The sequence below is a fragment of the Silene latifolia genome, chromosome 8, assembly GCF_048544455.1.
Source record: "Silene latifolia isolate original U9 population chromosome 8, ASM4854445v1, whole genome shotgun sequence".
Taxonomy (NCBI): domain Eukaryota; kingdom Viridiplantae; phylum Streptophyta; class Magnoliopsida; order Caryophyllales; family Caryophyllaceae; genus Silene; species Silene latifolia.
Window position 1 is genome coordinate 112,544,849 of NC_133533.1, and position 72,089 is coordinate 112,616,937.

The 72,089-nt window shown below is 37.4% G+C and overlaps 4 protein-coding genes across 9 annotated transcripts; 2 read left to right on the forward strand and 2 right to left on the reverse strand.

Moving 5' to 3' along the window:
- Positions 1-9,047: 9,047 nt before the first annotated feature.
- LOC141597410 (uncharacterized) lies at positions 9,048-12,451 on the reverse strand. Of its 2 annotated transcripts, none has more exons than XM_074417869.1 (2): positions 12,345-12,451; positions 9,048-11,238 (listed from the first exon to the last, which is right to left on the reverse strand). In XM_074417869.1, exon 2 carries the CDS (start codon positions 11,222-11,224, stop codon positions 9,368-9,370), a length of 1,857 nt encoding a protein of 618 aa, XP_074273970.1. In that variant the 5' UTR covers positions 11,225-11,238; positions 12,345-12,451; the 3' UTR covers positions 9,048-9,367. The 2 variants fall into 2 exon arrangements, with proteins under 2 accessions (XP_074273970.1, XP_074273969.1); XM_074417868.1 differs by lacking the exon at positions 12,345-12,451 and adding an exon at positions 11,591-11,816.
- Positions 12,452-15,302: 2,851 nt separating this feature from the next.
- LOC141597407 (uncharacterized) lies at positions 15,303-22,869 on the forward strand. Of its 5 annotated transcripts, XM_074417865.1 has the most exons (5): positions 15,313-15,457; positions 16,142-17,406; positions 17,552-17,660; positions 17,999-20,955; positions 21,565-22,869. In XM_074417865.1, the coding sequence occupies exons 4-5, from the start codon at positions 20,929-20,931 to the stop codon at positions 22,366-22,368; spliced, it is 831 nt and encodes a 276-aa protein (XP_074273966.1). In that variant the 5' UTR covers positions 15,313-15,457; positions 16,142-17,406; positions 17,552-17,660; positions 17,999-20,928; the 3' UTR covers positions 22,369-22,869. The 5 variants fall into 5 exon arrangements, 3 of the variants coding, with proteins under 3 accessions (XP_074273963.1, XP_074273964.1, XP_074273966.1); XM_074417862.1 differs by lacking the exon at positions 21,565-22,869 and having other exon boundaries at positions 15,303-15,457; positions 17,999-20,293; XM_074417863.1 differs by lacking the exon at positions 21,565-22,869 and having other exon boundaries at positions 15,303-15,457; positions 17,552-17,654; positions 17,999-20,293.
- A 1,704-nt stretch (positions 22,870-24,573) lies between these two features.
- On the reverse strand, positions 24,574-27,189 carry LOC141597408 (uncharacterized). The gene is made up of 2 exons (XM_074417866.1): positions 27,036-27,189; positions 24,574-26,673 (listed from the first exon to the last, which is right to left on the reverse strand). Exon 2 carries the CDS (start codon positions 26,657-26,659, stop codon positions 24,779-24,781), a length of 1,881 nt encoding a protein of 626 aa, XP_074273967.1. The 5' UTR covers positions 26,660-26,673; positions 27,036-27,189; the 3' UTR covers positions 24,574-24,778.
- Positions 27,190-45,665: 18,476 nt separating this feature from the next.
- On the forward strand, positions 45,666-47,430 carry LOC141597409 (uncharacterized). Its single transcript, XM_074417867.1, has 6 exons — positions 45,666-45,857; positions 45,965-46,034; positions 46,376-46,641; positions 46,728-46,818; positions 46,949-46,994; positions 47,089-47,430. Exons 2-6 carry the CDS (start codon positions 45,979-45,981, stop codon positions 47,140-47,142), a joined length of 513 nt encoding a protein of 170 aa, XP_074273968.1. The 5' UTR covers positions 45,666-45,857; positions 45,965-45,978; the 3' UTR covers positions 47,143-47,430.
- The last annotated feature ends 24,659 nt before the right edge of the window (positions 47,431-72,089 follow it).

Sequence of the window (72,089 nt, forward strand, 5' to 3'; positions counted from 1 at the left end):
TTTTTGGAATTACTGACGGCATTTCCGTCAGTATATCAATTATTGTGACAGCCTGTCATAAACACAGAATTCAAATATCTTGGCCCACCGACGGAAATTCCGTCAGTTTTTTCAAAATACTGACGGATATTCCGTCAGGTTTTCAAAATGATTTCCAGCTGTCCTCCATTGTTGCATGTGAATAGCAATGACGGAAATTCCGTCAGGTTTATGGAATTACTGACGGAAATTCCGTCACAGGTTTTTTGGCGCCTTTGACTTTGTCAACGCGCCAATAGTTACTGACGGAATGTCCGTCAGGAATCGTTACCGACGGAAATTCCGTCACAAATCCGTCAGTAACCCGTGTTTTCTGACGGCCTCTTTTTTCCGTCGGTAGGGCCGTCACTAACCCGCGTTTTTTTGGTAGTGAATTAAATATTTGACTTTTAATATTCGGAAATCCTACCATTCCGCTCTATCATTACGGCCACAAGAGTCCAATAAAGCAATAGTTTTTTCTGAGACTGTGGTTGCTTGAGAGACTCCAACTTTATTAAATCACTTATTTAATTTTTTGATATTAATATCTACAATTATATCTCAACAACTGTATATTTATTTATTTATCAAAACAAAACAATTTTTTATCAAAACAAAACAAATTTTATCTTATTGAGATGATAGAGTCCAAAAAGAATTCGGAGACTGCATGGAAACTGCACAAGAAGATTAGTATGAGACGATGTTTATTGGTATCCGAGCATCCGCAAAGGTGTAGAACTACCTCCCCATATGCACTTTTTCTCCTCATATGGGGAACCTCACTAATGCACCAACCTCCCCATAATTTGAGGCTCCGCCATTAATAGAGAGGGTTCCCAAAAAAAAGCAAGGGTAAATTATGTTCCTTTTGGGGAGGTTTCCAATTTTTTATAGGTAAATGGGGAACCCCATTGTTGTATAAATGTGGTTATAGATTGGGGAGGGTAGATGGAAAAATTAATGGAAAATGAGGTGGACGAATAAGAAAAAGACAGATAAAATATGGGGAACCCCATTGTTGCGGATGCTCTAATGCTACACTAGATTGCCAACTCTCCCTATCCTTACTACTACTCCGTATAAAATAACATGGTTCATATAATTATTGTCATCATATTGTGGTCTTTAAGACGGGACTCTCTCTAAATTCTAGAGAGATGAGAACCCCAAAAAAAAGAAAGAAAAAAGAAAAATTGAAAATTAATCGATTGAAACTTTTTCTGGAATTCATCTCTAGTCTCAATCTCCATCTTGTCCCTTCTAATAATCATCCTACCTTGTTCATTATTAGAACTGCCATTTTCGATAGACAAAGAAAAACCCATCTTCTAAGATCCGTTTTTCAAAGCAAATATGTGGCTAGAAAATCGTGTCGGATCCTTGTAGTTCTCTTACAACCAACCTGTGTAATCTTCTTTAATGAAGATGGTGGGTTGATTATACAGGTTTTGTGCAAGTGTGTATCCGACGGCGGTGTTAAAGATCGCCTGTTTTGGTTGATCTGTTCTTTTCTACCGCGTGTTCCTGTCTCTTGTTCGGCCGTTTGGAGGGTGTCACTGGTACGCGACGATGGCGATGTTAGGTGTCCTTTCATCTGCTTCGAGTCTGCCCTTGTGTATAGAAATAGCGCGGCGACGGTCCGTGGTTTCACTGGGGTCTGCTGCCCTCCGGAGTTTTCTTTTGGGGTAACTTTCCAGAGACTTTCTATGCCTTTTCGAGCCGGATTTTCTACAGCTCAAGTTCTTGGGGTCGTCTTTGTGGCAACTCTTGTTGCGACTGAGTTGCAGAAACCAAGTCTTTCGTTTGGGGTATATCAATTTTCTCCCTTGTTTGTGATTAATTTCATCTTTTTTTCAGTCCTTTGTTTTGATCTTTCCCTTTCGTTCTTAGTGGACACTTGGTTGCTCTCCTATTTAGCCAGGGAGAGCTATATCCAGCATTGTGTCTACTTTAATGAAAGGATCGATCATGACGTTTTTCCAGTCACAAGTTCTTCAGCTATCTTTTGGAGTATTTATTTTCAATACTTGTCCAGGCTAATTATAGAACCTTATTGTAATCCAGATTTGTTTTTGCTGTATAAAAAATCTGTATCAGGTTTATTTCTGATGCGTTGTATGATTTTTTGGGTTAGCTTCTCAAAGTGTTACCCCTTGCCTTTTACCACTCTACCAGTATCGTTTCTTATGGTTTCATTCCATCAGTTTTTTGCTAAGATATCTTTAGCAACTTTGAACATGTTTGTTGAGTTTTTATGTGACCATCAGATATACTTTGTTTGTTGGCTTAGTTTCTGCTTTCAAAAATTAAGCAGAGTTGAATTTCAATTCTATGGCTTTCTTAAGCTTGATTGGGACCTTGTCGTCTCTGTTAGAACCAAGTTTAAGCTCAGATCTTGTATGAATGTTCTTGCAATTCATTGTACTTGCAACATAGCACATCAACTATGCTGGTCATGGTTGTATTTAGCTTTTGCCAATGTCATTAAGCCACTTTTGCGGCATTTCGCCTTAAAGTTTTTTCCATGAATATTGCCTTTTGGAATGTTAGGGGTACGAAAAGAAAGAATTTTGTTGAAGAACTTAATTTCTTTTGCTCGTCAAATGGAATTAAAATCCTAGCAATATGCGACACTAAATCGAGTTCTAAGCCCGAACCTTTTCTTTTAGCTAACTTTGGGTTTAATAATTGCGATTTTATTCCTAGCGCTAAATTATCAGGTGGTATTTGGTTATTTTGGAAAGAGTCTATTTCCATGACTTTTTCAATAAATGTCATTTTTAAGTCGAAAAGATTCATTACTTGTGAAGTGTGCGACTTAACGAAGAATCTTGTTTTTTGCCTCATTTTTGTTTATGCTCCCGCTCAACCGTCTGAAAAGTCGGAATTTTGGAATGAATTGCAGAATTTTGTCCTTAATCTTGATTTACCTTTTTTATTACTAGGAGATCTTAACGAGATTAAGAGCCCTAGTGAAAAAGAGGGGGGTGCAACGGTAACGAATGCGCGTTGTGTGAGATTAACTAAGTTTTTAAGTAATACAAATTGTATAGATCTCCCTTTTTCCGGTAATTTTTTTACTTGGAGAAAAAAGAAAATCGGTTCTGAAAATGTCTTTGAAATTCTTGATAGAGCTTTAGCCTCTCCTAGTTGGATTAGTAGTTATCCAAACATGCAGTTTGTGCATCATGCTTTTACTAGCTCAGATCATTGTCTTATCTCTGTGAAGTTTCAGGACCAAAATCATAAGAAAGCCCCTCCTTTTCGTTTTGAACTCATGTGGACTCTTCGAAATGATTTCAGTAAAATGGTCAAAAGTTGTTGGCAATATCAGTTTCGAGGATCGTATATGTTTTGTCTTTCTCAAAAATGCAAACTTTTAAAACAAAAGGCTAAGAAATGGAATCAGTCTACATTTGGTAATATTTTTAGACAACTTTAAATTGCTGAAAAAAAGTTAGAAAATATTCAAAAACAACTAGGCTCTTCTCATATTGCCCATTTAGAAAATGCTCAATTGAGATGGCTAAAAATGCGTGATGCACTTCTTGACTATAAATGTGTTTATTGGCAACAAAAATCTCGTATAACCAAAGCGAATTTTGGAGATAACAATACCAAGTTTTTTCAAAGTTATGCTACGATTAGACGTAGTAGAAATGGTATTAAGCAGTTTATTAATAAGAATGGTGCTTGTATTACTGATCAAGAACTTATTAAACAAGAAATTTCTGACGAGTTTAAACTTAGGTTTACAAAAAATCAACTTTGTAATTTCGACAAAAATGAGGATTTTAAGTCTATTAGTGGCTTAATTATAGATGAAGATAACAATTTTCTTACTAGTAATATTAGTATGGAAGAGGTTAAACAAACTGTGTTTAGTTTAGCCGCAGATAAATGCCCAGGTCCCGATGGATTTCCTGCAGATTTTTTTCAAAAATACTGGGATATTGTAGGAAATTCTGTCACTAAAGCAGTTTTAGCATTTTTCCATTCTGAAAAATTATTAAAAGAAATGAATCATACTCTCATAACATTGATTCCTAAAATTGAAAATCCTCAAACAGCAAACCATTTTCGCCCGATTAGTCTTTGTTCAACAATTTATAAAATTATTGCAAAAATCTTGGCTAATCGTCTTCGAAGTGTCTTGCATAAGATTATTCACCCGTTTCAAGGTGCTTTTACACCTAATCGCTTCATTCAAGATAATATTCTTTTAGCACACGAGATTTTTAACTCGTTTAAACGTAAAAAAAGGCAAAGGAGGTTGGATTGCAATCAAACTTGATATGGAGAAAGCATACGACAGACTCTAATGGAATTTTATCGAGGAAACTTTTAAGCAAATGGGTTTTAATGCTAAGTGGATTTCATGGATTATGGCATGTATAAACACTGTTTCTTACTCAGTGTTAGTAAATGGAATACCGGGAGACGTTTTTAAACCCACTCGAGGTATTCGATAAGGAGACCCACTTTCGCCATATATATTTATTATGTGCGCCGAGATTTTAGCAAGATCTCTGCAAAAAAATAGTGATGTTAGCTCTAGTGATATTGGTGTTAGAATTGGATCCGGGGTGGAGAAAATTCCGTTTCTCACTTTTGCGGATGACACTATCATTTTCGCTAAAGCGTCTAACCAGAGTTGTAGAACTATTAAGTCTATTTTAGATAAATTTTGCACGATATCCGGACAATTTGTTAATTTTGACAAATCCACTTTTCAATGCACTAGAAATATTGAGCGTTCTCTTCGTGAATCTTTTAGAGGCATTCTTCATATGAACGAGGAAGCTCATTTGGGTAAGTATTTAGGATGTCCTATAATTGATAGCATAGTGACCAAAAATACTTTCGAGAACATTATTCAATCTTCTTGTACTCAATTATCGAAATGGAAAGCGAATTCTCTATCTCAAGCCGGTAGATTAGTTCTTGTCAATGCTAATTTAGCCGCGAAGGGAACTTTTCAGATGCAAAGCTTCCTCCTCCCTTCATCGATCCATAATAGATTAGATAAAATTAATAGAGACTTTCTTTGGAATAAGAATCCTACCCAGCGTTCTCCTAATTTGGTTGGTTGGCATAAAGTTTGTTTACCAAAGTCGGTTGGTGGTTTAGGAATTAAATCTTCTGAAGCAGCTAAAAAAGCTCTTCAAATGAAACTTTTGTGGAAAATTATTATGGATAAGGAAAGTATATGGGTCAAAGTGGTATCGAAAAAATACTTGAAAAATTGTTCACTCTTTGATCATAAGCCTAATTCAGCCTCTTCTTGGCAATGGCGTAAACTTATGAGTCTTCGGACTCTTTTTAGAAAAGGATTGAGATGGCAGGTAGGTAATGGTAACAACATTAAGTTTTGGTCTGATAATTGGGTTTTTTCACACCCACTTGCAAGCAGTATGGTTGATGATGATAGTAACCGTGATCTTAATCTTTTGGTGAAAGATTTCATAACCTCAGACAAACAATGGGATGTTTGTAAATTGTCCAATTTAGTGAATAACGATATTGTTAATCAGATTACTAACATTCCAGTGCCACATAATGATATTCCTGATACCCTCATTTGGGGGTTGTCCGTAGATGGAAATTTCTCTACCAAAACAGCAACTTGGTTAGCGCAAGGTTTATTCAATCAAGCTCTTGACAAATGTGAATTTCAGTGGATTTGGAAATTGAATATTCCTCCTAAATTGAATTTTTTTTTTTTTTGAAAAGCCTGTGTTTACGGCCTTCCAGCGAAAAGTAGACTTCTCAAGAGTCATATTGATGTCTCACCTCATTGTGTTCTGTGCAACAATCCTGTTGAAAATAAAGATCATTTCTTTTACGAATGTCCCTTGATTGGGTCTGTCATCCAAGACCTGAACATTATTAGTTTCAACGAGTTTTTGTTAAATTATGATAATATTACAAGTCAAAGTTTTCTAACGAAACTTAATTATCTCAAAGAATTAATTCCAAAAGATGATTTCATTAAGATTATTTTTATTTGGTGGAATGCATGGTTTCATAGAAATGATATTATATTTAATAATGTTAATTTAAGTATCAGCAAACTTATTACTTTATGTAATAATAGCATTAAGACCTGGAATGTGACTAGATTTAAGGATCTCAACAATCCTGACATAGAAGAGTCAGCTAGAAGCAATTCTAGTAAGGAAGAGATTTGGTGGGAAAAACCTGCAAACTGTTTCCTAAAGCTAAATTTTGACGGATCGAGAATAGAAGGTAATAAAGCTGCTTTAGGATATTCTATAAGAGATCACAATGGTAAAGTCGTTTTGTTGGGAGCAAAAAAGTGCGGATCCAATAGTATCCTTGTTACGGAAGCACTTGCTTTAAAAGAAGGTATTTTAGCAGCTAAATACTTAGGAATTTCAAAGTTAACTGTGGAGGGTGATAACTTATGTGTTATTAACTCGATTCGTGGTACTTGACAAATTACGTGGGAAATTTCTAATATTATCAAGGATGTGAAATTAGACCTTCATTTTTTCGATGAAGTGATAATTAAACATTGCTTTCGTGAAGCTAACAAGGTTGCTGACTTCATGGCTTCTGTTGGACATTCATGTCCAACTCTTTCGAGGTGGTTTGATAGCCGGTGGCTTCAACTTACCTTCCTCATTCGAAAGGATGAGATAGGTTGGTCCTGCCCTAGAGGATCAACCTAGTTTTCTTACCTTATCAAAAAAAAAAAAAAAAAATATATATATATATATATATATATATATATATATATATATATATAGAGAGAGAGAGAGAGAGAGGTGGGATCCGGTGAGTCCACCTAAATATTTGAGTCCATGAGTCCATAAAACAATATCACGCACTATACAAAACAATATCACAAAATTTTTTTTTTTCGAAATAAAAAAAAAATTCGAAAAGTTTTTTTTTTCAATTTTTTTTTTTTTTCGAAATTTTTTTTTTCAAATTTTTTTTTTCGAAATTTTTTTTAACAATCTTTTTTTTCGTGTAAGCTGTGATATTGTTTAGTATAACGTGTGATATTGTTTACCATAACTTTTGATATTGTATTACAAAACAATATCACGGAATTTTTTTTTGCAAAATTTTTTTTTTTCGAATTTTTTTTTAACAATTTTTTTTCGTGAAAGCTGTGATATTGTGTAGTATAACGTGTGATATTGTTTAGCATAACTTGTGATATTGTATTACAAAACAATATCACGAAATTTTTTTTTCAAAATTTTTTTTTTCGAAAATTTTTTTAACAATTTTTTTTCCGTGAAAGCTGTGATATTGTTTAGTATAACGTGTGAAATTGTTTAGCATAACGTGTGATATTGTATTACAAAACAATATCACGATTTTTTTTTCAATTTTTTTTTTCAAAAAGTTTTTTTTCCAGCTGTAATATAGTTTAGTATAACGTGTGATACTGTAAGCTGTGATATTATTTAATATAACGTGTGATATTATATCATAGACTCACGGACTCAAAAAGATAGGGTGGACTCATGTGATCCTAATTCTATATATATATATATATAATTATTGTCATAGTAAAACCTCCGTTTCCCTTTTTGTTTATTTATGCTTTGAATTCAATTTTATTTATTGTGCAATTTGTTTCTTTTCAATTAATACTGACAAACACGATCATACAATAAAGATTTCATAATATGCCAATGAAGGCCGTATAATACGGAGCAGTATATAACACAATCGTACAAAAGACTAATTACTTTACTATAGCAAATTTTACCGTTCTCACATTCAAGAACTTACATATTCTACCACTTCAGTTAAAAATAAAACATTATTTAGAAACCGTGCAACGCACGGGCTCAAAATCTAGTAAAGTAAATATGGGAAGATTTACAACATATTCTCATGAGAAATGTAAGTATAAACTTAGTGCACCATAATTAGTGGGGATATCTAATGAATCTTCCCATATTTAGGCCTTGTTTGGTAAAACGAACTGAAAATGTACCTGAAAACTGAAAAGCTAACTGAAACCTGAAAAGGTAGCTGATAAGGTAATTGAAAATTAGGAACTGAAAAGGTAACATTATATAAAAAATTGTTTGGCAAACTAACTAAAAAAATAGCTTATTTTGGTAAAATGACGTAAAAGGATATAATAATTATTTAATATATTATAAATTAAAAGAGTAAAAAGGTAATATTACCAATAATCAGGTACCTGAAATGTGAAATGCTACTGTAGGTAGCATTTCATTTCAGGTAGCTTATTTAGGTAAATAAGTTATTTGCCAAACAATTCCAGAAAAATAAGTTATACTTGAAATTTTTACCAAAAATTATTTCAGTCAAAACAGGTACTGAAATGTCTTGCCAAACGGAGCCTTAACTTTTTAATACGTTCCCTTAGGCCACACATTAGAATACCCATAAATGGAGTATAAAATATAATACTTCCGCCGCAGTTAATAATTATCTATTTTCATTTTGAGGTGCATCGTTCAATAGTTATTTATTTCCATTTTTGATAGTTTTTTGTGGCCACTTTCCACGTGCATGTAGGGTTTTGGGTGGTCCAGATTCACCGAACTTTATTTCCTTTATTTTTATTTTGGTAAAAGAGAAGCGGGATTAGCCTTGACAAAAAAGAGAAAAATAAACAACATAAATAAACTAGAAAGCAATTTAAAAGGGACCAATTGTGGCCAAGTCACTCCTCTTGCATCTTGCTCCATCGATCGGAATAGTTGTGGTGGTATATTGCCATGCTCAACCATTGCTCTTGAGTAACTCCAAGGTTAGCTAACCAATCCGTACAAGTATTCACCTCACGATAAACCTGAGTAATCTTCACTTGCCATGTCAAGTGACTCAAGTTTTGTATGAAAGACTTGCAAATTATACTTCGTACTATTATAAAACTAATATCAAGAGGTAGAAAAGAGATGCTTCACCCCAACACTCGTTGTACGGGGTATATATTTTTTTTATAAATAATGTAAATTAAAGTAATATAAAAAATACACTTATAAAATCAACAAATACACTGTAAAAATAATTTATGATTATATTCAAAAATAGAATTAAATCCCGTAATTTTTATTGTCAACTTCTCTAATATTCTTCTATATGTACGGAATCTACACTAATTAGTATCATTAGCTTGTTTAAAATCCAATAACTTTCCACATCAAAAAACCTTTACTATTACTGCAGATCAATTCAACCACGAGTCCAACACCCATGATGACCGAACGTGAACTAATCGAAATGACCCAAATCTGAAATAACATAACCTAAACCCGATCCAGATGAGCCATTCACGATATCTACTTAGGATGCATCAAAATACTCGATGGAAAGCTTCTCATCGTACTTTCCAATCGACATGGACATCAATGAAACAAGGTTCACAGCCAAGTCGTTGAGGAGATCCAATATCAGGAACCAATTCCACGCTGCCCTGCAAGAATTTAGCGCCTTGGTGAGAATTGCCGTCAAAAGGCCGCTTAGAAGAAACCCTCAAATTCACTTCGACGATCAAGGAAGAACCTCTGTCCAAACATACAGTAGGTTTCAACAATGGCAAACAAGAGTCACATGTTTGGGCCGCCTGTTGCGACCCATAATCCTCAGACTCATTGTCAAACAGTGTAATCTGATAGTATTTCTTATCATATGCGGTTGAATACTTATATGTGCTATAGCGAGCCACAATTTTGCCATAAACATAGCCCGGTAAATGTTCACCACCAAGTTTCATATGCAAAAAAGCACATATTCCATCATAGAAAGCATTGCAGTGCAGTGCAGCAAAACCCTGTTCACCACGCACAATAGAGCATAAACGCTTATCAAGCCATGGCTCAATCACCATTTCGTCCCATTGCACAGTACCAAAGCTTATTGTATCCCCAGTCTCCGCATCTCTGAGATCCACAATTGCCAGGTAAATGCCTTCTACTTTGAGACTATGAAAATGGGCGTCTTTGAGGGTTGCCAGTGCACCAGATTCAGGAGAAATTTGAGGGTGCTTCTTATCTTTGATAAAGATAAGATGATCTTCCAAGGCATCGAACACACTGATCTTCCCATAAAAACTGAAAGGCTTAAAATCTTTCCTATATAGGACCACTGAGAACATTTCCAGCCATTGAACGGGAGGTTCTACTCTCGGTATACGGGGTTCTTGCCCCTCTACCCTTGCTTTCTCAGTCTCTTCGATATATGATTCGTTCCAAGTCACTCGAACCCGAATGCGCTCCCCATGTTCTCCAACAAGGTCCTTCTTATAAGTGTCCTCGCTATGGAGCTGGAACTCTAACTTGTTGCTAGCAATTGGTTTCCGGATGTCACCTTCGCAGTAAGACAAGTCCACCTCAATGACTAAGGCTGAAGAGTAAGCTGGTAGAATCACGGCCGATCTTGACAGCTGAATGAAACCACCTGACTTAACCTGCACGCCTTGTGATGGTGACTTTTTAAACAGTAAAATCGGGTGCCAATCTTTACCATTCGCAGCTTTGAGATTACTATGACCTCTAACAGTTCCAAAAACATCCACAGCAACACTGTCTCCACAATCACTCTCGTCATAATTGGCCACATCAACGAAATCCCTCGGTTCTTCAATGTGTTTATCATTAGCATCAGGATCATCATCATCATCATCATCATCACTAGAGAAATCAAACTTGTCATCTTTACTAAAGAATAATACGTCAATGGTTGCTGCAACAGCATACTGGATTACGGTATAGTGTACGTGAACAAAGACCATGCTATCCTCCTGGCTGTCAATTTCAATGTCATGGAATTCTTCGCATTCGTCACCTTTTTTATCCAAAATAATCTTTTCACTAGTAACAACCACGCTGTCAGCTCTCCTGATGAAGAGGCTGACATCCAAGCATATGTTCTTTGATGGTTCAATAACAGGAGTTGGTGACGGGGTAGTCAACAACAACGGCTTATCAAAATGTACATATTCCGCGTTATCTTTATCTTTGCTGAAAAAACTAAACATTTCATTCTCAGAACCATGCTGAGTGTCGAGAACACGAATTTTGCCATATATCTCACACGATTTTGACCTGTCCACGTTGTCAAGACGGTTACCTATGCTGATGGAGAGCACATCAACGAGAGGGGTGCATTGAATATGACGGTAAACCATCTCAGGTGCAGTTTTACTTTCGTCTGCTCGAGTGCTGAATAAGGCCATCGTATTGAATAAACCTAAACAACAACAAAAGGTCTATCAACAGGCCATCGTATTGAATAAACCTAAATCATCTCAGGTGCAGCTTTAATCAGGAATTGAGATTCTTCTATCAACAAAGATTAAATTTTTATCAAACCCAGAAAATTGGAAAGTTACGATATTCACTAAAACCTAGTCACTTACTTAACAAGACGCAATTAATCATTAGGGTTTGAATAGTTACCTTTGATAATTGTATTGAAAATTAATTTTGGTGTTAATACAACAACCAAATCAATTATATTGAAAATAAAATAGAATACAATCAATCAAAGTCATAAATAAAAATAACAGGAATCATCAAGAATTAATAGAAAAGAGTAATACCTGGAAAAATCGCGACCGCGAAGCAAAGGTTTTCCCCCAATTCTATTCTAATTATTATAAATAATAAATTCGGCAAATTAGGGTTTTGAATTTCAACAAGTTGCGTTTTGAGATGTGCTCGACCATTTTCCAAACTTTATTTAAAACCGCGTATCAACTCGATTTCGCAAAGATTGTCACGGCCAAATAAAAAGACGAGAGTCCGGCCCAAAATTAACAAATGGGTATTGCTCTTTCACATACGCTATCACTACCTTTCTGCCACGTGTTTTACATCTAAGGGCTTGCTTGGATTGAGGGTAATAGGAGGGGAATGAATAGGGGAGTAATATGTGAGGTGTATTTCTCATGTTTGGTATGCGGGTAATTACACGCCTTAGTATAATAGGCTCCAAACAATTCACAGTTTGCTGAAAGTTGAGCGAATTCGGTAACCCGGATTAAAACAATCATACTATGCATTAATACAATCCTTCAAATAATGAAAGCAATGATCTTTTAAGCAAGAATCAAGGACTATATACATTTCACATAAACTTATTTCACAATTAATACATTCTTAAACTTATTATCACAATACAATTATCCACATTTTAGTAAAGATCATGTTCAGCAAATTCACCATTATAATTCGCAAAAGCAATCAAAAAACAATCTATCAAACAAATTAGAGGGTGCAAATTTGGTCAGAGTAACAACCGAATTAAATATAGGTACTGGAATGATTTACTATTGACGAAAATTGAGAGATTACCTGATTAATTGAAAGAAATTCGGATCCAGAAATGTGAAAATGGGGGTTTAGGGTTTTTCGATTGAGACTTGATAGTAACTAAAGAATGATACGAATCATACGATGTTATGTAATGGACTGTTAATACTGTATTTAGTTGGGCTCGGGAGCTCGACTAGTCGACTCATTCAATAGTTTACGTTTTTTGCAACCGGTTAAGCAATCGCGGTTGATAATTGTGATTTAAGTTTCAATATTCTTTGATATTAAAAGAAAAGGTTTATTTGATGGTAATAATCTAAATTAACACCTCATTATCAAAATAATTCCAATATTTTATCCAAGATTAAATCCAACATTCCAGATTTTCAGACTTTATTCTCAAAATAGATTCACCTAGTTGTTGACCAGAAGGTGCTACAGTTACACTAGGTATGTATAAAATCTTCTATACACCCCCAATTAAAATATGACATATATATAAATCTTTTTGTATTTATGAAGGGAATTATGAAGAGGTTTGGTGGGAAAAAAATTCATCATTGTGTTGAGGGAAAGATGAGAAGGAAAATTTTAGTATCTTTATTAATAATGGCATCATAATTAATAATTATATTACTATAATAATAAAATATAATATTAAATCTTAACAAAATATCTACCATATCTCTAAAAATTTCCACCCAAACAATTATACGTTATCTTTCGTTAAAAAAAAACAAAAGAAACCAAAATTCATACGTGGGTGTTCATATAAAAAAAATCCTTAATTTTTTTCTAGTAATGTGTGTTTTGTGCTCGAACTTCATAATGTCAACTTTTAATCACAAAGATTTCGATTTAAATCAAGAGTATCAGGAAGAATTCAATGAAGAAGATAAACCAACATTGAAAGAAATAATATAGCTTAATAAAAAATATTATCTTAAACAATCTGAATAATTATGGTATATAGTAATTTAGGAAAAGTTTTAAATTTGATTTTTTGAATTTTGCCTCCCAAATTTGTACAAAATCCAACTTCAAAATATTCTATCTCATATTCAATCATTATTGCTACATGGCGTAATGTTATTCGTTTTGTATAGAAGATTCTATACACTGAGTGTAACTGTAGTCTTTTCGAAAAACTATGGGGAATATTTAGGAAAAAAGATTTTGAGGAATCATTTAGGGAATAATTTAGGGAAATAGAGTTAAAGGATGAAATAGGGTAAGTAAATGAAAGCAGGCTCATGGTTATAAACACAGCCACATATGGGTAAAATAATCACTTTATAAGTGTGTGTTTGGCCTAGTTTGTAAAAGTGTTTTTGGACTCAAAAACACTTTTTGGCCAAGCGCATCGTTTTTTAAAAGTGAAATAAAAATTCTCAAAAGTTAAAATTCCATATTTTTGCCCATAAAAATAGAAACAACAAACTTTTGGAAAATTAAGCTTGAAAAACAAAAACTCATTTTTTGAGAATCAAGGCCAAACATACTCTAAATTTTCTTCACTTAAAAGTGATTTTTGGTTCATATTTTGACCCGAGCAAATAATATGGGTGTAATGTTAAAAAAAATGATGTGGGAGTAATTGAAAAAAAAGTAGAATATTGGTGGGAGTAATCGATAATTGACTCTTAAATAAACGTACTTGTAAATACAAATTGAGCTACAACAGTTACGAGAATGACAGATTCTCAAACGTCTGTAACGATGGTCTGACAAATCCCGCTTGGGTTGGGCTTCAAGCCGTTAAATAGGCCCATCCATTTGGCTCGGCCTAATCTGACTCTCATATTGGACCATATTTTGATGCTCAAGCCTGACCCGATCTGACTCATGATCACATTTAGGTTAAGCTAATTACTCTGAAATACTCCCTCATATTCCGAATAAGTGTCCCATTTGGACAATGACACGAAATTAAGAAATATAGTTAAAATAATGAAAATTATTGTATAGGGGTAAGAATATAAGAGTTAAATAATGAAAAGTATTGAATATGATGGATTAGGGTAGGAAAGTAAAAAAATCATGTCCAAATATGACAAATGAGACAGTTATGTGAATAGACGGAAATGACAAATGGAACAGTTATTTAGAATAAGAGGGAATAGTATGCTTAATCGTTAAAGATCGTGGACAAGTGAAAGTAAACTATGAAAATTTCCCTCTACTCCTTTTGACGTTTTCAGTCTAATAAGTAAACTCCAAACACTAGACAACAACCCTTTTCTTTCGTTATCTAAAATTGAAAATCAAAATCATAAAAAAGTGTTTTAAATTCACTTAAACTTCAAATCCGGCATCAATAATAACAAATAAATCTATAATTACTTTAATTTTGCATAAATTTCATTAATTTCGTTAATTTGTCATGAATTAGTAATTAGATTTAGCATATTAAACGGATTAGGTAATCATTCGAAAAAAAAAAAACATAATCACGCTCCATAACACCATCTAAAACCCAGGTGGAAGGAAGTCTTGGAACGGATTCACATATTTTGATTTTTAGTAAAGTTAGACTTGAAAGACAAGAGTAAGTCTCACTCCAGACGATATATTTTGGTCTAAAACAATAAGACGAGCTTTCGAGACCATCTTAAAACTAAATGTGACCACTTTCGGGAAAAAGTTATCAATAAGCGGTAACATTAGCTAAACCATTGTGGTTACATTAAACTATAAAATTGACACATAATCCCGTCTTATTGTTTTAGTTTAAAATAAACCGTCTGAAACAAGATTTTTTGAAAAAAAAAAAATTACCCAAATAACTAAATAACTAATTATAATAATAATAATTATTATAATTATAATTATAATTATAATAATTATAGTAAGTCAGAAAAACAGTTGATTTTTTACTAAAAAAAACAGATTAGGAGTATTTCTCAGATTTTGGAGTATTTCATAGATTAGGAGTATTTCCCCCGTACTTTACGCGCAGTGTACTTTATTAGTTTTATTTTATAATACGCAGTTATTTTTCCATAATTGACAATAACATCAAAATATTAACCCTAATAATTCAAAAGCGGTAAAACTGTACACACAATACAATACTCCGTACATCCTAAAAAACCGTTATTACTCGTTTCTTCTTCGCGAAACTCCGGCCAATTAATCTGGTAAACTCCAAGGTAAAATCTCTCTCCCTGGATACCTCTCTTTCATCTCTATTGATTCTTCTTCTTCTGAAAGTCATTAATTAGAACTGTAAATTTTTTATGCAAAGCGATTAATTGATGATTTATCGTATTCGATATATCGCTGAAAATGGCGATGAAATTTGTCTGAGTTTGAAATGATGGTAGATTATATGTGAACGGATTAATCGAATTTAGATCCCTTTATTTTTGTTTTAAATCATTGATTCCTTTGTTTTTTTTTGTTGAGTATTGTTTTTCAAGCTTTTTTTGCGGAAATACTACTCGATTTTGCTCGATTAGCTCCATTTGATTTTTATATGAAGATCTGTTTGAGTAATCGTGCTAATTGAGCTAAATCTATGGAGTTTAGCTGATTTATTTTTGTTTTTGCGTTTTTATTTTGATTTTTAAGCTATTTGTTCGAGTAATCGTGCTAATTGAGCTAAATCTATGGAGTTTAGCTGTTTTATTTTGTTTTTAAGCTTTTTGTTCGAGTAATCGTGCTAATTGAGCTAAATCTATGGAGTTTAGCTGTTTTATTTTGGTTTTTAAGCTTTTTGTTCGAGTAATCGTGCTAGTTGAATCATGTTCATGTCTTTTTATGATAAAATGAAATGTTGTTTTTATTAATTGGGATACTAATCTGTTTTTTCCCGTGTTCCGTTGATTTTTCAGTGGCGATTTACCATGCATAAGACAGTGGTTTTGAGTAAAGAGAAACAAATGACGGAAACGGGTTAATACTGAATTGGGAAGGAAATAGTGATTGAGATGATCACTGTGTTGACAGTGGTTTGCTTCTCGATTTACTAATGTGAGGGATGAAGGCAAGCATAACATTTCTATAGACATTTTATTTTATTGTTATATATGAAATATCACAATTTTTCTGGAGATACCTGTGATGAAGGCTTATTCAAGAATGCGGAACGTTTTGGAAATAGATTAGACATTAACGCAGCAGGTATGGATGGATTGGTCTAAAATCCCATGGATAGAGATGTCTCTGCGAACAGGGTGATGTATAATGTCAGACCCTCGTTTGTTGATGCAGCATATTAGTATGTAAATACCTGGGAGTACTGAGAAATTTGATGGTTAAATATGAAAGATCACCGCTTTTCCGCTATATGTTGTGAAGGATTCCCGAGATGAAAGAGGATACAAACAACAGGAGGATCTACAGATACTGAAACAGAGCCTGAAATCAGTTGAAAATCATACTGTGATTCAGAACAGAGTATAGGAGGGAAGAAGAGGTATTAGTGACCCTATGATGAGTAATAAAATGCTTTACTGGAACTGCGAGCGGATGTGCATTCCCTGGCCCCTTTAATGAATGGTATAGGAGGGATTGCTCTAACAATGTTGTCTCCACAGAATCGTTGATCATGGCTAAAGATTTAGAAAGGTCCACACCAAATGAAGCAATGGACCTTTAAATCTTATTGTTTAGCGCGATTAGTAATGTGTGCGGCTGAAATTCGGAGTAGTGAGTAGAAGATGCTGGTGATAGCATTGGGTCCGAGTCTAGTAAAAAGTATGGAATATTTTATATGGAACTTGGTGCACAACTTCAAAATATATTATCAGTGTACCGTAATATTTTTTGGGGGATTCCAAGTAGTGCTGCGGAAAGAGACGGGTCCATCTGGAAGGGAGAGTATGATTGATATGTGTCGGCAAGTTATCGCTGATTCTGATCTTATAGATTTTGCTCATGCTGTAAGCATTTTTACTATGATGACGATAAGGGAGCACTTAATATGGAGGATACTATGGCTGAGCTTTTTGCTGCAATCTCGATGATGCAACTAAAAAAGGGGTCAACAATCACATTGAGGGGGTGGGGGAGAGGATCCATCTAATAAAGGCGTGATTTTGAAATTATTAGCTACTTCAGCTATGGTTGCTGAAAATGCAATGTAGTTCTACAGAGGGTAAGCTATCCCTTCACCATCTGAAATTAGTCTTGTTGACTCTTTATTTGTCTAATTTTGACTCAATTTATAATTCACCATCTAGAATTATATTGTAAATCATGATTGAGTTTTAATTTTTTTTGTTTTTGTTTTTGTTTCTCAGATACTCCCTCCGTAGCCGACTCAAATCATTTTGGGATTAAGACTCTGATGTTGTTGTTCTCAGATACTCCCTCCTCCCTCCGTCCGGATCAATAATTATCAATGTAAGGGTAAGTCAACTTTACATTCTCTAGATTGGATCCTTTCCCTCTTCTTGTTCTGCTTTTAGTTTTGATTCTTTAATTGACTTGTTTGATTGTATTAGATTTGTATCCGTGTAGTTTTGAGGGTAGCTTAGATGCTTCCACCGAAGATCATGATGTAGTCGTGTTAGATGAAATAATGTTCATTTTTTTTCCGACAACTTTTTGTTATGATTTTATCAACCAACGGTAATCATATAAGCTAAAAGATCTTTTCATATAATACATAAAAGAAGGAGAATACCTCGTTTTTTCATGCCTCTATTAAAAGAAGGAGAAGTCAGAATAGGGTATTTCAAGTGCAGGATATGCATCAGAATGATTGCAGGGACAGTGAGGAGATAAAAGATGCTTTTGAAAGGTATTATAAGTCCTTACTGGGGGAGTCCAAACCTGTTACTAAGGTGAAACAGAATATTGTTGCCCTGAGAAGTTGTCTTACAGATGAGCATCGAGCAAGATTAGTAGCTCCACTTACTGATCTTGAAATAAAAAATGCTATGTTTGATATCCCTGGAACTAAGGCTCCTGGACCAGATGGTTTCAGTAGCCAGTTCTTTAAGGATAGTTGGAATATTGTAGGGAAGGAGATTTGTGGAGCAATTAGAGATGTGTTTACTAAAGGGAAGCTGCTGAAACAGTGTAATAACACTATTATCACGCTTGTTCCTAAGGTTGAAATCCCTGAGAGTGTTATGCAATTCAGACCCATAGCATGTTGCAACACTCTTTACAAATGTTTATCTAAGGTGATATGCAACAGACTAAGTGATATCTTACCTGAGATTGTTAGTCCCTCTCAGAGTGCATTTATCAGAGGGAGGGACATAGTAGGGAATATCCTCATTTGTCAGGATTTGATTAGATTATACAAGAGGAAAAATTGCTCCCCTAGGATCCTTATGAAGTTGGACTTGCAAAAAGCGTATGATTCTGTGGAGTGGGAGTTTGTGAATGGGATGCTGCATGCTTTGGGGTTTCCTGACCAGACTATCCGTCTCATTATGCAATGTATTTCCACTCCTTCCTATTCAATTGCAGTGAATGGTGAGACTTTTGGATTCTTTAAGGGGAGGAGAGGGTTGAGACAAGGGCACCCTATATCCCCTTTGCTTTTTACGATCTGTGTTGAGTATCTTAGAGAATCCTTTATGCATTACAGCAGCATGGACAGTTCAGGTTCCATCCCCTATGCAAAAGTTTGGGCTTAAATCATTTATGTTTTGCAGACGATCTAATTATGTTTTTTAAAGGGGACAGGAAGAGCATTGAATTGATGGTTAATGCTTTTGATTTTTTCACAAAGGCTTCAGGGCTGATGATGAACAGGTCTAAGTCTAATTTTTATTGTAATGGGTTGGCTGAGCATTTGATCAAAGGGATAGAGGATGAGACTGGTATGCATAGAGGGACAGTTCCATTCAAATATCTGGGTATCAATGTTTCTCCTAAGAGATTGTCAGTGCTTGATTGTACTTGTTTGGTGGACAAAGTTGTTGACAGGATTAGGGGAATGGGAGCAAGGAAGTTATCCTATGCTGGGAGGGTGGTCTTGATACGTTCTGTATTAAGCACATTGCACTCATACTGGGCTAGGATCTTTGTTATCCCTAAGACTGTTATTAAGAGGATTGAGTCCATGTGCAAGGGTTTTCTATGGCATGGGAATGAGCAGAATGAAGGGCCAGCACTTGTGTCATGGGATTCAATTTGCCAACCAATAAAGCAAGGTGGACTGGGGATTAGAAAGCTTCATGAATGGAATATAGCAGCGTTAGGAAAGTATGTTTGGTGGATAGAGCAAAAAGCTGACCACCTATGGGTAAAATGGGTTCATGCTGTGGACATTAAAGGAAAGGATTGGAAGGATTATGAACCAACTATTAACAGTAGCTGGGCTTGGTGGAAAATTTGTCAAGTCAGGACTGTTTTGAGGCAAGTTTTATACGGGAGGAATGGACCAGGAGGGAGTTACTCTGCAACACAGGGGTATAAGTTTCTGGTTCCTGAAGGGGAGAAGGTCTCTTGGTATCCTTGGATTAGAACAGGATGGATAATTCCTCGTCACAGATTCTTGATATGGTTGGTAGCACAACAACGACTATTGACTCAGGATAGATTGCAGAAGATGGGCATTGTGCAGACTAATGTGTGCTTTCTATGTGGTGTTGAGGAAGAAAGTCATGAGCACTTGTTTTTCAGGTGTGTTTACAGTGAAAGGTGCTGGGCACTGGTGGCTACCTAGTGTTGCATTGATTTACCAATGACGAATTGCGTGGACTGGTGGATTAAATGGCGAGCTCGTGATTTATGCAGGAAGAGAATTGTGGCTATGATTATGGCGAGTTTGATGCAAGCATGTGTGATGGAGTCGAAATATTTGTCGTGTGGAGCAGTATATTCATAGTCCTAAGCTAGTGGCTAGGCTAGTTAGGAATGAAACTCGTATGAGGTTAGAAGTTGTAGAATAGTGAGTACTAAAAGTAGTGTTAAACATTGGATTGAAAGGCTGTGTAATGAGGTAGGATGAGCATGAAAATGCCTCCTCTATAAGTGGTGTAAGGGACTATAATTTTATTAATGAGAAGCTTACCTTCCCCCCCCCCCCCCCCCCCCAAAAAAAAAAAAATAATTGTTGAAATCATGTGATTGTGGCTTGATTGTTGATAATATTCTCTGCATTACGACTTATAAGTAATCAATTGGAGGAGCACCTTCTATTAGCTTATTTGTTACTCCGTAAAATATAAGGATTAATAATTTAGTAAGTGCACATTCAGTGGTGTGGTGGCGGTGATGCTCGTTGGTTCAGTGGTGGTGGCGGTGACAGGTTGCATAGAGGAAGGAGGGAGCTGGGTGTTTGGTTGTTTTGGGTGTGACGGTGGTTGGTGATAGAGAAGTTAAAGTGGGTGAGGAAGGAGAGTGGTGACTGGTGATTATGTGCTTAAAGATTTTTTTTATTTTTCTTTTAAGTGTGACCTGAATAATAGGTAGCCGGTTACCCGGTACATTGTGGGAAAAATGAGGGGTAATTAAGATTATTTCGAGTTAAACAATGGTATGGATTAATATGAGAAGGAGTGACATAGTTTGGATTATTTCCATCAATTAACCCAAACCAAAAACCAACTTTAATTTCACTATTGTAGGTCAGTCAATATATGCTGTATAACCCCCAAATTACCCAGAAAAAAACCCCCCAAATTACCCAGAAAAACCTAGAAAACTTTGATTTATGGCAGCTTCTTCCACAACATCTGAGGTAACCTTTCAATTCTTTTTTGATTGTTTGTATATGCTGTATTGCTGTGTATTATATATTTATATATGCTGTGTATTAATTGAATGATAGATTAATGGAATGTTAGCCTTCTTAGTGATGCAACTTTGGTTTCAAAAGATGCTAAGATAAGAGCTTTGGTGTTATTGTAATGATTGTTTTCTTCACCTGTCTGTGATTATGATTTTACATTTGGCCATGTTATCGTATTTGACTTCTACTTCAGTTTTATTGATTACTAGCTGTGTAAATCTGTTTGTGCTTTCTCAAAGAAATACTCTAGTTCAGTATTTGATGTATTATTGTTTGCTGCCACATATGAATACCTTGTTGTGAAAACATAACCTGTGAGACAAATGTACAATACGCTGTTACCGAAACACTAAGTTTCGCTCTTCCCATTTTAATCCCAAGTTTACGGCACTTATATGCTGAAGATTGTTTGTCATCGATTGAAAATGGTCAGAAATAACATGAATTTCAAGTCTCTTTTTATGGTGCCATTTTTATGCGTACTATTCCTAATTTGTTGTTGCTGAAGATTAAGATTGTTTGTATATGCTGAAGATTGTTTGTATATATATGTGATAGGTGGTAAAGATTAAACCCTCAGATCTAGCTTTATTAGAAGGGAAAAACCTCATCATTTTTGAGGTTGATGTAAATGATCCTCTAAAGAATTTTCTGACTGTTTTGGAAAGAATGATTGTCGCATGCACGGATAAAGAGTTTCGGGCTCCAAGTAGTATCAATGATGTGCCGGTTACTACAACCGATGATGGTGTCTATGTGATTGAAATGCGGGGACAATTTAAGGGATATGTCTTCAATAATGAGAGACTTATGGGGATTAAATGTTCGAATTATTTTGCTGCTGTTCAGTATGAGGGGGATTGGCATGAGGTTGTTGATTCAAAAAAGCCCATTGAAGGAGCCAAATCACTCGGGTTCAAGGGTTCGTATACCGAGTTCTCAAGTTCAGGCATTCGTAATAACAAAATGAGATATGGAATTGAACCTCTCATGTATGCCTTGATAGGCTTATTGAAAAAGATAGAGCTAAAGCCTTGTTCCGAGTTCCTAACTATCTGTGTTAATCTATTTGAGTGTGCAAGGTATCCCGTTATTGGACGCGAGCTGATCCAACGCAAGTCTTGTCTTCTGCCAAAGTGTTTCATTCACCTCATTTATTCTTGGAAGGTATTGAGCATAGAGGTCATTGATTGTCAAAATGATCAGGATAAAGGACTTGAAATGGCAACTGTAGGGATGAAAGTACTAGTTTGTTGCGATGATGGAAAAATGCGACACAAGATTTTTACTGTGATCAAGAAAGAAGATGTGCACCTCTTGCTCGGGATGGCCAAGTGTAACACAAGTACTCCCAACTCCTAAAATGTGCAAACTTCCATCTTTAACCTCTTAAAATTATCATAATCTCTTCCTCGAAATCTAAAACAAACAGCATCTCTTGTTCGAAAGCTTGGCATAGTATTCACACTAGGATCATTTTCTATGAACTTTACGAAGGGCGAATTTGTTCAGGGTCTTCGCCGTGCCGTCAGAGTAGTGGATTCAGTCAAAGTTAAAGGCGTCGGCTACAGGGCAATGGCAATTTCTTACTGTGCAGGGATCTTACTGTGCTCTCTTTTTGGATCTTATGCTGGTGCAAATGTGCAATGAAGCTCATCAACAACATTTTTTAGCTCCGGTCTTTTAATTAATCTCGAAAAAAGTAGTGAAACTTCCGAAGCTGGTGTTTCTAGCTGTGATTATGCGCTTGTTTAGGGCGATATGTGGTTGCACGCACTTAAATGGTTTGCCTTTGTTTGTAGAATTTACCATTTTTCAACATCTAACTATCAAAGTCATCTGAAAAATGCAATTTTAAGGTGAGATTTACTGTCTAATCTAGCAAAGGTCGAGGATGGTAATTGGTAAAGTAAGATGCCGTTCACTTGACCCCAATCTAAATGAGAGAAGCACTAAATTCTGTGTTGATCATTTCTCTTTGCGAGGACTGTTAGTACATGGTAGAGATGTAGAGTACGGTTCACTACAATACAAGTATACAACCTTAAGTCCTTAACTCAGTCAGGTTAGAAAATCACCGGTCCATTCGACTTCAAATGAATTACAGTATTGGAATTCGAAGGAGACTAGCTCAGTAATTGGTGTTGAAATCGCTTTCATCACAAATCGGAGTAAACACCACTAAAAGGACCTTAATTATTACAAAATATAGCTATAAGGACCTCAACTTATATTATGTGGCTTTAAGGACCTCAAACCATCTTTTTTACCAAAATACCCTTATGTATAAATACATACTCCAAAAGCTTATTTTGTATTGTTAGGTAGATTTTAGGTTGATCCAAAAGCTTTATCAAATTAAATACTTAATCAAATTGAATAAATAACGTGTTAATTTACGTCAATAAAATCATGATGATTAATTAGCTAAAAAAGTTAGTGTACGTGAATAACGAACTATACAAAAAATATTATAAAAGATCGTCTTACAATAGCTTATTATATGAACATTTCAATACATAAAAGGGCGATATCATTTTTTGTACCAATTTAGATGATGCTAATAAAACTTTTAAATTAGTACCCATTTTAAAATGTTAATACTTAATACCTATTTTATCGTATGTCGTTATATTACATTTTTTTAGTACCGTTCAATATCTTTTCATATCTGTTTGATGATTTTTAGTTAATATATTACTGAATTGTCTCACAATAACTTTTTGTGAGACAATCACATACAAAACTACTTGCTCACAATCTTACTACATACTGAGCACCAAAAAAAAAAAAATCTTACTACATACTCCTAAGTATGTTAAATATTTGAATTTACAAAAGAAAGACACAACTAAGTTTGATAGTTATAAAATCGTCTAAAACACATTGTTTTAAGTTTTTAATCTATTTTTGGCTTCAAAATTAGGTTATACGTAGACAAAATAATACTATCTAGCTATCGAGGATTGAAACGTAGACGAATAAATGATCATTTAACTGGGTTGTACATAGACAATTTTATTCGTTTAGTTTGGTGAAAATTAGGTTATATACGTAGACGAATTACTTTCTTTTAGGTCCAAATTAAAATATCAGTCAGTCTCTCTTAAGACGGAGTTATTCGTCTTTAAATTAAAACGGATCTAGTATCATCCCACTTGAGAATAAAAGATTTACTTTTCTTCATTCATTTTGCTTTTGTCTTATTCTTACTACTTGACTCGTCTTACGCTTAAGACGAATACCGTATCCGTCTGAAGCAAAAATTCGAGTAAAACATATACGAGTATGTTTATCCCTGAAAAATAAGTAGAGCATATGCAAGGTTATTTTTGTCAAAAACAATGTTTGGGGTCCTTAAAGCCACAAAATAATAACTCGGGTCCTTAAAGCTATACAATAGTTTGGGTCCTTTTAGTTGTGTTTACTCTCACAAATCGTATGTTCATTGATGCATACGAATGTAAGCATTTGTTTTTGCACTAGTTTAAGTTGGGCTATGATAAACATGGCTGTTTTTATTTTTTGGCATCAACATTTGCAACTTTATTTTCCATAGTTTCAAACTTTCAATGAAGCCAAAGACTCATTACTCTTTGGTTATGGATTATAATGGAATAAATAATACAACACCCTCCCATAATGACCGAACGTGAACTAATCAAAATGACCCAAATTCAAAATAACATAACTTAAACCCAATCCAAATGATCCGTTCACGATATCTACTTAGGAATTAGGATGCATCAAAATACTTAATAGAAAAGTCTTCTCATCGTAACTTCCAGCCGACATGGACATCAATGAAACAAGGTTCACCGCCAAGTCGTTGAGGAGTTTCAATACCAGGAACCAATTCCACGATGCCCTGCAAGAATTTAGCGCCTTGGTGAGAATTGCAGTCAAAAGGCCGCTTAGAAGAAACCCTCAAATTCACTTCGACGATCAAGAAAGAACCTCTGGCCAAACACACAACAGGTTTCAACAATGGCAAAGAGGAGTCACGTGTTTGGGCCGCCTGTTGCGACCCATAATCCTCAGACTCATTGTCAAACAGTGTAATCTGATAGTATTTCTTATCATACGCGGTTGAATACTTATATGTGCTATAGCGAGCCACAATTTTGCCATAAACATAGCCTGGTAAATGTTCACCACCAAGTTTCATATTAAAAAAAGCACATATTCCATCATAGAAAGCATTGCAGTGCAGTGCAGCAAAACCCTGTTCACCACGCACAATAGAGCATAAACGCTTATCAAGCCATGGCTCAATCACCATTTCGTCCCATTGCACAGTACCAAGGCTTATTGTATCCTCAGTTTCAGCATCTCTGAGATCCACAATTGCCAGGTAACAGCCCTGTACTTTAAGACTATGAAAATAGGCGTTTTTGAGGGTTGCCAGTGCACCAGATTCAGGAGAAATTTGAGAGTGCTTCTTATCTTTGCAAAAGATAAAATGCTCTCCCCAGGCGTCGATAACTCTGATCGTCCCATAAAAACTGAAAGGCTTAAAATCCTTCCTATATAGGACCACAGAGAACATTTCCAGCCATTGCACTGGATCTCTTACTCTCGGTATATGGGGTTCTTGCCTCTCTTCCCTTGCTTTCTCAGTCTTTTTGATATATGATTCGTTCCAAGTCACTCGAACCCGAATGCGCTCCCCATGTTCTCCAACAAGGTCCTTCTTATAAGTGTCCTCGCTATGGAGCTGGAACTCTAACTTGTTGCTAGCAATTGGTTTCCGGATGTCACCTTCACAGTAAGACAAGTCCACCTCAATGACTAAGGCTGAAGAGTAAGCTGGTAGAATCACGGCCGATCTTGACAGTTGAATGAAACCACCTGACTTAACCTGCACGCCTTGTGAGGGTGACTTCTTAAACAGTAAAATCGGGTGCCAATCTTTACCATTCGCAGCTTTGAGATTACTATGACCTCTAACAGTTCCAAAAACATCTACAGCAACGCTGTCTCCACAATCCCTCTCGTCATAATTGGCCACATCAACGAAATCCCTCGGTTCTTCAATGTGTTTATCATTAGCATCATCATCATCAGCATCAATAGAGAAATCAAACTTGTCATCAGCAGCAGCATCAATAGAGAAATCAAACTTGTCATCTTTACTAAAGAATAATAAGTCAATGGTTGCAGCAACAGCATACTGGATTACGGTATAGTGTACGTGAACAAAGACCATGTTATCCTCCTGGCTGTCAATTTCAATGTCATGGAATTCTTCGCATTCGTCACCTTTTTTATCCAAAATAATCTTTTCACTAGCAACAACCACGCTGTCAGCTCTCCTGATGAAGAGGCTGACATCCAAGCATATGTTCTTTGATGGTTCAATAACAGGAGTTGGTGAAGGGGTAGTCAGCAACAACGGCTCATCAAACTGTACATATTCCGCATTATCTTTATCTTTGCTGAAAAAACTAAACATTTCATTCTCAGAACCATGCTGAGTGTCGAGAACACGAATTTTGCCATATATCTCACACGATTTTGACCTGTCCACGTTGTCAAGACGGTTACCTATGGTGATGGAGAGCACATCAACGAGAGGGGTGCATTGAATATGACGGTAAACCATCTCAGGTGCAGTTTTACTTTCGTCTGCTCGAGTGCTGAATAAGGCCATCGTATTGAATAAACCTAAACAACAAAAATGTCTCTCAACAGGCCATCGTATTGAATAAAACCTAAATCATCTATCAACAAAGATTGAATTTTTATCAGGAATTGAGATTCTTCTATCAACAAAGATTGAATTTTTATCAAACCCAGATAATTGGAAAGTTACGATATTCACTAAAACCTAGTCACTTACTTAACAAGACGCAATTAATCATTAGGGTTTGAATAGTTACCTTTGATAATTGTATTGAAAATTAATTTTGGTGCTAATACAACAACCAAATCAATTATATTGAAAATAAAATAGAATACAATCAATCAATCAAAGTCATAAATAAAAATCACAGGAATCATCCAGAATTAATAGAAAAGAGTAATACCTGGAAAAATCGCGACCGCGAAGCAAAGGTTTTCCCCCAATTCTATTCGAAGGATTATAAATAATAAATTCGGCAAATTAGGGTTTTGAATTTCAAGTTGCGTTTTGAGATGTGCTCGACCATTTTCCAAACTTTATTTAAAACCGCGTATCAACTCGATTTCTTGCCGCAACCAAAGTTGGCTGGTGTGAGTGGTAAGGGCTCTCATCTCTTAAACAAGTGGTCAGGGGTTCGATTCCTGATTCTTGCGAATGAAAAAGTCAAACTTGGGAGGGGTCAACCCATTAAATTGCCTTCAGTATCCCGAAGGAGATTGCCCCGACTGTCGGTAGGGGATACTCCTGGTCAACACCAAAAAAAAAAAAAAAACTCGATTTCTTGCCGTCAAAAAAAAAAAAAAAAAAAAAAAACTCGATTTCGCAAAAATTGTCACGGCCAAATAAAAAGACGAGAGTCCGGCCCAAAATTAACAAATTTGAGTTATGGTAACGAGTTTACGACTCATCTAGATAAGGGGTGGTTTAACCGGAGTCTGGATGGCTATGATGGGTTTGCCGTGGATAGTGTTGGGCGGTCGGGAGGTTTAGCTATTTTGTGGAGTTCTGATTTTAGTTGTTCACTAGTTTTCTTGCCGTGCGTTGCACGAATATTAAAATAATGTGTGATAAATTTCACAATAAAATGGAATATAGACATATAGTACATCGTTCATGTCTAAGATTTTATGTATGCCGCATGACAAACAAATAATTCCCGTTAACATAATATTGACATAAGAATAAAAGAGTGTTTGATTAATAAAATACTTTTTTTTAGGAAAATAAAACCAATATGAAGTTTATATATATGATACTTGGACTGATAGTTTTTATAATTTGTTCATTAATACCTGTTTGTTTTTCAATTGGTCAATGAAAACAATAATATCTACTCTGCATAATCAACTCAATGATGCAACAAATCTCCTTCTTTCGAATAACAACCATAATTTAATCATTACTGGATCAAATTGTAATTATGTAAAAACATTTAGAGGTAGTTAGAATATTATATCTCCCGCTCAAACTATAGAAGTACGTTTGAATGTGAACCAAATTCCGACGCAATACTACATGGCTAGGGCTGCTTATGCCCCCCCCCCCCCCCTCTCTAGCAATAGTCTTGGCCCACATCTTCTCATTTGAAACAAAATCTATCACGCATACCCCTATTTTTCTTCCCTATTCATACACATGATATAATACAATCTCATCCCTTGAAAGATCGATTCTTGTCTCCGAAACTTAACTCAAATTTATCCAACCAAGTGAAAAACTAAACCCCTACTTCTAGAAAAATCCACCATCCAATGGAAACTAACCCTTGCTCTCGACAATGTTGTTTTTTAAGGAAAATAAAACCAATATGAAGTTTATATATATGATACTTGGGACTGAGAATTTTTAGATTTTGTTCATTAATACATGTTTGTTTTTCAATTGGTCAAAGAAAATAGTAATATCTACTTTGCATAATCAACTCAATGATGCAGCAAATCTCCTTCTTTAGAATAACATCCATAATTTAATCATTGTTGGGTTAAATGGTAGTTACGTAAAAACATTTACAGGTAGTTAAATGTTATATCTCCCGGTTAAACTATAGACGTACCTTTGAATGTGAACCAAATTCCAACGCAATACTACATGGCTGGGGATGCTTATGACACCCCCCTATAACAATAGTCTTGCCCCCGTCTTCTCATTTGAAACAAAATCCTTCACGCAGACCCCTATTTTTCTTCCCTATTCACACACCTGATCTAAAACAATCTCGACCCTTGAAAGATCGATCCTTGTCTTCGAAACTTCTCTCAAATTTATCCAACCAAGTGAAAAACTAAACCCCCACTTCTAGAAAAATCCACAATCCAATGGAAACTAACCCTTGCTCTCGACAATGTTTTTAGAATTAAGATTTTACTTTAATTTGGATTGATGGGGTCAAGATTAAGTTTATCAGTATGATCATTTGAGGTTTCTTGTTATTATTCATGTTACCTATATGTTTTAACGCAAGCGATATTTTGCTGATAAATAACCTTATTTATTATCACTATCCTCGTTAAACTCATCACCCTCTACAAATGCACCCTCCCTCCACCCCATTAATTTAACCGCGAAATAAAACATCAGCCCTTGTGATTAGTTCTTACTACTTGAAATAACCTCCAATCCACTACCACTATCACTACCTTTCTGCCACGTTTTACATCTAAGAAGTCATAAATCACATTCACCTCCATGAAACACCAATCTTTACTCCAGATGATATGGATCCTCGCCCCCCTTATCAAAGACAGTTTATTTCTCCTTCAACAAAGAAAAGTTTAAGAAGCAATCTTCCCTCTTATCTCTCCCCCTTTCCCTTCCTAGTCTTTTTCTCGTCCCCTCCCCTACCTCCATTCCAGATACTCAAACAAAGTGTTTGGGCACTATGTTTGTAAACTGAATAAGTTTGAATATTATATATATACACGAACTTTGCTATTTATTTCATTTTGCATAAATAAATCTTACTACCTCCATCTCATTTTTATTGTCATTTTTTCTTCAAATTTTATTATCTCATAATTATTATCCCCTTTCTAGATCTGGTAAGAAAAAACTTTAGTCAACCAACTCATCGCAATCAACCTCATTCCCACTCGAAACAACCTTTAGCCCACTACTTAATCCCTTCGGTTCACACATAAAACGGTCTAAAATGCAAAGCTTTCATCTCTCTCTTGAAAAGTTCATCTAACTAACAGAAAATTAACCGCTACTTTCTGAACTTCATCATTTTTACATCCCGTAAAGATTAAGTTGAACATGACAAAATAAATGCAGAAACTTAGGTTTTGTTTGATAACGACAGATTGAACATTTTTTTATTAGCATTTTGAGAGTTTTTACACTATTTAAATAACAAATGTGTTATTTTGAGTGTTGATCATCGACATATTGAAATAGTAGATTGTGGTGTAATTTCCTGTTTTACATTATGACCTTTAATTAGTATATTGTAAGAAAATAAAAATTGAGTTTTTTTATCTCCGAGGAAATTAAAGATTAAACTTTATCTTTATCATATTTATAATTAATATTCTTCACTTAAAATATATAAATTTAAGCAAGTTCAAATAAGTTAGCTAAAAGTTATAAATCACAAGTTGTACGAAGCAGTATAATCATTTTTTTATTAATATGAAATAAATGTCATAAACTTCATGAGAATATTAATGCGGTAGAGAACTAAAGAAGATTTGGCAAGTACGTGACCCCCTTTTAGGTTTAAATTTTTTAATTTATTTTTATATTTTTGCCTAAAGATGGTTAAGTATCGTATTATGCATGACGAATATGTTTCACCCTTCCCCAATTCGTATCTCTCCCTAAATTATAGTGATATTGTGCTTAATTTACACAAAAAGGGGTTATTTCATAACAATAATCCATCATATTGGTGGTCTGCAATAATCACTCCATCCTATCAATAATCCCAATTAAATCCAACCTAAACACCATACTTTCTAATAACGAACCAACTGATATTTTATGATGTTTATGTGAATCAAATAAACCAAGTTCTTGATTCATCACTTGAAAATATTACACATAAACTTCACATATATACCAGCTAGGTTGTCCAAAAACTATCAAATATTCCAACATAAACTTCAAAAAGTATCACCTGGTTCGTTATTAGAAGGTATGGTGCTTAGGCTGGATTTAATTGGGATGATAAGATGGAGTGATTATTGCAGACCACCAATAGGATGGATTATTGTTATGAAATAACCCAAAAAAATATAGCATCAACAGTAATTAGTTTGCTACATATAATTGAATAGTACCGTTTTTTATGCATGTAAATTTGTCAGAAGAAAAGCTTGAGAGAGACGGTCTTCACTATGTTAGGGAAAGACTACTCTTACCCTTTTATGTGTTTTCCATGACTTTTTTTTTATATGTTGATCGTTGCTTGAATTGAATCTTAACCTTATACATATTTCTCTAATAAGTGTATCTAATTTACCTTCAAGCCTCATTCAAATCTATTTTATTACTCGTGGTACCATTTTTACTTTAAATTGTAAAACAATCGCACAATAAAGTTTTTCAAAACATTTACTCATTTGTCATAATATGATATTTTGATTCGCAAATTAGCAGCAACTTTCTTTATCTTTTAATACTCCTTGAAAAATAGATATCAACCTTTGTACTTATCAATAATTTGTGAATATCTTATTTAAATTTTGATTAATATACTTTTATATAATGACAAATGAATGTAAATAATATATAATAAATTATCAATAGAAGTTGAAGTGTATTGTGAGGAAAATAACTTTAAAATTAGTAGGAGAAATACATATGACATTTGAAAAATAAACTTCGTATTATGTATAATTAAATATGACATTAGCAATAACAAAACAAGTAGGGCATATTTCAGCAGTCATTTTACTTTTTACATGAGTAAATTCCATGTAGTACGTATTATGCATGCACATTTGTCACAACCCAGTTCGGCCTAGGGCCTTTTAACCTCATAATACCTCATTTTTTTAATCGAAAGTTGTTATAAAATTGGATATTATAAATATATCAAATATTTTTTTTCCTTTTAATTTAATAAAAAAGTGAACAAATACTAATGAATATTTTTTTAATATTAATAAATTGTAGATAATTAATTTATTTCCTATTTATAATAATAAAATTGTAAAATAATTAATTAAATCTCATTTCTAATAGGAAAATCATATTCCTAATTATAATACAAAAAATTTAAATACTTATTATCTCCTAATTCTAATAGTATAATTAGGAAAAAAAATCTTAATAAATTGTTAATTTATTTGCTATTTCTAATAGGAAAATTGTAAAATAATTAATTAATTCTAAATTATAATAGAAAAATTATATTCCTAATTATAATAGAAAAATTGTAAATAATTAATTATCTCCTAATTCTAATGCTAATAGTATAATTAGAAAAAAAAAAGCCTCCTTTAGTTATATATATTGATTGTGCTCGGCTACAGTTCACTATATAGATATCAATGCAACCGTGGGAGGGCGAGTATGGCGGGTCTTATTGGGTTTTATGGATGGCTGGCGGTGCAAGATCGACATTTATCGTGGCGTCAATTACGTTTACTTGCAACGGAAGATGATAGTCCATGGTTATGTTTAGAAGATTTCAATGAGATTTTGTATTCTACAGAGATGAAGGGTGGGTCACATCCGCAATGGCAAGTGAACAATTTCCGTGATACAACGGATGAATGTGGTTTGCGCGATTTGGCCTTTGAAATATATAAGTTTACTTTTGACAATGGGCAGGGAGGAGATGCAAATAGACAGTGGCGGCTGGATCGTGCTATGGCTACGGTGAGTTGGTTTGATCTTTTTTCTAATGCGTGGAAGTTGAAATGGGCCAGGAATTCCCTGATAAATTTTTAGGGCGCCCTTAAATACATAGGGCGAACTCCACAGTCTGACACTTTTGCACTTTAATTTCCATACAGCCATGTGCGTGTAACATTCAGGTGCTATTTGGCCAAATTTTAAAAGTGTTTTTCTAACTGAAAAAGCAATAGCTTGGCCAAACACTATAGATTATGGTGTTTTAAAACTACTTTTGAAAAGATAAAAACTAATTATTTGCCCTCAAAAGTAAAAGTAGGTATTTGCTACTTCTACTTCTACTTTTAATCACAATGATTTCGATTTAAATCAAGAGTATCAGGAAGAATTCAATGAAGAAGATGAACTTTTATTGGAAGAAATAATATAGCTTAATAAAAAATATTATCTTAAACAATCTGAATAATTATGGTATATAGTAATTTAGGAAAAGTTTTAAATTTGATTTTTTGAATTTTGGCTCCCAAATTTGTAGAAAATCTAACTTAAAAAATATTCTATCTCATATTCAATCATTATTGCCACATGTCGTAATGTTACTCGCAGTGTATAGAATAGTCTATACACTGCGCGTTTGGTTAGAGAAAGGGTAAGGGAAAGGAAATTAGAAAGGGTAAGAGAGGGAAAGGTAAGGGATTACCTAAAACTTAACTAGTTGTTTGGTTACATCAAGAAAATGAAGTGTGGTGGTTTGTAGTTTGTTTTGGTGTACAGGTGGTGATTTAGGTGGGGTGGCGGTGGCAGTGGGGTGGCTGTGGTGGTGGTGATGGTGGCGTCATGATGGTTATGGAGGTGGTGTTGCAGTGGTGGTTTATGTGGGGTGGTTGTGGCGGTGGTTTTTGGTGGTGGTTTAGGACAAAAAATGTACTTCAAAAAAAATGTGACTACTTTGGATAAATGTGACTACTTTGGATAAATATTGACCATTTTTTATGACAAAAAAAATAAAGAGTATTTCAAAGTGGTCATTATTTTAGCAAAAATGTACGAATTATACAGGGTACCAAGTTATAATATGGTAAAACTGAACATATTTTTTTTTGAAGTAAACAGATGATGACATAATTGGAAAACGAGAGAATTGAGAAATTGGAATGGGAAATGAAAATAAAAACAAAAGTGACGTGTGGGGCCTGTAAGGCTGCAAGTAAACTAAGGTGTTGTTTGACCTTGTTTGTGCAAAATAGTTTTTCCATTTTAAAAGGAGTTTATTGATAAGTTACTTTTTGAAAAAGTTTTGGTTGTTTGGTCATACGTTTGTAAAAGCAGTTTCTTATAGAATTTATATGTTTGGCCTAACTATTTCAGCCAACTTTTTTTTTGTTTTCTGACTCTTTATGTGAAAAGTAGAAGTAGCAAATACCTACTTCTACTTTTGAGGGCAAATAATCAGTTTTTAGCTTTTCAAAAGTAGTTTTAAAACACCATAATATATAGGGTTTGGCCAAGCTATTGTTTTTTCAGTTAGAAAAACACTTTTAAAATTTGGCCAAACAACACCTGAATGTTACACGTACATGGCTGTATGGAAATTAAAGTGCAAAAGTGTCAGACTGTACATAAATCCAGTGTGCGAGGGAGTTCACCCCGTGTATTTAAGGGCGCCCTAAAAATTTATCAGGGAATTATACGGGGTACCAAATTATAATATTGTAAAACCGAACATAATTTTTTTTGGAGCAAGCAACATAACATAATTGGAAAACGAGAGAACTAGGAAATTGGAATGGGAAATGAAATAAAAATAAAAGTGAAGTATGGAGCCCTGCAAGTACACTGAATGTTACACGCAAGGCAACAGTTTTGGAGACCAGTTCAGAAACCAGCCTCCTGTGAGTGTTATTGCAAGGCCTTCATCTGTAGTTGTTACTCCTGCAGCTCCTTTTGGAGAGGAAATCTACCATGATTCTTCTCTTATTACAACAGCCACTGTAGTGCAGCAAGTTTCAAGGCTAAATCTATGGAGTTTAGCCGTTTTTATTTTTGTTTTTGCTGTTTTATTGTGAATTTTTAATCTATTTGTTTGAGTAATCGTGCTAGTTGAGCTAAATCTATGGAGTTTAGATGTTTTATTTTAATTTTGCTTTTTATTCTGATTTTTAAGTTAGAGTAATGTGTGCGGCTGGAATTACATAGTAAATCATGATTGTGTTTTTTATTTCTTTTAATTATGATAACGTTGAGCAATGTATAATTTCTCACTTTTATGTTTCTCGTTCTGTTTCAATTATGTGTTTGAATCGCCTTAGGGATACCGACATGTTTTCTTATTTTGATTTAGATTCTAGGAATCCCGACATATTATCTTGTTTAGATTTAGATTCGACATATTATGTTAGCTGATTGGCCTAATGGGTTCCTCGTATTTATCATTCTATCATAGTACAAGACTTGAGTTCGTTACAGCGCAACTCTAATGCTAAGGATGTTATCAGGTCATAGACTCATAGTAATCTCAAAGGTGGGAATGGTAAAGATTGGCACTGAGAATGTTAATTTATTTTCTTGAATAGGTTGCTTGAGTGCATCGGATTTAGAGTGCTCCTTGCTCTTTCGATTAGTAATATTCTGGTTTTATTGTTATAGTGCAGCATAAACTATGTCCGATCCGAAATAACATAATCTATGTCCGTTCCGAAATACTCAATGACAGTCTTCTCATCATAAATACCAGCCGACATGGATATCAATGAAACACGGTTCATAGCCGAGTCGTTTATGAGATCCACTATCAGGAATCAATTCCACACTGGCCTGTAAGAATTTAGCGCCTTGGGGACACTCGCCATCAAAAGGTCTCTTAGAAGAAACCCTCAAATTTGCTTCGACGATCAAGAAGGAACCTCTGGCTAAACACACAACAAGTTTCAACAATGGCAAACAAGAGCCAGATGTTAGGGCCGACTGTTGTGACTCACAATCCTCAAAATCATTGTCAAACAATGTAATTTGATAGTACTTCTTATCATATGAGGTTGAATACTCATATGTGGTATAGCGAGCCACAACTTTGCCATAAACATAGCCTGGTAAATGTTTACCACCAAGTTCCATTTTCAAAGCAGCACGTATTACATCAAAGAAAGCCGTGTAGTGCACCACAGCAAAACCCTGTTCACCACGTACAATAGAGCATAAACGCTTGTCAAGCCATGGCTTAATCACTTTACTGTCCCATTGCACAGTACCCATGCTAATTGTATCCCCAGTTTCAGCATCTCTGATATCCACAATTGCCAGGTAACAGCCCTCTAGATTGAAATCATAAAAAGCGGGGTCTTGAAGTTTTAGCAGTGCACCAGTTTCAGGACAAATTTGAGGATGGTTCTTATCTTTGGAAAAGGTCCAATTCCTATTCCAGGCGCCGAACGCGCTGATCTCCCCATAAAAACTGAAAGGCTTGAAATCCTTCCTATGAAGGACCACTGAAAACATTTCCAGCCAATGAACTGGACGTATTCTTCTCGGTATAGGGGGTCCTTGCCTCTCTTCCATTGCTTTCTTAGTCTCTTCAACATATGATTGATTCCAAGTCACTCGAACCCGAACGCGCCCCCCATGTGTTCCAACAAGGTCTTTCTTAAAACAGTCTTCGCTTCGGAGCTTGAACTCTAAGTTGTTGCTAGCAAATGATTCCAGGATGTCACCTTCGCAGTGAAACAAGTCCACCTCAATGACTAAAGATGAAGAGTAAGCTGGTAGAATCACAACCGATCTCGACAGTTGAATGAAACCACCTGATTTAACCTCCACAGCTTGTGAGGCTGACTTCTTAAACAGTAAAATCGGACGCCAATCTTCACCATTCGAAGCTTTGAGATCGCTATGACCTCTAACAGTTCCAAAAACATTAGCAACAACGCCGCCTCCACAATCCCTCTGGTCGTAATCGACACAATCAAGCTTATCATATGGCACTCCTATGTGTGTAGCATTAGCATTAGCTTTATCATTAGGATCAGCATCATTACTAAAGAGATCAAACTTGTCATCTTTACTAAAGAATAATACGTCAATGGTTACAGCAACAGCATACTGGATTATGGTATAATGTACGCGAGCAAAGATCATGTTATCCTCCTGGCTCTCAATTTCAATGTCATGGAATTCTTCGCATTCGTCACCGCTTTTATCCAAAATAATCTTTTCACAAGCAACAACCATGTTGTTAGCTCTCATGTCGAAAAGATGGACATCCAAGCAAATGTCCTTTGATGGTCCAATAATAGGAGTTGGGAACGGGGTGGTTAGCAACAATGGCTCATCAAAATGTACATATTCCGGGTTATCTTCATCTTTGTTGAAAAAACTAAAGAGTTCATTCTCACAACCATGACGAGTGTCGAGAACACGAATTTTGCCATACATCTCACACAATTTTGACTTGCCCACATTGTCAAGACGGTTACCTATGCTAATGGAGAGCACATCAACGAGAGGGTTGCATAGAATATGACCGTAATATGTCTCAGGTGCAGTTTGACTTTGGTCTGCTCGACCGCTGAATAAGCGCATCGTATCAAATAAACCTAAACAACAAAAAAGATATATCAACAGGAATAACATTCAACATATATATAGCCCACATACGCCGATACTGACTCATTCCTCAATCGACGGTTTGAAGTTTTAAATTCAACGGGAGTACTACTAAAGATTTAGAAAACCTATTAAAAAAAATCGACAGAATGAATTGAGTACTGAAAAACACATTAAAGATTTAGAAAACCCATTAAAAAAATCGACAGAGTGAATTGAGTACTGAAAAACACATTAATATCAACTGCGGTAACACAATTAAGAATTTTCTAGCACAATATAATCAAGTATTCAGATTTTTCTATCAAAAGATTGAATTTTTATCAAACCCAGAAAATTGGAACTTTATAATAGCATAAAACTCCCATCATTAATGATGGCTCTGAGGCACTAAAACCATGTCAATTAGGGTTTATATAATTACCTTTGCTAATTGTATTGAAAATCAATTTCGAAGCATGGTTGGTGCTAACAAATCCATATTCGAGATTATTATTACAAACAATTAAATTACGTTTAGGTTTCAACGCACAAAATCATCGATGATAAATTCAAAGCATCACAATAATTTTAATATAGTATTGAAAAGCACAATCAAAACTACAGGAATCATCCAGAATTAATTACTAGTAGAAAAGAGTAATTCAGAAGAAATACCTTGTAAAATCGCGAACGCAAAGCAAAGATTTTCCTCCCAATAAGCTATGTCCGAACCGAAATAACACAAGCTATGTCCGAACCGAAATAACACAAGCTATGTTATTTTGGATCGGACATAACTTATGCCACACTATAACAATAAAACCAGAATATTACTAATCGAAAGAGCAAGGAGCAATCTAAATCTCATGCACTCGAGCAACCTACTCATAACAATAAAACTAGAATATTACTAATCGAAAAAGCAAGGAGCAACCTACTCTAAATCTCATGTCTAATTCTCTTTCAAAAAAGGCGGCCACACTATAAACAATAAAACCAGAATACTACTAATCGAAAGAGCAAGGAGCACTCTAAATCTCATGCAGTCTAGCAACCAACTCAAGAAAATAAATCAACATTATGGAAGAGATCCTCGGGTTCCGTGGATCTTACACCAAGTATTCTCGGGTAGGCTTACGCGATGAGACCATGAAGGTTGGATTTTGGGCTCTTATGTGGAGTTTGATGAGCTTATTGGAAGGGAATAATTATTTATCCGACTTCCTTACCGTGTGTGTAAATCTATTTGAGCCCGCGAGATACCCGATCATTGGTCGTCAGATAATCCAATATCCCTATTTGTATGATCATATATCACGCAGCTTTATTGAACTTATTTACGGGTGGGATACATTGAGTGGATTGGTCATTGACTGTCAAGGTGATGGGAAGATAGAACTTGTACAAAGATGACCATACAAGTGTATGGAGATGCTGGATACACTTGTCCGCGAGATACTCAAGTATCTATGTCAGCCTCTCCAGCATCTCCAACAAAAATGATCATACAACTGTTTTTAATGAAAAAAATCAAAGACAACAACAATAACAATATTCGTGGCAAAATACTAATAAACATATCAATATTAATGACAAAATACTAATAATCCGTGGTAAAACTTTAGTATATATTGTGGATATATACATAACACAATACACTTTGACGATATAGTATGCTAATATATGTATTGATTAATATTTTTTAGGGTTATTTAATGTCAATACTCTCGACTATATGAGTGCTGCTCAAAATACTCTAACCTTTATTTTAACTATGAATAAAACCAACTAATGTCTCCCTTTACTTTGATTAGAATTGGTGTTTTGTTAACCTGTTCTAGCAAGTAACATTTTTTGCTGGCCCACTTTTTTCCCATTTATTTATTAGTCTTCATCTTTTTCCTTCATCATTTTTTTCCTTTTTCAATTTTCATCTTCTTTCTTTATCCACTTTTTTTTTTTTTCCAAATTCCATTTCAACTTTAAATAATTGTGGAGCATTAACATGACATGTCAGTAGGATCAAGCAAATTAATTCACTTAATCACTCAATTGCCTCAAGTATTCTTTTTCGTCAGGGAAATACTCCAACATTTCATTCTTGGTCACACAAACAAAATCATCGTGTGAAGGCTACGTGTTCACTTTGCTTTTGTCATGTCCTGATGCAATCATTGCATATATTCTTCTTTGAATAAAAAATTATTGCATCAAACAAGTTGGACATTCTCGAAATGTCAAAATGTCGAGTGTGATGTATAATCAGTTCATTCTAAATAAAATCCCAACCAAAAACAAAATAAAAAATAAATATCAACTTGATATATATAAAACCACTCCTAATTCCCAGTTTATAATCAGGACGACAATCCAAACATGAGTTTTATAGCGGGTAGATTGGCGGGCAAACAAGCTGCCTACTTTTTCGAAGAATCCGAACATGCGGTAACTCGCCTAGCCCAGTAAAACAATAAGAACCCTAAATCCCCCACTTCCAAACCCTAATTCCCCAATTTCAAACTCTAATTCTAATTCCACCGATGAATCTGCTAATGTTTTACCAGATTGTACAAAAGTAAGAGAAGACTAATTTAAGAAGTGTTGGAGAAGGCTAATAAATTTAATGGGGATTGGGTGAAAATGCAGGAGAAGTAATCAGAGAAAAGAAAAAGGAGAAGTTAAAAGAGGTGTTAAAAGAAAATGTACCTGCTAAGCAGGTAGCCGGTTGATGTAGAGTAATATAAGGGAAGATGGGTAATTGTTGGTTTTATTGGTAGTTAAAATAGAATTTAGAGTATTTTGAGCAGCACCCGTATACTTCATAGTATTTCCGTTAAATAACCCTATTTTTTATTCTTACGAGAGCATTTTGTCCTCATAGCCCAATGCGATTGGATTTGCGTAACACACTAACGTGTCAGCATAGTTAATCTCGTGAATTTCACGGGTAATAGAACTAGTAAAACAAATTAAATAAGTTTCTAACCAAAATTTTAACAGAATAAACAATAAAATCGAAATCTTATAACGAAAGGGAAAGAAACATACGAAGCGGAGAAAGCGATCAAAACCTGCATAAACAAGAACGAAAATCAGTAGTTAAACTGGTTGATAGAGAATTTAACAAATTAAACAAGTGGGCTTTGATAAACTTATTCAGAGAAGGAACAAGATCTAAAACCAATTTCTTAGTGGTTTGTGTTAATTTGTTTGAGATACAGAGGTATCTTATCCTTGGCCGTGAACTATTTCTGCTTCCCTTTGATCATATATTCCTATCTACAAGTTTCGCTGAACTTCTAAATCTTTGGAAGAAAGTGAGCAAATATGTGATTGATTGTCAATTGGATAAGAAGAAAAAATCGTAATGAAAATTGAAAAGATTACGGTACAAGTCTATTCAGATGATGAAGTATTACAATACGAGACTTTACAAAAGAAGATGTGCATAAATTGCTGGGTATGGCCAAGTGTGACACTGATTGTTGATGAGGCATGTTCAGGCATGTTGATGAGGCAGAAGATCTACTTATCATTATGTAATTATAAGGTGGTATAACTTGTATCTCTTATCTTGTGTTTTATGTTAATGCGGATGAATGTGCCCCAAACTGATCAATATAAGCAATCTTAATTCCCATAAATATATGTTTGCCACTTAAGATTATTACCAAACTTAGTTTTGAAACAAGGCGGCACATGTCTATTAAACTTGAAATGGATTGCAAGTATTGGAATTGGAATTTTAAGTTCTTTTTTTGAAGGAATGAGACTAGCTGAGTAGTTGGTGTTGAAATCGCTTTCATCATATTTCCTATTTTCCTATTTTCATTGATGTGCATACGAATTAGTATTTGTTTTTGCACTAGTTTAGTTGTCGCTTTTTTTGCATCAACATTTGCAATTTTGTCCCTATCCCTCTCTTTCTCAAACTCTAGGCTTTTCCAATTTTTGTGTTTATTCGAACAAACATAAGTGATAATCAACAAAAAAGGACGATAATTAACAATAACACTATGGAGCGTTTCGAAAAAAATGAGTTCAACTTATGGTTCTCATATGTCACAATAATGATCAACAATTGTCGCGGATGCGTCGACAATTTCTTTTAATTAAGTGTTTAAGAGAGCTGCTAATAGATTACTACATATGAAGGTGAGCCATAATTTCTCAACAATTTTGCTTATGGTGAATTGTGATGGAGATAAATATTCAATACTTCTACTATGAAATGTGTTAGCATCAACCAAGTACACATTTATTTTACTCGATTCACTACGCCAAATATGACCATCAATAACGAGCGTATCACAACGGTTTAATGCATATAATAACGACACTTAGATTACCGTTTTCCAAATATTGGCGGAAACCTAGACCGCGCTAATAAGAATAATGGTTTCCCTCAAAAACCGTTGTTATTATACAGTGACACCGGTTGTTTAATAAACCGTTATAAAAAACGTTTTAACGGTTTCCAAAAACTCGTTATAGAATCACCCTTATCAACGGTTGTTAGACAACCGTAACCAGTTTAGGAAAACGCCGTTTCGAAAACCGTTTCTAAATTAACACCAACAACGGTTTTTGGTACCTGTTGTTATGTTATAGCTACGGGTTTCTTGTAACCGTTATCATTTTCTATTATGAAAGAACGGTTCCTCTTTACCCGTTGTTATTTATCATTTACGGGTTAAATATAACCGTTGTAAACTTTTTTTCAATGTTTAATATTCAACCAATGCATGTATGATAAATAATGAACCGTTGCATGCATTGTTTGGTTTGACCATTATTACTATCCGTCCATTATTATATTCACACATGCATACATATTTTCCTATAAATATCACTTATACTGTGATCAATGAACCATATCCACCAATTCAAAGTGCAATTAATTCTAGCCTATAATTTAATTAAAAATATTACACTTCGATCACCATGTCGTCGTCGTCTTCTACACCCGCTGAATCACAATCAAATACCCTCTATGTCCATACTATTACCTGTATTATACACAACCTTCCAATCAAATATGATGACAATGGTAAGGCTTTTTCGAGAAGTTTTACTTGGATGAGAGATATGCTTCGTCAAGATGGTTATACGAAGTTACGAACGTTAAAAAGGTCCACCCAGATTGGGCTAAAGATCGTGGTTTTCTTGGTTACACAATGATCGAGTTTGAAGGTTTTGGGAAGAAGCTGGACTCTTTTCGTCAAGCGAGAAAACTCCAGGCAAGATACGATACGAGGATCATGATACTGGGAAGAAAAAATATTATACGGATGATGGGTTACAAGCGCAATATTTATGGATTGCAACCGATTGTGACATTAATCTATTAAGAACATATCGGCACTATATTGATACTGTGCCTCGTTCATGGGAGGCGAAACAAGTGCCTCCTAATGATCCACATATAGAATTCCCAATATTTATCTCAATCATAGGGGAATTACAAGATGATTAATTATTATTATTCTAATTAATATTATTGAAACCGCGCGTCATTTAATTTCTTGTTATATATGTTTTTTTCTTAAATATGTGTGGTAGAGTATTTTATTTTCTAATTATTTATTGCAAATTACGTAGGTTTAAAATATTTGTTAATAAGTCAACTTTTACATTTTCTCATGACTACAGATTCGTGGCACCTGATGGGTTCTCTCTAAAGATGCATGGAGATACATATGAAGATCACATCTATAAAATTGCTCAACTGTTGACGACGCCCAAAAGCCTATGGTTTGCCCCATACATCGGTATGTATAGTACTTTATTATAATGAATCACGATTCTATTCATTTATTAACACGCTTACATGCATGTATATGAACTAACAGTTCAATTTTCAATATTTCATAGCAACCATTAGCTGCTAGTGGCAATCAATGTGAGAAAAAGTATAGTGTACTGGATTGACTCTTGCGAACATGCTCCCTCTGAGAAATTTATAAAGATGATAAATGAGTAAGTTTACAACCTTGTATTATAATGTCATTTGTTATTGTATGACCTTTGAAGATTAGGCTCCTTTTAATGCCCCATCAATATTACTGAGCCAAATGCTAATTATAGTTTCCTGTATATATTTATGAATTAGTGTGTTTCGAGCAATTAGAGCATTAAGTCCAACTATTGTCCGGATAAAAGTAAGTGTATTCTTAATAATTACTCCTATCATTTAATTTATGTTTATTCGAGAGGTTGATCTAATTTAGCTTATTTGTATGTGATTTATATAATAGTCTCCTATACAACCAGACGACAAACAATGCGCCTTTTACTGTTGTCGGTCCATGTGGGAGATTATCACCAGAAAATATACCAGCATAGAATCACCGGTTAGTGTGTTTTAATAACTATTTCAAACATAATTTGGTTTTAATTCTGTGTAATATTCCACTTATTCTGTCTATTTTGATTAGGTATATTTTGATTTGTAGTTCCCACTTTCAATCAACAAAAACCCAACCTATTCGAACGAAGACATCGCCGACATGAGAAATAAGTGGCCCCCTTATTTTTCTTTCATTAACGGAGTGTCAATAGTCCGCTCATTATCTATGTGTGTATATAGAGCGATGTGTATTTAGTTTTGGTCACCCTGTTTATAATATTTTGATGCTGGGTTGAATAGATCAATCTGTGTAATATTCTGATGATGCAGGATTGAATTTTTGCAATGTCAAATTCTTTGAAATGCTATTTTGCGATAGCATTTCAAATGAACACACATCGCAAAAATTAGCATTTCAAAGAAATTCTTTGGAACTCGCTAAAACAATTTTTTTTTAAAAAAAAAATTTATAAATTCGATTACGGTTAAAAATAAAACCTTGGTCAATAAATATATTGACAACGGTCACATTTACATAGAAACCCGTTGACATATTCATCCATAATGCTACGGCCAAAAATATAATATAACGAAACAAAATCGTTGTCGAATTCATGACATTTAGAACGGTTTAATAAGCATAAACTGTTGTCTTATTTAATATTTTACAACGGTCTTGTTTCAGTAAAACCACAGTTTCAATACTATAGACAACGGTTTTTAAACCGTTCTTAATATTGTATTACGTTTATTTTAATCCGTTATTTACATTTTATAACGGTTTCGCCTTTTTAACAACCGTGGTAACATATTAACAACGGTCGATGTAATGACGGTTCCGTGTTTTGTATTACAACGGTGTATTACCTTATCTAACCGTTGTTGCTCCTATTATAATCAGGACTGAAATCCGTCATTAAATTTTTGAGTGGTTTTCGTCAGTGTCTTGCCATTAACAAAATTGGTAAGCGGGTTGTCGTTGATTCCTTATATGCAAATGATGTTCGAGCAGAGAAAGTGTTTGTTTCTTCTCACCAAAGTCAGGAAGTTGTTTCTTGTCACCAACATCAAGAAGCTGGAATGGTGGAGAAGATGGACGCGACAATAAATTGTGCATCGTCGTTATGTTCTGGAATTGAAGAGAAAGGAAAGCGGCCCTTGTCATTTTCGGCTTCGCCTCGTGGTTGTGATCCTATTAGCTCGCTAGATGTGCCTATGGCTTCCAATAGTAGCAGTGCGCCTGATGACAATGACGCCTCGAATGATACAAAGGTCTGTTGTTCTTCCTCCTCTACTGACTCAACATCTCATCAATTCCGCTACACCAACAGGAAGCAACCTCATAATACACTATATCTCTCATCTCAAGATTATAATAATTTGCTACATGGCACAAATTTGGGATTCTACCACCCAAGGTCCATGTCTTTTATGAGGGTTCGTCCCCTCATCTCTAAAACCATCCAGACGGGAACTCCCCATGACGACTTTTATGGGACAGCAGTACTTCCTACTTCTTCTCCTACCCCGGAGAACTTTTTAAACATTAGTACGGTTGAACCGACTGAAAGTGTTGAGTTGCTCAAAGAGGAGGCCGAAGTACAGGTTGATAAGAAGACACGTCTTAATTCAGACTCTCCCTATCCTACTAAGATCTCATTGATTCAGTTTGAGTTTGCGACTGTCAGGGATCTTTCAACTACTAAAGGGGGACCTACCAGGGACCGTTATCAAACAAAAGGTTGCAAGGATCGCGCTTTTGCCACTTCAGCGAAAAGATCTATGGTTTCAGCTTCTTTTTACAGGTACTCCCGCACTGCTGTTACCGCTATGAAGATGAAGCGGAAGGATGTCCATTCTATCGAGTTTGACGCCCATTACCATCCACCGTTCAAGAGAACTCGTCTTGTTTCTTTGATTGGAACTACTTGTACTTGGGTAACACGCAGTTTTGGGGTTGCTAATGCCCCTTTATTTGTACCTTAATGTACATCCGATGTATGTTTCTTTCTCTCGTCACCCTCCAATCTAAATGTCTCTCACCCGTTTGCGTAAGTTTGACTATGTTTGATTCTCTAATTAGTTAAAAAATGTTCATAAATTATTCAAAGTACAGAGCCAAAATATACTCCTATCATTGTATTTGTACATGAGACTTTTTTGATTTTATTTTTTTTGTGAATTTGGGTAATGCCAAAACTATAGCACAAAGCATTGCAAACTGTCATGTCACATTATCTTGAATGGATAATGACCCTACCTGAAAATCTGAAATTATTTAAGAAAACAAATAAACCAAGGACAGGTGGTAAACTGCTAGCCAAGTGACCAACCTAATTGGCCTACTTAGAATATTATTCCCACTTCTTAATCGACTTAGTCTTATGTAAGACGATTTTACACAAAGATAGTGTAAAAATTGTTACGACATGGACCCATTTTATGATAAACTTATGTAAAGCCGCCTTAATGTTACTTCAGTCTCTGATATAGGTTTTGTTTCATGATTGAGCTTTCACTATCTTAATTCTCAATTATTGGCTGTTCTTCATTTTAATCATATTTCATTTCTTAATTAAAAAACACTGAGCTGTTTTCAGGGTTTTTGGAGCCAATGACTCTTTATGATTCCTTCACTGCTTGGATCAACAGCTTGCTTGCTTGCATCGGGTATCTCCTTTTTTTTATTCGTTTTCTTTTTCTATTTTGAATGAAAAGTAAGAAACTTTGATTATCTTTAGTTAATTTCAGTACTGTTTTCTGTGTTTGAGGCGCATGTCTTTGTTTCATGCCTTGTCGAGTTGTCGCCATAAGCTGATTTTTGTATTTCTTTTTCTATTTTGAATGAAAGGTAAGAAATTTTGATTATCTTAGTCAATTTCTGTACTGTGTTCTGTGTTTGAGGCGCATGCCTTTGTTTCTGGTTTACGTATTGCTTACAGTGAGGTCTTATAGCATTCATATCAAGTTCCTGGTTTACGTATATGCTTACTGGTATATTCATTGATCAGTTTGGAGCCGAGCAGTAGCTGGCTGCGACAATCTGCTGGTGAACCTCGTATTAACGATCATCAATGCATAGAACAACATTGCCAGGGACAGTTTGGCTGTGCACACGGTTTTTCAGAATCGTTTTGGAGTAGTAGCACTGGTGATCTAGCATATGCATTTTCCGTTTCACAAAGAAGCATTTCTTCGTTGAGTACTTTGAATCTGAGTTTTCATTCTGATATGATTTCTGGTAGGACAAATTCACGTAATGATTATGTAAATCACGGTAAGTCAATATTACGCTTTTCACTTCAACTACTTACTGATGTTCAGTACTTATTTTTTACATTCAGTACTTTTCATTGTTTGTAGGTCTTCGTCTTTGGAATCAAACTCGTCTTTGGTGGGTTGGAGGTATAAAATCCTCAAATGAAGTTCGTCTAGCTCAAGAACAAGCGATCAGGTGTCTTATTTTATTTTCTGAAGCCTGTAATATGAGTTGCTTGTGTGAATTGTGATTTCAAATTGCTGGTGTCAGAGTCACAATTATCATTGCATATAGCATTTTACCGTCTAAATGCTACTTATGACAGCTTGCTTAGCTCAAAGGAGCGCTTTCGTCGTCCCATCCCCTTGTCCGTAAGTTCTTTCTGTCCTGATTGGTTTATGAACCGCGGTTTCACTATGCCTAGTTCTCCCATTTTGGTGCTTACTGTTGCATTATAAATGGCAGGAAATGGTAGACTATCTGGTTGAAGGATGGGAGCAGGAAGGGTTCTACGACTGAAAATAGATCGTGCAGGCGATAGTGTTTGGTTATTACTTGAAGCGGTGTTGGAGTCATTGGTCTGGGTCATTTGGAGACGGTCTAGAATGCGTATATCTGAAACCTTATCCGGTTATCCCGTTTGTATTGTTATTCAATAGGAGTGTTTGGGATCCGGAAATACTAGTACAAGCATGACCAATTGACCACTGAGAGTCTGAGACTGGTTAAGATGGGCTTTGTACACTATCAAATGGGCTTAAAATGATCTCTTAGGCATATATATTACCGTTGCAGCAATTTGTGTTACCGTTAGTATAATTAACCCGTTATAAGTTTAAGACATATATTTCCGTCTTAAACGCAGGATTTGGCTATATGTTGAGCTTATAGGTGGCAAACAATGACACGACAAGAAATCCGAAACGAAATTAACGGGTTTGAGTTGAGCCTTAATGACCCATTTATGTAAGTGGGTCGACACGAACACGACACAAGGTTTAATTGGGTCGGGTTTGAGTTGAGTTCTCTAAACACGAACACGGCACAAATGACCTATTTACTAAATTAATTCTATTTTTTCTTGATTTTTCATGGTATAAATATACTTACACCTTTTAAATATAGACAAACACGAAAACACAACACGAAATTAACGGGTTAGAATTGAGACTTGACGATCCATTTATGTAGGTGGGTCGACACAAACATGATACAAAATTTAATTGGGTCGGGTTTGGATTACTTGAACCGTTTATGAAAAAGATTAATGGATGCTTTGTATTCAATCAAAAGTTTAGTTAAATACACAAAGGTTAGCCTATAATTAGGGAAGCTAATCACTAGAAACTAGGAAACAAAATATCCCCGTCCGCATATCCTTCACACAAAAACCAAAAGGGTCAAACTCAACGGTGACTTGATTATCAGTTGTGAATTTTCTAACGGAAACTAGATTTTTGACTAATTGTGGAGAATAAAGGACATTTTTAAGGACAAATGGGGGATGTGGTTTGGGAATAGTAGCCTGACCGCAACCCGTAATTGGGATAGAGTGGCCATTTCCGACGATGATACCGTTATTAATACTCGAATTAACAAAAGACGAGAGTTTACCTGGATCCGACGTCATATGCGAAGTTGCTCCAGTATCCATTACCCAAGGTTCCGGAGGACCAAGTCCCAACGTATACATCGCAGCAGCAATATCCGTCTGAGAAGGACCCTCAGTCGCGTGAGCCCGAGCCGGTCTTGGACCAAGGATACCTGGCTGCGATCGAGCCTGAGTATTCGGCCTAGCAGAATATGGGCACAGTGGGTAGCCCCATGGGGAAGTGGGCCACGACCACGACCCATAATCAGCAGGCCACTGCATTTGCGCAGGAGAGATCAGAGGGGCAGCAACAGGAGTAGAAACAGGGGTTGTGATAGGCGCGGAGGCAGCGGGTTGAGACTTACCATTATTGCCTTTGCCACCTTTACCTTTCTTCTTGCCATTATTTCCATTGCCACGACCGCCTTTGCCGGTGTTGGGACCCGAGTTCTTGGAGGGAATTGCCTCCGTCACTATCAGCCGAACCCCGTGCATACATAGCCGCACTGCCAGTGGCGGCTTGTTTAGCGAAACTGGCCTCCTCAAGAGTAAGCATCGACCGTGCTTGATAAAATGCAGGGAGCGGGTCACGTTGACGGATAATCGTTCCGACATTCTAATAAGCCTCGGTGAGACCGGAAACCAATTGGAGGACCAATCGACTGTTAGAAACCGGAGCCCCTACATTCTTCAACCGATCCACCAAAGATTTTAGGCGCTGACAATATGTCGAAGCCGATGAGAAATCAGACATCTCAACGTGAGAAAACTCTTGTTCGAGGGTGACAGCGCGCGAGTTTTTGTTATCTTGAAAAATATCGGCGAGACGATTCTATGTAGCCATGGCGGTGGTATCAGTCTCGACGATAGTTTCCAAAAGTTTAGTGGTTTCGGTAGAGTAAATCCACTGAAGGACCGTCGCATCGAGGGTTTCCCATAATTCCTTCTCATCGTCAGTAATAGGAGGCTTGGGTGCTCCAGTTTTTGGTGTAACGATGTGATGAAGCACACGGTTAGATTTAACGGGATTCGTGAATAGGACAACCCACAATGGGTATTGGTCGTTATCCAATCTCAGTTTAACTGTGATGTGATTGGAAATATTATTGACGGCGAAAGTCGGGTGAAAAGTCGTCTTATTTTCAGGCGCCATGGATTGACGTGAGGTCTGAGAGACTTGAGGTCGAGAAGAAGAATGAGGCGACGGAAAAGACGACTAATCGAAGAAGAGCGGAAGCGATTTTGAGAAGAAGAAAATCACTGATACCATGATAATGGATGCTTTGTATTCAATCAAAAGTTTAGTTAAATACTCAAAGATTAGCCTATAATTAGGGAAGCTAATCACTAGAAACTAAGCAATAGAATATTAGCAACTAATTACAAAACTGATTGCCAACTAATAAGGAAACAAATAATATGCAAATAAATTACATTATATATTTACTATTATTCTATCAGTTTACATATAACACGAATACGAATCTGACACGATCCGATCTTTTTGTCGGGTCTAGTTGAGCCTCCAACAAAGATATTCCTTGTTTTCTCAACTGCCCATAACCTGCATTGATTACTGTGCCGCACCCGCACAATCATTGATATCTTTTTTTTTTTTCTTAAATTCATTCCTTATGTTCCTAGTCTAGTGTTTTTGGTGTGATCAAATTCACTGCACATTTCCAACACAATTAAAGCAATTGCCAATTGCCTCAAATTGCTGCTGTGGAACTTGCTAGGTGCTACATCACAGGCATACATACATCTATAAATGAAAAAAATATTCTACCGTGCTCCCGGAGAACGGTACTTCTCACACCCAAACACAATCCACCCAAGTGGAATATTATAATAGCTTGTGTGTGAGGAATACCGTCCTCCGGAAGGACGGTAGAATTACTCATAAATGAGACACTTAGAAGTTAAATCGAGTATGAATAAAATAATATCATTTTTTGTTTAAAGTCGTCTTAGGTTAAGACAACTTTAACACTCGGATAAAATAGAGATAAAAGTAAAAAGAAAATGTAAAAAGTGTTAAATTAAGACGATCTTAAGTAAGATCATCAGTTAAAAAAAATAGAAGGGTGACTGATCTAAATAGTACTTTACTAAGACGTATGGTAAAAAAATCAATTGGGTAAGAAACGGGAAACAACCGTCTTATGGGTTATTGTCAAACAAAGCAATCAAGCTCGATGATACTCCCTAACAACAGCCTCAAATGTCATCCGTTACTCCTCAAAATGTTTGAGGTCGCTTATTCTGACCCGAAAAACCATCTGTGTGATTTAAGGACATTTTTGTTCCGCGACCCTAAAATTGCGAAGACCTTGCATTATACACTCCATTTTGAGCCGTTCGGGAGGCCGGATCGGGCCATTTTTCTTTTTCTCCTTGTTTTCTACCACGTTTACGGGGTGGCTTCAGGAGTTACCCTATTTGATTTCAGCCCAAATAACAAGTATTAAAACATTTTTATCGAGTATCCGATTTTCGCTCGAGTTTGGTTTCTCGCACATCGACAGCCTCAAATATCATCCGTTGCTCCTCAAAAAAATTGAGGCTGCTTTGTCTGACCTGAGAAACCTCCGTGTGATATACAGACATTTTTTGTTCCGGGACCCTGATATCCAGAAAACCATGTATTATACACTTCATCTTGAGTAGTTCGAGAGGCCGTTTCAGGTCCTGTTTCTTTTTTTTCTTGGTTTTTTGACCACGTTTCCCGGTTCGCTTCAGGAGTTATCCTATTCAATTTAAGCCCCAAATAACAAAAATAAGACCATTTTAACGAGTACCCGATTTTCATACGGGACTGGTTTATCGCACAACGACAGTCGAATGTCATCAGTTGCTCCTCAAACTTTTTGAGGCTGCTTTGTATGATCCGAGAAATCATACACGTGTTTTACGGACATTTTTGGACCTTAGAAACCCGAAAAACTTGTATTTATATACACTTCAATTTGAGCAGTTCGAGAGGCCGTTCAACTCCAAATAAATAGCATTAAACAAATTTTAACGAGTAACTGATTTCCGTCTCTAACATAATTACCGTACGCGGCAACCCCAAATATCATCCGTTCTTCCTCAAAATTTGTGAGGTCTCTTTATCTAAACCGATAAACCGTCTTTGCGATTTACGACATTTTTGTTCCGGGACTCTGAAATCCGAAAACTTTGTATTATACACTTCAACATACACTTCAATTTGAGTCGTTCAGTAATTCGTACCAGGTCGTGTTTCTATTTCTCCCGGTATTTCTACACATGTTCAGGGTCACTTCAGGAGTTACCCTATTCAATTACATCACCAAATAACAAATACTAAACCAATTACAACAAGTATCCGATTTTCGCCTCAGATTGGTTTATCGCACACCAACATCCTCAAATGTCATCCGTTGCTCCTCAAAATGTTTGAGGTCGCTTATTCTGATCCGAAAAACCGTCCGTATGATTTAAGGAAATTTTTGTTCCGCAACCCTGAAATCGCGAAAACCTTGTATTATACACTCCATTTTGAGCCGTTCGGGAGGCCGGATAGGGCCATTTTTCTTTTTCACCTGGTTTTCTAGCACGTTTATGGGGTGGCTTCAGGAATTAGTGAGTTACCCTATTTGATTTCAGCCCCAAATAACAAGTATTAATACATTTTTATTGAGTATCTGATTTTCACTCGAGTTTGGGTTATCGCACATCGACAGCCTCAAATGTCATGCGTTGCTCCCCAAAATTTTTGAGGCTGCTTTGTCTGACCTGGGAAATCGTCCATGTGAATTAACGATATTTTTTTCAGGGACCCTGACATCCAGAAAACCATGTATTATAAACTTCATCTTGAGCCGTTCAGGAGGCCGTTTCGGGTCGTGTTTCTTTTTTTCCTGGTTTTTCGACCACGTTTCCCGGTTCGCTTCAGGAGTTATCCTATTATATTTAAGCCCCAAATAACAAGTATTAAACCATTTTTAACAAGTATCCGATTTTCACCCAAGGCTGGTTTATCGCAGACCGACAGCCTCGAATGTCATCCGTTGCTCCTCAAAGATTTTGAGGTTGCTTTATCTGATCCGAGAAACCGTACGTGTGATTTACGGACATTTTTGTTCCAAAATCCTGATATCCCGAAAACCGTGTATTATACACTCCATTTTCGGTCATTCGGAAAGCCGTATCCGGTCGTGTTTCTTTTTCTCCCAGTTTTTCTACCATATTTCCGAAGTCGCTTTAGGAGTTACCTCATTCAATTTCAAACCAAATAACAAGTATAAAACCATTTTTATCGAGAATTCGATTTTCGTCCAAGACTAGTTTATTACATACCAACAGCTTTAAATGTCATTCGTTTCTCCTTAAAATTTTTAAGGCCACTTTGTATGACCGGATAAACAGTCTCTGTGATTTACGAATACTTTTGTTCCCGGACCGTGAATCCGTGTTATCCAGAAAATCGTGTATTATACACTTCATTTTGAGTCGTTCGAGAGTCCGTATCGGGTCATGTTTCTTTTGTTCCTGGTTTTTCTACCACGTTTCTGGGGTCGCTTCAGGAGTTATTCTATTCAATTTCAGGCCCAAATAATAAGTATTAAATCATTTTTATCAAGTATCCGATTTTCGCCCGAGACTGGTTTATCGCACACCGACAACCTTATATGTCATATGATGCTCCTCAATATTATTGAGGCTGCTTTGCCTGACCCGAGAAACCGCCTTTGTGAAATACGCACATTTTTCTTCCGGAACTCCGATATCCAGAAAACCGTATATTATACACTAAGTTTTGAGCCGTTCGAGAGGCTATACAGGGTCGTGTTTTTTTCCCCGATTTTTCTACCTCGTTTCCGGGGTCGCTTCAGGAGTTATTCTACTCAATTTTGGCCCAAAATAACAAGTATTAAACCATTTTTTAACGAGTATCTGATTTTCACCCGAGACTGATTTACCGCACACCGACAGACTCAAATGTCATCCATTTCTCCTCAAAACTTTCGAAGCTGCTTTGTCCGATTTGAGAATTCGTCTGTCACGATTTACTGATATTTTTGTTCCTGGACCCTTATATCCCGAATAACGTGTATCATACGCTCCATTTTTAGCCATTCGGGAGGCCGTATCGTCTCGTGTTTCTTTTTCACTCGGTTTTACTACCACGTTTCCGGGGTCGCTTCAGTAGTTACCCAATTACCCTATTCAGTTTCAACCAAAATAACAAGTATTAAACCATTTTTATCAAATATCTGATTTTTGCCCGAGACTGGTTTATCGCACACCGACAGCCATACATGTCCTCGGTTGTTCTGCAAATTTTGTGAGACCATTTTGTCTGACTCGAGAAATCATACGTGTGAGTTACGAAATTTTTTGTTTCGGGACCTTAGAAACCCGAAAAACGTGTTTTATATACACTTCAATTTGAACAGTTCGAGAGGCCGTTCAGAAGTAGCATTAAACCAATTTTAGCGAGTATTCGATTTCCGTCTCTAACATAATAATTATCATACACCGGCAACTCCAAATATCATTCGTTATTCCTTTAAATTTGTTAGGTCTCTTTATCTTAACCGAGAAATCTTCTTTGCGATTTATGGATATTTTAGTTTCGAGACTCTAAAATCTGAAAACTGTGTATTATACACTTTAATATACACTTCAATTAGAGTCGTTCGGGAGGTCGTACCAGGTCGTGTTTCTATTTCTCCCGTTATTGCTACTGTCTACATGTCCAGGGTCGTTTTCGGAATTACCATATTCAATTATATCACCAAATAACAAATACTAAGCCAATTACAACAAGTATCCGATTTTCGTCTCAGATTGGTTTATCGCACACCGACATCCTCAAATTCCATCCGTTGTTTCTCAAAATGTTTGAGGTCACTTTGTGTGATTTGCGGACATTTTTGTTCCGCGACCCTGAAATCGCGAAAACCGTGTATTATACACTCCTTACTGAATGTCGTTCAGGAGGCCGGATTGGGCCATTTTTCATTTTCTCCCGGTTTTTCTATCACGTTAATGGGGTGGTTTCAGGAGTTGATTTCAACCCTAAATAATAAGTATTAATACATTTTTATCGAGTATCCGATTTTCGATCGAGTTTTTTTATTGCACATCGAGAGCCTCAAATATCATCTGTTGCTCCTCAAAAATTTTGAGACTGCTTTATCTGACCCGAGAAACCGTCTGTGTGATTTACAGAAAAAAAATTTCCGGGACCCTAATATCCAAAAACTGTGCATCATACACTTCATTTTGAGTCGTTCGAAAGGCCTTATCGGGCCGTGTTTCTTTTTTTCCCGGTTTTTTGACCACGTTTCCCGGCTCGTTTCAGGAGTTATCCTATTCAATTTCATCCCCAAATAACAAGTATTAAAGCTTTTTTAACGAGAATCCGATTGTCACCCGAGATTGGTTTATCGCACACCGACAACCACGAATGTCATCCGTTGCTCCTCAAAAAATTGACGGCTGATTTGTGTGATCCGAGAAATCGTCCGTGTGATTTGCGGACATTTTTGTTCCGGGTCCCTGAAATCACGAAAACCGTGTATTACACTCTATTTTGAGCCGTTCGAGAAGCCGGATAGGGACGTGTTTTTATTCTCCTGGTTTTCTACCACTTTTACGAGGTCGTTATACTCCCTCCATTCAACTCCACTTTGCAACTTTCTATTTTGCGAACCATTCAAAAGCGGACATTCAACTTCAATTTTCTCTCGATACATAAGTGAAAATATATTCATGTGGGATCTTATTTGATTCGTCTTTAAGAGTATGTTAAAAATATCTAACTTTTATAATTTTTGCAAATACGCTGCTAATGATATTTATCGTGTAAAAGTTGCATTGGCAAACGTGATAAAAGAAACTTGTAAAGTGGAGTTGAATGGAGGGAGTAGGAGTTAACCAATTCGATTTCACCCCCAAATAACAAGTATTTAGAAATTTTTATCGAGTATCCAATTTTTGCTGAATTTTGGTTTATCGCACACTGACAGTCTCAAATGTCATCCGTTGCTCCTCAAAAAATTTTGAGCCTGCTTTGTGTGACTCGTGAAGTTGTCCGTTTGATTTACGGATATTTTTATCCCGTGACCCTGAAATCGAGAAAACCTAGATTTTGAGCTGTTCGGGAGGCCAGATCAGGTTGTGTTTCTTTTTCTCTAGGTTTTTCTACCACATTTACGGGGTCGTTTCAGCAGTTACGAAATTTGATTTCACTCGAAATAACAAGTATCAAAACATTTTTATCGAGTATCCGATTTTTTGCTCGACTGTGGTTTATCGCACACCGACAACTTTAAATGTCATCTGTTGCACCTCAATGTTTTAGAGGTTACTTTGTTTGACCTCAGAAATCATCCGTGTGATTTACGGACATTTTCTTCCAGGACCTTGATATCCCGAAAAACGTGGATTATACACTCTATTTTAAGCCATTTGGGAGGCCATATCGGGTCGTGTTTATTTTTTTTCCCGGTTTTTCCACCTCACTTCTGGAGTCGCTTTAAGAGTTACCCTATCAATTTCTGCCCAAATAACAAGTATTAAACCATTTTTTAACGAGTATACAATTTTCACCCGAGACTGGTTTATCGTACACCGACAGCCTCAAATGTCATCAGTTTCTCCTCAAAAAAATTCAGGCTACTTTGTCTCACCAGAGAAAACGTCCGTTTAAACTACATTTTGAGCCGTTCAGGAGACAGGATCGGGTCGTGTTTCTTTTTTCTGTCGGTTTTTCTACCACGTTTCCGGGGTCGCTTCAGGAGTTACCCTATTCAATTTCAGCCCAAATAACAAGTATCGAACCGGACCCATAATCTTTTTCTCCCTGTTTTTCAATCACGCGTCCGAGGTCATTTCAGGAGTTAACCTATTCGATTCAGCCTCAAATAACGAGCATTAAACGAGCATCAATACATTTTTCACGATTATCCGAGGTTCGACGAATGCTGGTTTATGGCATACTGGCACCCCCAAATGTCATCTGTTGCTACCCAAATTTTGCGTGGCCGCTTTATCTGACCCGAGGAACTTTCTATGTGATTTCCGGAGAATTTTGTTCGGGGACCCCTGAATCCCGAAAAACCGTGTATTATACACTTCAATTTGAGCCGTTCCGGAGGTCGTACTGGACCCAGTTTCATTTTCTCCCTATGTTTCAATCACGCGTCCGAGGTCATTTCAGGAGTTAACCTATTCGATTCAACCTCAAATAACGAGCATTAAACAAGCATTAATCCATTTTTCACGATTATCCGAGGTTCGACGAATGCTGGTTTATGGCATACCGGCACCCCCAAATGTCTTCCGATGCTACTCAAATTTTGCGTGACCGCTTTATATGAGCCGGGGAACTTTCTATGTGAGTTCCGGAGAATTTTTTTCCGGGACCCCTGAATCCCGAAAAACCGTGTATTATACACTTCAATTTGAGCCGTTCCGAAGGTCGTACCGGACCCAGTTTCTTTTTCTCACGGTTTTTCAATCACGCGTCCGAGGCCATTTCAGAAGTTAACCTATTCGATCCAGCCTCTAATAACGAGCATTAAACGAGCATTAATCCATCTTTCACAATTATCCGAGGTTCGACGAATACTAGTTTATGGCATTTCGGCACCCCCAAATGTCTTTCGTTGCTACTCAAATTTTTCGTGGCCGCTTTATCTGACCCGAGGGACTTTCGATGTGATTTCCGGAGAATTTTGTTCCGGGACCCTGAAATCCCGAAAAACCTTGTATTATACACTTCAATTTGAGCCGTTCGGGAAGTCGTACCTGACCCTGTTTCTTTTTCTCCCTGTTTTCCAATCACGCGTGCGAGGTCATTTTAGAAGTTAACCTATTCGATCCAACCTCAAATAACGAGCATTAAATGAGCATTAATCCATTTTTCACAATTATCCAAGGTTCGACGAATGCTGGTTTATGGCATGCCGGCACCCCCAAATGTCTTCCGTTACTACTCAAATTTTGCGTGGCCGCTTTATCTGATTCGAGGAACTTTCTATGTGATTTCCGAAAATTTTTATTCCGGGACCCTGGAATCCCGAAAAACCGTGTATTATACACTTTAATTTGAGCCGGTCGGGAGGTCGTACAGACCCAGTTTCTTTTTCTCCTGGTTTTTCAATCACACGTCCGAGGTCATTTCAGAAGTTATCCTATTCGATTCAGCCTCAAATAACGAGCATTAAATGAGCATTAATCCATTTTTCACGATTATCCGAGTTTCGACGAATGTAGGTTGATGGCATACCGGCACCCCCAAATGTCTTCCGTTGCTACTCAAATTTTGCATGGCCGCTTTATTTGACCCGAGGAACTTTATATGTGATTTCCAGAGAATTTTGTTCCGGGATCCTTGAATCCCGAAAAACCGTGTATTACACACTTCAATATAAGCCGTTCGCGAGGTTGTACCGGACCCAGTTTCTTTTTCTCCCTTTTTTCAATCACGCGTCCGAGGTCATTTCAGGAGTTATCCTATTCGATTCAGCTTTAAATAACGAGCATTAAATGAGCATTAATCCATTTTTCACGATTATCCGAGATTCGACGAATGCTGGTTTATGGCATACCGGCACCCCCAAATGTCTTCCGTTGCTACTCAAATTTTGCATGGCCGCTTTATTTGACCCGAGGAACTTTATATGTGATTTCCAGAGAATTTTGTTCCGGGATCCTTGAATCCCGAAAAACCGTGTATTACACACTTCAATATAAGCCGTTCGCGAGGTTGTACCGGACCCAGTTTCTTTTTCTCCCTTTTTTCAATCACGCGTCCGAGGTCATTTCAGGAGTTATCCTATTCGATTCAGCTTTAAATAACGAGCATTAAATGAGCATTAATCCATTTTTCACGATTATCCGAGATTCGACGAATGCTGGTTTATGGCATACCGGCACCCCCAAATGTCTTCCGTTGCTACTCAAATTTTTCGTGGCCGCTTATCTGACTCGAGGAACTTTCTATGTGATTTCCGTAGAATTTTGTTCCGGGACCCTGGAATCCCGAAAAACCGTGTATTATACTCTTCAATTTGAGCCGTTCGGGAGATCGTACTGGACCCAGTTTCTCTTTCTCCCTGTTTTTCAATCACGCGCCCGAGGTCATTTCAGGAGTTAATCTATTCGATTCAGCCTCAAATAACGAGCATTAAACGAGCATTAATACATTTTTCACGATTATCCGAGGTTCGACGAATGCTAGTTTATGGTATACCGGCACCCCCAAATGTCTTCCGTTGCTACTCAAATTTTGCGTGGCCGCTTTATCTGATCCGAGGAACTTTCTATGTGATCTCCGGAGAATTTTGTTCCGGGAATCTGGAATCCCGAAAAACCATGTATTATACACTTCAATTTGAGCCATTCGGGAGATCGTACCGGACCCAGTTTCTTTTTCTCCCTGTTTTTCAATCACGCGTTCGAGGTCTTTTCAGGAGTAAACCTATTCGATTCAGCCTCAAATAACGAGCATTAAACGAGCAATAATACATTTTTCATGATTATCCGAGGTTGGACGAATGCTGGTTTATAGCATACCGGCACCCCCAAATGTCTTCCGTTGCTACTCAAATTTTGCGTGGCCGCTTTATCTGACCTGAGGAACATTCTATGTGATTTCCGGAGAATTTTGTTCCGGGACCCTTGAATCCCGAAAAACCGTGTATTATACACTTCAATTTGAGCCGTTCAGGAGATCATACCGGACCCAGTTTCTTTTTCTCCCTATTTTTCAATCACGCGTCCGAGGTCATTTCAGGAGTTAACCTATTCGATTCAGCCTCAAATAACGAGCATTAATACATTTTTCACGATTATCCCAGGTTCGACGAATGCTGGTTTTTGGCATACCGGCACCCACAAATGTCTTCCGTTGCTACTCAAATTTTGCGTGGCCGATTTATCTGACCCGAGGAACTTTTTTATGTGATTTCCGGATAATTTTGTTCCGGGACCCCTGAATCCCAAAAAACCGTGTATTATACACTTCAATTTAAGCTGTTCCGGAGGTCGTACCGGACCCAGTTTCTTTTTCTCCCGGTTTTTCAATCACGCGTTCGAGTCATTTTAGGTGTTAACCTATTCGATTCAGCCTCGAATAACGAGAATTAAACGAGCATTAATCCATCTTTCACAATTATCCGAGGTTCGACGAATACAGGTTTATGGCATATTAGCACCCCTAAATGTCTTCCGTTGCTACTCAAATTTTGTGTGACCGCTTTATCTGACCTAAGGAACTTTCTATGTGATTTCCGGAGAATTTTGTTCCGGGACCCTCGGATCCCGAAAAACCGTGTATTATACACTTCAATTTGAGCCGTTCGGTAAGTCGTACAGGACCCTGTTTCTTTTTCTCCCTGTTTTTCAATCACGCGTCCGAGGTCATTTCAGGGGTTAACCTATTCGATTCAGCCTCAAATAACGAGCATTAATACATTTTTCACGATTATCCGAGGTTCGATGAATGCTGGTTTTTGGCATAACGGCACCCCCAAATGTCTTCCGTTGCAACTCAAATTTTGCGTGGCCGCTTTATCTGACCCGAGGAACTTTCTATGTGATTTCCGGAGAATTTTGTTCCGGGACCCCTGAATCCCGAAAAACCGTGTATTATACACTTCAATTTGAGCCGTTCCGGAGGTCGTACTGGACCCAGTTTCTTTTACTCCCGGTTTTTCAATCACGCGTCCGAGGTCATTTCAAGAGTTAACCTATTCGATTCAGCCTCAAATAACGAGCATTAAACGAGCAATAACACATTTTTCACGATTATCCGAGGTTCGACGAATGCTGGTTTATAGCATACCGGCACCCCCAAATGTCTTCCGTTGCTACTCAAATTTTGCGTGGCCGCTTTATCTGACCCGAGGAACATTCTATGTGATTTCCGGAGAATTTTGTTCCGGGACCCTTGAATCCCGAAAAACCGTGTATTATACACTTCTATTCGAGCCGTTCGGGAGATCGTACCGGACCCAGTTTCTTTTTCTACCTGTTTTTCAATCACGCGTCCGAGGTCATTTCAGGAGTTATCCTATTCGATTCAGCCTCAAATAACGAGTATTAAATGAGCATTAATCCATTTTTCACGATTATCCGAGGTTCGACGAATGTAGGTTTATGGCATACCGGAACCCCCAAATGTCTTCCGTTGCTACTCAAATTTTGCGTGCCCGCTTTATCTGACCCGAGGAACTTTATATGTGATTTCCGGAGAATTTTGTTCCGGGAGCCTGGAATCCAGAAAAACCGTGTATTAAACACTTTAATATAAGCCGTTTGGGAGGTCGTACCGGACCCAGTTTTTCTCCCTGTTTTTCAATCACGCGTCCGACGTCATTTCAGGAGTTAACCAATTCGATTCAGCCTCAAATAACGAGCATTAAACGAGCATTAATACATTTTTCACAATTATCCGAGGTTCGAAGAATGCTGGTTTATGGCATACCGGCACCCCTAAACGTCTTCCGTTGCTACTCAAATTTTGCGTGGCCGCTTTATCTGACCCGAGGAACTTTCTATGTGATTTCCGGAGAATTTTGTTACGGGACCCCTGAATCCCGAAAAACCGTGTATTATACACTTCAATTTGAGCTGCCCGAGGTCGTCGACCCGCTTCTTTTTCTCTCGGTTTTTCAATCACGCGTCCGAGGTCATTTCAAGAGTTAACCTATTCGATTCAGCCTCAAATAACGAGCATTAAACGAGCATTAATACATCTTTCACAATTATCCGAGGTTCGACGAATACTGGTTTATGGCATATCGGCATTCCCAAATGTCTTCCGTTACTATTCAAATTTTGCGTGGCTGCTTTATCTGACCCGAGGAACTTTCTATGTGATTTCCAGAGTATTTTGTTCCGGGGCCCTCGAATCCCGAAAAACCGTGTATTATACACTTCAATTTGAGCCGTTCGGGAAGTCATACCGGCCCCTGTTTCTTCTTCTCCCTGTTTTTCAATCACGCGTCCGAGGTCATTTCAGGAGTTAAATTTTCGATTCAACCTCAAATAACGAGCATTAAATGAGCATTAATCTATTTTTCACGATTATCCGAGGTTCGACGAATGCTGGTTTATGTCATGCTGGCACCCCCAAATGTCTTCCGTGACTACTCAAATTTTCCATGGCCGCTTTATCTGATCCGAGGAACTTTCTATGTAATTTCTGGAGAATTTTGTTCCGGGACCCTGTAATCCCGAAAAACAGTGTATTATACACTTCAATTTGAGCCGTTCGGGAGGTTGTACCAGACCCAGTTTCTTTTTCTCCCGGTTTTTCTATCACGCGTCCGAGGTCATTTCAGGAGTTATCCTATTCGATTCAGCCTCAAATAACGACCATTAAATGAGCATTAATCCATTTTTCACGATTATCCGAGGTTCGACGAATGTAGGTTTATGGCATACCGGAACCCCCAAATGTATTCCGTTGCTACTCAAATTTTGCGTGCCCGCTTTATCTGACCCGAGGAACTTTATATATGATTTCCGGAGAATTTTGTTCCGGGACCCTGGAATCCCGAAAAACCGTGTATTAAACACTTTAATATAAGCCGTTTGGGAGGTCGTACCAGACCCAATTTTTCTCCCTGTTTTTCAATCACGAGTCCGACGTCATTTCAGGAGTTAACCAATTCGATTCAGCCTCAAATAACGAGCATTAAACGAGCATTAATACATTTTTCACAATTATCCGAGGTTCGAAGAATGCTGGTTTATGGCATACCGGCACCCCTAAACGTCTTCCGTTGCTACTCAAATTTTGCGTGGCCGCTTTATCTGACCCGAGGAACTTTCTATGTGATTTCCGGAGAATTTTGTTCTGGGACCCTGGAATCCCTAAAAACCGTGTATTAGACACTTCAATATGAGCCGTTCAGGAGATCGTACCGGACCCAGTTTCTTTTTCTACCTGTTTTTTAATCACGCGTCCGAGGTCATTTCAGGAGTTATCCTATTCGATTCAGCCTCAAATAACGAGCATTAAATGAGCATTAATCCATTTTTCACGATTATCCGAGGTTCGACGAATGTAGGTTTATGGCATACCGGAACCCCCAAATGTCTTCCGTTGCTACTCAAATTTTGCGTGGCCGCTTTATCTGACTCGAGGAACTTTATATGTGATTTCCGTAGAATTTTGTTCCGGGACCCTGGAATCCCGAAAAACCGTGTATTAAACACTTCAATATAAGCCGTTTGGGAGGTCGTACCGGACCCAGTTTTTGTCCATGTTTTTCAATCACGCGTCCGAGGTCATTTCAGGAGTTAACCAATTCGATTCATCCTCAAATAACGAGCATTAAACAAGCATTAATCCATTTTTCACGATTATCCGAGGTTCGACGAATGCTGGTTTATGGTATACCGGCACCCCCAAATGTCTTCCGATGCTACTCAAATTTTGCGTGGCCGCTAATCTGACTCGAGAACTTTCTATGTGAATTTCGGAGAATTTTGTTCCGGGACCCAAGAATCCCGAAAAACCGTGTATTACACACTTCAATATAAGCCGTTCGGGAAGTCGTACCGGAAACAGTTTCTTTTTCTCCCTGTTTTTCAATCACGGGTCCGAGGTCTTTTCAGGAGTTAACCTATTCGATTCCGCCTCAAATAAGGAGCATTAAACAAGCATTAATCCATTTTTCACGATTATCCGAGGTTCGAAAAATGCTGGTTTATGGCATATCGGCACCCCCAAATGTCTTCCGATGCTACTCAAATTTTGCGTGGCCGCTTATCTGACTCGAGGAACTTTCTATGTGATTTCCGGAGAATTTTGTTCCGGAACCCTTGAATCCCGAAAAACCGTATATTATACACTTCAATTTGAGCCGTTCGGGAGGTCGTACTGACCCGTTTTTTGTCCCTGTTTTTGAATCACGCGTTCGAGGTCTTTTCAGGAGTTAACCTATTCGATTCAGCCTCAAATAACGAGCATTAAACGAGCATTAATACATTTTTCACAATTATCTGAAGTTCGACGAACGCTTGTTTATGGCATACCGGCACCCCCAAATGTCTTCCGTTGCTACTCAAATTTTGCGTGGCCGCTTTATCTGAGCCAAGGAACTTTCTATGTGATTTCCGGAGAATTATTTTCCGGGACCCTTGAATCCCGAAAAACCGTGTATTATACACTTCAATTTGAGCCGTTCGGTAAGTCGTACCGGACCCTGTTTCTTTTTCTCCCTGTTTTTCAATCACGCGTCCGAGGTCATTTCAGGGGTTAATTTATTCGATTCAGCCTCAAATAACGAGCATTAATACATTTTTCACGATTATCCGAGGTTCGACGAATGCTGGTTTTTGGCATACCGCACCCCCAAATGTCTTCCGTTGCTACTCAAATTTTGCGTGGCCGCATTATCTGACCCGAGGAACTTTCTATGTGATTTCGGGAGAATTTTGTTCTGGGACCCCTAAATCCCGAAAACCGTGTATTATACACTTCAATTTGAGCCGTTCCGGAGGTCGTACCGGACCCAGTTTCATTTTCTCCCGGTTTTTCAATCACGCGTCCGAGGTCATTTAAGGAGTTAACCTATTCGATTCAGCCTCAAATAACGAGCATTAAACGAGCATTAATACATCTTTCACAATTATCCGAGGTTCGACGAATACTGGTTTATGGCATATCGGCACTCACAAATGTCTTCCGTTACTACTCAAATTTTGCGTGGCCGCTTTATCTGACCCGAGGAACTTTCTATGTGATTTCCAGAGTATTTTGTTCCGGGGCCCTCGAATCCCGAAAAACCGTGTATTATACACTTCAATTTGAGCCGTTCGGGAAGTCGTACCGGCCCCTGTTTCTTCTTCTCCCTGTCTTTCAATCACGCGTCCGAGGTCATTTCAGGAGTTAACCTTTTCGATTCAACATCAAATAACGAGCATTAAATGAGCATTAATCCATTTTTCACGATTATCCGAGGTTCGACGAATGCTGGTTTATGTCATGTTGGAACCCCCAAATGTCTTCCGTGACTACTCAAATTTTGCGTGGCCGCTTTATCTGATCCGAGGAACTTTCTATGTTATTTCCGAAGAATTTTGTTCCGGGACCCTGTAATCACGAAAAACCGTGTATTATACACTTCAATTTGAGCCGTTCGGGAGGTTGTACCAGACCCAGTTTCTTTTTCTCCCGGTTTTTCAATCACGCATCCGAGGTCATTTCAGGAGTTATCCTATTCGATTCAGCCTCAAATAACGAGCATTAAATGAGCATTAATCCATTTTTCACGATTATCCGAGGTTCGACGAATGTAGGTTTATGGCATACCAGAACCCCCAAATGTCTTCCGTTCCTACTCAAATTTTGCGTGGCCGCTTTATCTGACCCGAGGAACTTTCTATGTGATTTCCGGAGAATTTTGTTCCGGGACCCTGGAATCCCTAAAAACCGTGTATTATGCACTTCAATATGAGCCGTTCAGGAGATCGTACCGGACCCAGTTTCTTTTTCTACCTGTTTTTCAATCACGCGTCCGAGGTCATTTCAGGAGTTATCCTATTCGATTCAGCCTCAAATAACGAGCATTAAATGAGCATTATTCCATTTTTCACGATTATCCGAGGTTCGACGAATGTAGGTTTACGGCATACCGGAACCCCCAAATGTCTTCCGTTGCTACTCAAATTTTGCGTGGCCGCTTTATCTGACTCGAGGAACTTTATATGTGATTTCCGTAGAATTTTGTTCCGGGACCCTGGAATCCCGAAAAACCGTGTATTAAACACTTCAATATAAGCCGTTTGGGAGGTCGTACCGGACCCAGTTTTTCTCCCTGTTTTTCAATCACGCGTCCGAGGTCATTTCAGGAGTTAACCAATTCGATTCATCCTCAAATAACGAGCATTAAACAAGCATTAATCCATTTTTCACGATTATCCGAGGTTCGACGAATGCTGGTTTATGGTATACCGGCACCCCCAAATGTCTTCCGATGCTACTCAAATTTTGCGTGGCCGCTTATCTGACTCGAGAACTTTCTATGTGAATTTCGGAGAATTTTGTTCCGGGACCCAAGAATCCCGAAAAACCGTGTATTACACACTTCAATATAAGCCGTTCGGAAGTCGTCTGGAAACAGTTTCTTTTTCTCCCGTTTTTTGAATCACGCGTTCGAGGTCTTTTCAGGAGTTAACCTATTCGATTCAGCCTCAAATAACGAGCATTAAACGAGCATTAATACATTTTTCACAATTATCTGAGGTTCGACGAACGCTTGTTTATGGCATACCGGCACCCCCAAATGTCTTCCGTTGCTACTCAAATTTTGCGTGGCCGCTTTATCTGAGCCAAGGAACTTTCTATGTGATTTCCGGAGAATTATTTTCCGGGACCCTCGAATCCCGAAAAACCGTGTATTATACACTTCAATTTAAGCCGTTCGGTAAGTCGTACCGGACCCTGTTTCTTTTTCTCCCTGTTTTTCAATCACGCGTCCGAGGTCATTTCAGGGGTTAATCTATTCGATTCAGCCTCAAATAACGAGCATTAATACATTTTTCACGATTATCTGAGGTTCGACGAATGCTGGTTTTTGGCATACCGCACCCCCAAATGTCTTCCGTTGCTACTCAAATTTTGCGTGGCCGCTTTATCTGACCCGAGGAACTTTCTATGTGATTTCCGGAGAATTTTGTTCCGGGACCCTGGAATCCCAAAAAACCGTGTATTATACACTTCAATATGAGCCGTTCAGGAGATCGTACCGGACCCAGTTTCTTTTTCTACCTGTTTTTCAATCACGCGTCCGAGGTCATTTCAGGAGTTATCCTATTCGATTCAGCCTCAAATAACGAGCATTAAATGAGCATTAATCCATTTTTCACGATTATCCGAGGTTCGACGAATGTAGGTTTATGGCATACCGGAACCCCCAAATGTCTTCCGTTGCTACTCAAATTTTGCGTGGCCGCTTTATCTGACTCGAGGAACTTTATATGTGATTTGCGTAGAATTTTGTTCCGGGACCCTGGAATCCCGAAAAACCGTGTATTAAACACTTCAATATAAGCCGTTTGGGAGGTCGTACCGGACCCAGTTTTTCTCCCTGTTTTTCAATCACGCGTCCGAGGTCATTTCAGGAGTTAACCAATTCGATTCATCCTCAAATAACGAGCATTAAACAAGCATTAATCCATTTTTCACGATTATCCGAGGTTCGACGAATGCTGGTTTATGGTATACCGGCACCCCCAAATGTCTTCCGATGCTACTCAAATTTTGCGTGGCCGCTTATCTGACTCGAGAACTTTCTATGTGAATTTCGGAGAATTTTGTTCCGGGACCCAAGAATCCCGAAAAACCGTGTATTACACACTTCAATATAAGCCGTTCGGGAAGTCGTACCGGAAACAATTTCTTTTTCTCCCTGTTTTTGAATCACGCGTTCGAGGTCTTTTCAGGAGTTAACCTATTCGATTCAGCCTCAAATAACGAGCATTAAACGAGCATTAATACATTTTTCACAATTATCTGAGGTTCGACGAACGCTTGTTTATGGCATACCGGCACCCCCAAATGTCTTCCGTTGCTACTCAAATTTTGCGTGGCCGCTTTATCTGAGCCAAGGAACTTTCTATGTGATTTCCGGAGAATTATTTTCCGGGACCCTCGAATCCCGAAAAACCGTGTATTATACACTTCAATTTAAGCCGTTCGGTAAGTCGTACCGGACCCTGTTTCTTTTTCTCCCTGTTTTTCAATCCCGCGTCCGAGGTCATTTCAGGGGTTAATCTATTCGATTCAGCCTCAAATAACGAGCATTAATACATTTTTCACGATTATCTGAGGTTCGACGAATGCTGGTTTTTGGCATACCGCACCCCCAAATGTCTTCCGTTGCTACTCAAATTTTGCGTGGCCGCATTATCTGACCCGAGGAACTTTCTATGTGATTTCCGGAGAATTTTGTTCTGGGACCCCTAAATCCCGAAAACCGTGTATTATACACTTCAATTTGAGCCGTTCCGGAGGTCGTACCGGACCCAGTTTTATTTTCTCCCGGTTTTTCAATCACGCGTCCGAGGTCATTTAAGGAGTTAACCTATTCGATTCAGCCTCAAATAACGAGCATTAAACGAGCATTAATACATCTTTCACAATTATCCGAGGTTCGACGAATACTGGTTTATGGCATATCGGCACTCACAAATGTCTTCCGTTACTACTCAAATTTTGCGTGGCCGCTTTATCTGACCCGAGGAACTTTCTATGTTATTTCCAGAGTATTTTGTTCCGGGGCCCTCGAATCCCGAAAAACCGTGTATTATACACATCAATTTGAGCCGTTCGGGAAGTCGTACCGGCCCCTGTTTATTCTTCTCCCTGTTTTTCAATCACGCGTCCGAGGTCATTTCAGGAGTTAACCTTTTCGATTCAACATCAAATAACGAGCATTAAATGAGCATTAATCCATTTTTCACGATTATCCGAGGTTCGACGAATGCTGGTTTATGTCATGTTGGAACCCCCAAATGTCTTCCGTGACTACCCAAATTTTGCGTGGCCGCTTTATCTGATCCGAGGAACTTTCTATGTTATTTCCGAAGAATTTTGTTCCGGGACCCTGTAATCCCGAAAAACCGTGTATTATACACTTCAATTTGAGCCGTTCGGGAGGTTGTACCAGACCCAGTTTCTTTTTCTCCCGGTTTTTCAATCACGCATCCGAGGTCATTTCAGGAGTTATCCTATTCGATTCAGCCTCAAATAACGAGCATTAAATGAGCATTAATCCATTTTTCACGATTATCCGAGGTTCGACGAATGTAGGTTTATGGCATACCGGAACCCCCAAATGTCTTCCGTTGCTACTCAAATTTTGCGTGGCCGCTTTATCTGACTCGAGGAACTTTCTATGTGATTTCCGGAGAATTTTGTTCCGGGACCCTGGAATCCCTAAAAACCGTGTATTATACACTTCAATATGAGCCGTTCAGGAGATCGTACCGGACCCAGTTTCTTTTTCTACCTGTTTTTCAATCACGCGTCCGAGGTCATTTCAGGAGTTATCCTATTCGATTCAGCCTCAAATAACGAGCATTAAATGAGCATTAATCCATTTTTCACGATTATCCGAGGTTCGACGAATGTAGGTTTATGGCATACCGGAACCCCCAAATGTCTTCCGTTGCTACTCAAATTTTGCGTGGCCGCTTTATCTGACTCGAGGAACTTTATATGTGATTTCCGTAGAATTTTGTTCCGGGACCCCGGAATCTTGAAAAACCGTGTATTAAACACTTCAATATAAGCCGTTTGGGAGGTCGTACCGGACCCAGTTTTTCTCCCTGTTTTTCAATCACGCGTCCGAGGTCATTTCAGGAGTTAACCAATTCGATTCATCCTCAAATAACGAGCATTAAACAAGCATTAATCCATTTTTCACGATTATCCGAGGTTCGACGAATGCTTTGGTTTATGGTATACCGGCACCCCAAATGTCTTCCGATGCTACTCAAATTTTGCGTGGCCGCTTATCTGACTCGAGAACTTTCTATGTGAATTTCGGAGAATTTTGTTCCGGGACCCAAGAATCCCGAAAAACCGTGTATTACACACTTCAATATAAGCCGTTCGGGAAGTCGTACCGGAAACAGTTTCTTTTTCTCCCTGTTTTTCAATCACGCGTCCGAGGTCTTTTCAGGAGTTAACCTATTCGATTCCGCCTCAAATTAGGAGCATTAAACAAGCATTAATCCATTTTTCACGATTATCCGAGGTTCGAAAAATGCTGGTTTATGGCATATCGGCACCCCCAAATGTCTTCCGATGCTACTCAAATTTTGCGTGGCCGCTTATCTGACTCGAGGAACTTTCTATGTGATTTCCGGAGAATTTTGTTCCGGAACCCTTGAATCCCGAAAAACCGTATATTATACACTTCAATTTGAGCCGTTCGGGAAGTCGTACTGACCCAGTTTTTTTCTCCTGTTTTTTTGAATCACGCGTTCGAGGTCTTTTCAGGAGTTAACCTATTCGATTCAGCCTCAAATAACGAGCATTAAACGAGCATTAATACATTTTTCACAATTATCTGAGGTTCGACGAACGCTTGTTTATGGCATACCGGCACCCCCAAATGTCTTCCGTTGCTACTCAAATTTTGCGTGGCCGCTTTATCTGAGCCAAGGAACTTTCTATGTGATTTCCGGAGAATTATTTTCCGGGACCCTCGAATCCCGAAAAACCGTGTATTATACACTTCAATTTGAGTCGTTCGGTAAGTCGTACCGGACCCTGTTTCTTTTTCTCCCTGTTTTTCAATCACGCGTCCGAGGTCATTTCAGGGGTTAATCTATTCGATTCAGCCTCAAATAACGAGCATTAATACATTTTTCACGATTATCTGAGGTTCGATGAATGCTGGTTTTTGGCATACCGCACCCCCAAATGTCTTCCGTTGCTACTCAAATTTTGCGTGGCCGCATTATCTGACCCGAGGAACTTTCTATGTGATTTCCGGAGAATTTTGTTCTGGGAACCCTAAATCCCGAAAACCGTGTATTATACACTTCAATTTGAGCCGTTCCGGAGGTCGTACCGGACCCAGTTTCATTTTCTCCCGGTTTTTCAATCACGCGTCCGAGGTCATTTAAGGAGTTAACCTATTCGATTCAGCCTCAAATAACGAGCATTAAACGAGCTTTAATACATCTTTCACAATTATCCGAGGTTCGACGAATACTGGTTTATGGCATATCGGCACTCACAAATGTCTTCCGTTACTACTCAAATTTTGCGTGGCCGCTTTATCTGACCCGAGGAACTTTCTATGTGATTTCCAGAGTATTTTGTTCCGGGGCCCTCGAATCCCGAAAAACCGTGTATTATACACTTCAATTTGAGCCGTTCGGGAAGTCGTACCGGCCCCTGTTTCTTCTTCTTCCTGTTTTTCAATCACGCGTCCGAGGTCATTTTAGGAGTTAACCTTTTCGATTCAACATCAAATAAAGAGCATTAAATGAGCATTAATCCATTTTTCACGATTATCCGAGGTTCGACGAATGCTGGTTTATGTCATGTTGGCACCCCCAAATGTCTTCCGTGACTACTCAAATTTTGCGTGGCCGCTTTATGTGATCCGAGGAACTTTCTATGTTATTTCCGAAGAATTTTGTTCCGGGACCCTGTAATCCCGAAAAACCGTGTATTATACATTTCAATTTGAGCCGTTCGGGAGGTTGTACCAGACCCAGTTTCTTTTTCTCCCGGTTTTTCAATCACGCATCCGAGGTCATTTCAGGAGTTATCCTATTCGATTCAGCCTCAAATAACGAGCAATAAATGAGCATTAATCCATTTTTCACGATTATCCGAGGTTCGACGAATGTAGGTTTATGGCATACCGGAACCCCCAAATGTCTTCCGTTGCTACTCAAATTTTGCGTGGCCGCTTTATCTGACTCGAGGAACTTTATATGTGATTTCCGTAGAATTTTGTTCCGGGACCCTGGAATCCCGAAAAACCGTGTATTAAACACTTCAATATAAGCCGTTTGGGAGGTCGTACCGGACCCAGTTTTTCTCCCTGTTATTCAATCACGCGTCCGAGGTCATTTCAGGAGTTAACCAATTCGATTCAGCCTCAAATAACGAGCATTAAACAAGCATTAATCCATTTTTCACGATTATCCGAGGTTCGACGAATGCTGGTTTATGGTATACCGGCACCCCCAAATGTCTTCCGATGCTACTCAAATTTTGCGTGGCCGCTTATCTGACTCGAGAACTTTCTATGTGATTTTCGGAGAATTTTGTTCCGGGACCCAAGAATCCCGAAAAACCGTGTATTACACACTTCAATATAAGCCGTTCGGGAAGTCGTACCGGAAACAGTTTCTTTTTCTCCCTGTTTTTCAATCACGCGTCCGAGGTCTTTTCAGGAGTTAACCTATTCGATTCCGCCTCAAAGAAGGAGCATTAGACAAGCATTAATCCATTTTTCACGATTATCCGAGGTTCGAAGAATGCTGGTTTATGGCATATCGGCACCCCCAAATGTCTTCCGATGCTACTCAAATTTTGCGTGGCCGCTTATCTGACTCGAGGAACTTTCTATGTGATTTCCGGAGAATTTTGTTCCGGAACCCTTGAATCCCGAAAAACCGTATATTATACACTTCAATTTGAGCCGTTCGGGAGGTCGTACCGGACCCAGTTTTTTTTCTCCCTGTTTTTGAATCACGCGTTCGAGGTCTTTTCAGGAGTTAACCTATTCGATTCAGCCTCAAATAACGAGCTTTAAACGAGCATTAATACATTTTTCACAATTATCTGAGGTTCGACGAATGCTTGTTTATGGCATACCGGCATCCCCAAATGTCTTCCGTTGCTACTCAAATTTTGCGTGGCCGCTTTATCTAAGCCAAGGAACTTTCTATGTGATTTCCGAAGAATTTTGTTCAGGGACCCTTGAATCCCGAAAAACCGTATATTATACACTTCAATTTGAGCCGTTCGGGAGGTCGTACCGGACGCAGCTTTTTTTCTCCCTGTTTTTGAATCACGCGTTCGAGGTCTTTTCAGGAGTTATCCTATTCGATTCAGCGTCAAATAACGAGCATTAAACGAGCATTAATACATTTTTCACAATTATCTGAGGTTCGACGAATGCTTGTTTATGGCATACCGGCATCCCCAAATGTCTTCCGTTGCTACTCAAATTTTGCGTGGCCGCTTTATCTAAGCCAAGGAACTTTCTATGTGATTTCCGGAGAATTTTGTTCCGGGACCCTGGAATCCCGAAAAACCGTGTATTATACACTTCAATTTAAGCCGTTCGGGAGATCGTACCGGACCCTGTTTCTTTTTCTCCCTGTTTTTCAATCACGCGTC

Bases quoted from the DNA above. Each gene is read 5' to 3' on its own strand.
- LOC141597410 (XM_074417869.1), bottom strand. From the start codon at position 11,224: ATGGCCTTATTCAGCACTCGAGCAGACGAAAGTAAAACTGCACCTGAG.
- LOC141597407 (XM_074417862.1), top strand. From the start codon at position 18,934: ATGTTTTTTAAAGGGGACAGGAAGAGCATTGAATTGATGGTTAATGCT.
- LOC141597408 (XM_074417866.1), bottom strand. From the start codon at position 26,659: ATGGCCTTATTCAGCACTCGAGCAGACGAAAGTAAAACTGCACCTGAG.
- LOC141597409 (XM_074417867.1), top strand. From the start codon at position 45,979: ATGACTCTTTATGATTCCTTCACTGCTTGGATCAACAGCTTGCTTGCT. The intron at 46,819-46,948 runs GTGTCTTATTTT...TACTTATGACAG, and splicing joins GCTCAAGAACAAGCGATCAG to CTTGCTTAGCTCAAAGGAGC. The intron at 46,995-47,088 runs GTAAGTTCTTTC...TATAAATGGCAG, and splicing joins GTCGTCCCATCCCCTTGTCC to GAAATGGTAGACTATCTGGT.